A 72,089-nucleotide genomic window follows, 5' to 3' on the forward strand; every position below is an offset into this window, starting at 1 on the left:
ACCTGAGAGTCAAGGAAATACCGTGGTCTGGGTAGTCACGGACTTGTTCTCTAAACAGGTTCATTTTGTGCCTTGTTCCAAGATCCCTTCAGCTAAGTCCTTAGCTAAATTGTTTATTACACATATATACCGTTTGCATGGAGTGCCGGAGCGCATAATATCAGATAGAGGGGTACAGTTCACCTCCCTCTTCTGGAAGGGTTTTTTGAAGTTGATTGGCTCTGCCCAGGGGTTAAGCTCCGCCCACCATCCTCAGACTAATGGAGCTTGTGAAAGGACTAACTCTGTTTTGGAGCAATACCTCCGTGGGTTTATCAATTATCAGCAAGATAATTGGACTGAACTGTTACCACATGCTGAAGTAGCGTTCAACAACTCTGTGCACAGCAGCACCAGTTTCACCCCATTTAGACTTGTCTTTGGGCAGGACTTTGTGCCAATCCCAGAATTGCCCCGTGAAAAACCGCAAGTCTTGTCCCTCTCAGAGTGGAGTGACCAGCTCCAAAAGGTTTGGCCCATAGCTCGAAAGACTTTGGAGGCTGCTCATCGAGCAAACAAGAAACAGGCTGACAAAAAGAGGGTGAAAGAAAGGGAGTACAAGATTGGAGATCAAGTTTTTCTGTCTACCAAATTTCTCCAAACTACCCAAAAGTCGAAGAAATTAGGGCCTAAGTATGTTGGTCCGTTTCCTATTGTGAAGATCATTAATCCTGTTTCTGTATGGTTGGAATTGCCGAAGTATCTCAACCACATTTACCCCGTGTTTCATGTTAACCTTTTGAAACCAGTGCACACCTCCTCTTTTCGGGCACCCATACCACCGCCTCCTGCCCCTCTTCTCATTGAAGGAGAGCAACATTTTGAGATCAAAGAGATTTTGGATTCCAGGAGATGTAGAAATCAGGTTCAGTATCTGGTCTCCTGGAAACATTTTCCCCCATCCCAACCTGAATGGGTTGATCAGTCCCATGTTAGAGCTCCTAGATTTTTGTGGAAATTCTACTCTACCTATCCCGAAAAGCCCTGACTCATATTGCCATGCATATGTCTAATCTGTCTTGTTCCTGTTTTCTCTCTACGTTTTTTTCCAGGGGTGATGTCCTTTCCTGACGGAGGGCCGGATGTCAGCCTCTGCTTTGCTGCTTGCTTTCGGCTGCCATTGAAACGGGGAGGGGGGGAGATAATATGGTATTTGGGAGGGGAAGCTTAAGCACAGGAGTGAATGAAGAAGGGAGTGATTTTCTCACCATCTACTGCGCATGCTGCAGATAGTGGAATTGCCGCCAAGGCCAACCGTCCGGCATACCAACCTGATGATGGGTTTTGAAGCTGCAGCCCACATGACACCTGGGGTGTGCGGATTGGACTGGGGGTTGGGGTTACTAGGGGGAGGGAGTTGGGTCACATATCGATATCTATGATTACGCGCACTTTTGCCTCAGATCTTGCTTTGCTAGCTGCTTTCTACTCATAACCAGTAAAAGTACTCTTAATTCTGAAAAATTGAGTTGAGTGGTTTCTTTCTTGGTTACTGATGGAGGCTGCCCTGACAATTGCCTTTCGAGGTGTAGAGTGATCATAAAAACCTTGAAGCTTTAAAAAACCCCAGAAAACTCTCTCCCAAACAAATTTGTTGGGCCCAATACTTCAGGCATTTTAACTTCGAATGAAAATACATCGTGGGGGGGAACCTACTAGCCGATGCATTATCACAAAAACCGCAATTTGATAGTCGGAGGGAAGAAGTCATTTGCACCATCATCCCCCCTTGCAACAAATGGTGCAAGTCACCACTAGGGGCCAAGCCAGATGCCAGCCCGATCCCGTATGGGATGAACTGACAGCCGCATTAAAAGCAGCGCTCCCCGCCGACCAATGGCTCACAGATAACAAAGATATTTTGACCATGAGAGATGGAGTGGCTTGGAAAGGGCCATGACTCACAACTGGCGGGGCATTTTGGGTTCCTAAAAACACTGCACCTTGCCAGGAGACAGTTTTAGTGGCCAAAGATGAGAGCCGACATGGAAGACTATGTAAAAAGCTGTGCCACCTGCGCAACCATGAAAATGAGGCCAGGGTAACCCCCTGGACTCCTCCAACAAGTGGCTAGCCCCAGTCGACCCTGGGAGGAGATCGCAATGGACTTTATAGTTGAAGTTCCAGAAAGTGGAGGAAATACAGTGATTTGGACAGTGATCGACTTGTTTTCCAAGCACTGCCTGTTCGGGATTACCCTCAGCGAAGAAACTTGCAAAGTTTTTCATCAAGCATATTTACTGGCTGCATGGAATGTCCCACCAGGTAATCTCAGACAGAGGCGTCTAGTTCACCTCTAAATTTTGGAGGGAGTTCCTGAAGTCAGCTGGGTCCACACAAGGACTTAGCTCGGCTTTCCATCTGAGCACGAATGGAGCTGCGTAACGGACAAATGCAATGGTGGAACAATAGATATGTTGTTATGTGGTGTGACTGGGAGGCACCTCCAGTTGGGATGGTGCATTGATTGGACCATGCAATGGACATGTGGATGCAAGGGAAGGGTCTTGGACTTTCATTTAGGTGGGGAAAACCTGGAAGCTTTCAGATTTGGGTTTGTCTCCGAAGTGAGGCGTGGGAGGAGTCACATATGGGTATTAACACAGTCCTTTTGCCCTGGAGGCTGAGGTAAATCTTGAGGCCACACCTCCGTACCTCCTCTGACCTCCCAGATTAACCTCAGCCTTCGGCCCAGAAGGAGTGTTTTTTTCCTGACTCTCCCTCACTTCAAAGACTTAGGTTTTTTTCCACAGGATTTTTTTTTCTTTTTTTCCTTTTTTATTCCTTTTACCTTTGGATCGGCTCCTCTCTCCACCCGTGCTCAGCGCTGCTGGCAGGCAAGCCTCGCCGCATACCAGCGGGGCCCCCAAGTGGCCGGACGGCCACGTAAAGGGGGAAGTAGCCGCTGCGCCACGAGGTCCGCGGGGACGTCTGCAGGACCTCCAGGAGACCTCCGCAAGGGCGCCAGCGATCGAGGAACTGGCCAGGGCCTTCCTCCAACGTTCCCAAGCCTCGGAGGAGATCGGGCTGCAGATCGGCGGCCATTTTGGATTCCTCCGCCATCTTGTAGCACGTGGGAGAGCACGTGACCTCCTACGGAGGCTGAGAGTGCTCAAAAGCCACCGCTGTAGCCGGAAGAGGCTACAAGAGGAGGCCTAAACTCTGCCGGCAATCCGGGGAGGGCCCAGAATCAGCGGTGAGCCGGCAATCGAGGCAGGAAGCGTGTGTGGCTTTAAGGATCAAGTCACACAGAGAGAAGAGGCCGGCAGGGAGAGAGGAGGTGCTCCAGTAACCGTGAGTACTATGGCGGAGGCGGCGAGGAGCGGGGGTGCCAGGCCTAGATCCCCAGGGGATTCAGATCCAGGCGAGGGGACCTCCAGGCAGTTTCCCCCAGTCACCGGAGGGAGGTCCCCCGCCAAGAAAGGCAACCCCAGGCCCCATAGGAAGGAAACTTCTGGGAAGGAGGTTCGAATTACCAGGGCCTCTGCGAGAAGGTTCAGGGCCACCATCAGCCCTTCCCCTTCCAGATCTCGCTCCCCCCGCAGGCTTCCTGTCCTGGAAGAGAACAGGGGCACATCCCCGGGCTCCCCAAGGGGCTCAGGCAGAGGGCACAGCTCCCTGTCACCCCCCCCCTTTCGCCTGCCCACCCATCTGAGGCTAGGGGAGATCCCTTTGGGCGCAGGGCACCCAGCCCTGCCAGGCACCGACTGGCACCGCAATCCCCTGAACCCAGGGAAAATTTGCAACCCCCAGTACTGCTTCCCTCCCTCCCAGAGCTTCCTGGAGGTGTTAGCCAGGGCAATTGCCCAGGGGATTGCTTCTGGGATGAAGCACCAGTCACAGGGGGCCAGGAGTAGGTCTTCCCGGGGCCAGTCCAGGGGACATCAGGATCAACCCAGGATCACCTCCACAAGGGAGACCAGGTCACCCTCCCCATCCACTGCTAGTGAGGCCTCGGATTTGGAGGAAGGGGAGTTGAAGGAGGTGGGGTTCTCTGAGGATGAAGACACCCAGGCCCCTGATGCGCCCAAAATTACCGGGCTCTTTCCCCCCTCCCTTTTTAGCTCCTTACTTCGTAAGGCCAGGGCTACAGCGGATCTGGACCCCCCTCCAGAGTCCACTCCTACGACTGCCACCCCCAGCACCAGCGGGGGGAAAAGGAAGGGGCCCTTCCACAGGCCCCAGGTGGAAAAGGAGGAGATCCCCACTCCAGAGATGTTTCTAGAGGTGCTTAAATCCCAGTGGGTTAAACCAGGATCCTTTCCCAACCCGGGGGGGCAATGAGCGTAGATTCTATAATCTCAATTCTACCTTCGCCCAAGCTCTGCAGGTACCTTCGGTGGACACGCCAGTTGCCAGCCTGGCTTCTGCCTCTGCGGAGATGACTGGAGATATTGCCAACTGTCTCAAGGCAGAGGACAAAAAGGCGGAAATGATTTTGCGTAAGTCCTTCCAGGCAATAACCTGGGCTATTAGGGCGGCTGCATCCGCCTCCTTTTTTAATAGGTCAACAGTGCTGTGGCTGGAACAACTGAGAGACAGGACCTCGGCCACAGAGGTGCGTTTACTGCAAGACATCTCCAAGGTGCTGGCAGCCACTCAGTTCTCGGCGGACGCCACGCTGGATGCAGTTAAGTATGCCTCTCGAGCCTTGTCATCCTCTGTAGCTTCCAGGCACCTGTTGTGGCTACGCCACTGGCAGGCAGAGTCTCGAGCTAAATGGGACCTGACAGGAGCCGACTACACCGGGGACAAGCTGTTCGGTTCGTCACTGGATCCAATCCTGGTGGAGGACAAGAACAAGAGGAAGGTCTTCCCATCCACGACCAGGAGGTCAGAACACCGACTGGCCCCGTATCCCAGGAGAGCATCCTACCGCCCGCCTGACACGGACCCCCAGAATCAGAGGTACCCGGTTTCCAGGTTCCACAGGCAGGGGGACAGACAGTTCTCTAGGGACAGATTCAGAGGTCAGCAGCAGGGCAAGCGGCCCTTTCGAGGAGGGGGTGGCCATCCTTTCCACAGGTCCAAGTGATCCTTGCAGGGATCACCCCATTGGCGGTCGCCTCTCCTTATTTGCGGATGCCTGGGATCGCATCACCTCGGACGAGTGGGTCCTCCAGACGGTCAGGCTCGGGCTCCAACTGGAGTTCCACTCGCAACCCCCCAATAGATTCCGCATCTTCGCCTCCTCCAGAGATTCGGCCAAGCGGGCCCTGATGGCCAAGGCCATAAAGCACCTGTTAGACATCAGGGGTATAGAGAGAGTACCAGAGGGGTAGAAGGGCTCTGGATTCTATTCGAACCTGTTCTTGGTTCCCAAGAGCTCAGGCGGGTGCAGGGCCATCTTGGACCTTAAACTGCTCAACTCCAGAGTGGTCTACCGTAGGTTCAAGATGGCCTTGCTGAAGTCCATCCTAGAGGGCATCAGGCAGGGCGATTACCTGGCTTCCATCGACCTCACGGAGGCTTATTTACATATCAGAATCGCCCCTGAACATCGTAGATTCCTCAGATTCTCCCACGAGGGCAGCCACTTCCAGTATAGAGCCCTCCCCTTTGGGCTGGCCTCTGCCCCCAGGACCTTTACCAAGGTGCTGGCCGCGGCCGCGGGTCACCTTTGTTCCTTCCCAGTCCGTCTCCATTGTTACCTGGATGACATCCTAGTCCTAGCCAGGTCGCCAGCCGCGGCAAGGCAGGACCTGGGTCTCACCATCGACATGAAGAGTCACCTAGCCCCTACTACCAGACTCCAACACCTAGGGTCCATCATAGATTCAGTGTCTGGAGAGGTCTTCCTCTCCCGGGAGCGTAGGGACAGCATCGTCCAGCTGGTTCAGGAGATTCGCAAGTTACGCTCTGTCCCTGTAGTTCTTCTTTCCAGGCTCCTTGGGAAATTCATTTCTTGCATAGGGATCGTGCCTTGGGCTCGTTTCCACGCCAGGGAGCTCCAGTGGTTCCTGCTCCCACACCAGAGAGCCAGGACGAGCGATGCCAGCTTCAAGGTCCGGGTCTCAACCCAAGTTCTCCTATCGCTCCGTTGGTGGTTGACCCCAGCCCTAGACAAGGGGTCACTCTTCAGAGAACCAGCAAGGAAGGTACTCACGACGGACGCGAGTCTGTTCGGCTGGGGAGCTCACCTGGAGGCCCAGATAGCCCAGGGCCGCTGGACTCCAACCGACCTACGCAACAACATCAACTGGTTGGAGCTGAGGGCCATCCATCTGGCCCTACGCCACTTCAGGGCTACGGTGACCGACCAGTATGTCCTGGTCCTGACAGACAACGTGGCAGCCAAGGCCCACGTGAACAGACAGGGAGGCACCCACTCCAAGGCTCTACGCGATGAGGCCCTCCGATTGGGGAACTGGTCAGAGAGGAACCTCCGATCCATCAGAGCAGAACACATCTCGGGGACAGAGAATCAGCAGGCGGACTGGCTCAGCAGGGAGACAGTCGACAACAGAGAGTGGCAGCTCCACCCCGACACCTTCCTGCAGATCTGCGAGAGGTTCGGACGCCCGACGGTGGATCTCTTCGCAACTCCAGCGAATGCCCAGCTACTGACCTTCATGTCGAGGTTCCCGTCCAGAGGCGCCATGGACATGGATGCTCTTCGTTGCAGATGGCCGTCCGGCCTCCTCTACGCTTTCCCTCCCCTTCCCCTCATTCCCGGGGTCCTGAGGAAGTTAGTGACAGAGAGAGCAGAAATAGTTCTAGTGGCCCCCTTCTGGCCACGCCACCCCTGGCTAGCAGACCTGGTGGAGCTGTCTTCAGCCCCCCACTGGAGGCTCCCACTAGGGGAGGTGTCCCTTCACCAGGGGTCCCTGGAACATCCAGACCCGGAGTGGCTCCAGCTGACCGCCTGGCGATTGAGCGGGAACAACTGAGAGGGGCACACTTCTCCGCGGAGGTCATTTAGACCGTCGAGGCGTCCAGGAGGCAGTCCACCACTCGCATTTACAATGCCTCCTGGGCCGCCTTTGCGGACTGGTGCCAAGCAAGGGGTCTTGTCCTGACTTCGGCCTCTGTGCCCCAGGTGTTGGACTTCCTACAGGAAGGCCTAGAGAAAGGTCTGGCACCCAGCACCCTCAGGAGGCAGGTCTCTGCCCTCTCCACCGTCCTGGGGGGGGGGTGTGGACTCCCCGCCTTTGTCCCAACATCCGGTCCTTAGGCGTTTCCTTAAGGGAGCGGTGAATCTGAAGCCCCCCGTAGTCCATCGCTTCCCTACCTGGGACCTTCCCACGGTCCTCCAGGCCTTAACGGAGGCACCCTTCGAACCCTTGAGGGAGGTCTCTCTCCAATTCCTGACCCTTACGGTCGTCTTCCTGGTTGCCATCACCTCAGCCAGGAGAGTTTCTGAGCTCAACGCTCTAGCCAGCAGGGCGGACCTCTGTTCCTTCCTGGAGAACCGGGTCGTCCTCAGACTGGACCCCACGTTCATGCCCAAGATCAACTCCCCATTCCACAGAGGACTAGAGATAGTCCTGCCGGATTTCTGTCCTCAGCCGTCCAGGGATAGAGAAAGATCCTGGCACCGGCTGGATGTTAGACGAGCCCTGCGCATCTACCTGAAGCGCACGGCACCCTTCAGGCATTCAGAGGCCCTCTTCATCTCCTTTCAGCATTCCACCCGAGGAGCCAAGGTCTCTCCGGCCACCATTAGCAGGTGGATCAGAGCGGCCATTTCCAAAGCCTACGAGGCACAAGGTCTTCAGGTTCCAGGGGGCATCACCGCACACTCCACCAGGAGTGCGGCCACCTCAGCGGCCTGGGCCACTCAGGCTCCCCTCGAGGAGATCTGCAGGGCTGCCGCTTGGTCTTCCCCATCGCCTTTCATTAGGCATTACCGACTAGACGCGTACGCCTCTGCGGACGCGGCCTTTGGGAGAAGGGTTCTGCAGGGAGTCTTAGACTCTCATGGGGCTCAGGCCCAGTGATCCCTCCCAAGGACATCTAGCTTTGGTATGTCCCATATGTGACTCCTCCCACGCCTCACTTCAGAGACTGTCAGTTGGTCTTACCTGAACTGCATGTCTCGAAGGTGGCGTGGGAGCAGTCACTTCCCCCCCGTTAGGGCGCCCCGCGCCAAGGGCCTGAGTTAGCTCAGCGGTCAGTCAGGGACCAGGCAGGAAGGATGTGTTTGTGTTTTACCTGTCCCTTCCTCTTTCAGGTTCTTTGCTACGACCATCGGTTAATCTGGGAGGTCAGAGGAGGTACGGAGGTGTGGCCTCAAGATTTACCTCAGCCTCCAGGGCAAAAGGGCTGTGTTAATACCCATATGTGACTGCTCCCACGCCACCTTCGAGACATGCAGTTCAGGTAAGACCAACTGACATTCCAGATGTGCCAATATGACATCTCTAATAAAATGGACTTTTGAGGAACTTCTAGTGTTCTTTTGTTGGGGGTGTTACTTGGAACCCTGACACTGGCTTAACAACAAATGCAGGAGCTCGGGATCTCCATCAAAAGTAGCCTTCAAGGGAGGGGGTTCCAAGGGCAGTGCATAAGGCCAATAGCCCAATGGCCACCCCAGACCCTGCAGACTTTGGTCAGCCTGGCATTGGCCTGGGACCCCAGGTGCCGTCAACGGGGCCTGGCGACCTTGTGGTGGTCCTGGTAGTCTTGGAGGCCACCCCCCCTCAGGCTGTCTCTCTGGTCGACAACCCCTGCTAACCCCTCTGGATACCCCATGAGGAACTCCACTCTGGTCCCCTTGCTGTTGAGACTTCTCGCAGCCTGCATGGAGCAGTATCCAAATGAAGCTTCAGACTGGCCAATCAACAGCAGGTAGACGGTGCAGTGCTCAGCTGTGGCTCCTGCAGCCATGTCAGCCATGCAGCTGCCTCTACCCCCAGGTCCTATGGTTGCCAGGTAGGAACATCCCAGAAACTAGCCTCCCCAAACTGCTACCGCAGTATCTCCATATTTTGATTGCTGGCGGTGGTTGAGTAGCTGTACTCTTCCTCCTTGTCACTGTCCATCAGCCACCTTTCACGCCATAGAGGGGCATGGGCTCAGGAAAACCAGGGCAGTGATGGCTAACCATTTTTTTGTTGCGTGTTGAGAGCGTGTGTGTACACATGTAACAGCACACATGCGTGACCACACCCATAATGCAATGTGCATGTTCCCCCCCCGCACCCTATCCCGTGCATTTGTATGTGACCGCCCACCTTCCCCCCATGCTCCCCCTCCCCTGCACATGCGTGCATGACCCCCCTTCCCCCCGCACATGCACGTGTCTCCCGCATGCATCCCACTCATGCACGGCAGACACCCAAATATCAGCTGGCGTGGTGGAGCTGAGCTGGGGTGATGGCTCACATGTCGGCAGAGAAGGCTCTGCATGCCACCTGTGGCACGTGTGCCACAGGTTCGCCAACACAGAACTAGGAGTTGGTAGCTGGAGGCCAGTCCCAGCAGTCACAAATGAACTGTGCCACCACTCCCTGGGGCCCTGCTCCTGGGCTACATCTGTGGCTGGGTGTCCCTGCATGATCGGTTGCGCACTTCCTCGCCCCTCACACTCCTTTGGATGCACCTCTGGCAACACAGGCTTCCCACCTTGCTCCAGTGTGATTACCATCTCTGCGACCTGCGCCTCTGCCACTGCCACCTCCGCCGCTGGATCTGTCCCTTCAGCCATCCTCCCCACTGGTTCTCCTGCCTTCCAGCAAAAAGCAGAAGACAAATGGGAAAAGGGTAGAGCGCTGACTTCTTCTCAAGAGGTCCGAGATCTGGACCTAATCCAGCATTAACAACTCCACTCGTGTGGTTGATAACTGGGTTTATTAAGCTGGACTCTGGCACGCAAATTAGTTCCAAAAAGCAATAGGAAAGAAACAGTTGCAATCAGGAAGTAAAGTCAGTGCTGGGAGCATCTGCTTCCCAGCGCGTTTATGTAGGTGGGCCACGCTCTCCATTGGTGCAGACTTCATCCGGAAGGCAACTATGCTTCAGAACGGCTGTTTGGGGCCCCGCCCAGCTGCTCTGCGAGGCCTCACAGCTGATCATCGGGCTGAGGCCTTTGCCTCCTTGCCCAGCTGATCAACGGGCATATCAGTTGCCTCATGCTGTGCCGCCTCCCCGCTATGCAACAAATCCATGGATCCAACGGTGATTCTTCAGCACTCTGCTGCAGCTGCCAGCTTCACAACCCCCCCCCCCACCACCACCAACATCCAGAGCTTCTGCAAGGCCTCACAGCTGATCATCGGGCTGAGGCCTTTGCCTCCTTGCCCAGCTGATCAATGGGCATATCAGTTGCCTCATGCTGCGCCGCGTCCCCGCTATGCAACAAATCCACGGATCCAACGGTGGTTCTTTGGTATGCTGCTGCAGCCGCTGGCTTCACAAACCACCACCCCCAACACCCAGAGCAAACCCTGAGGGGAAAACCAGAGTTTGACATTGGTTGCATTTGAAAATGTCTGGGCCTGGAGGAGAAGGGCTGTCCAATTCTGGGAAGATGTCCCCTGCTTGGATAGAGTTGAGATCTTCCTCCTTGAACAGGTGTCCCAACCTACACTGTAGCTTTAGTGCCGGTCAAATGAGGTGCAAACTTGACCCTCTGAAGTCTGTAAGGTTTGATAAGTCACGATGAGCATAACAGCATGGATTTAGAGAGCCCCCTGCATCCAACTCTGTACATACAGGTAGTCCTTGACTTAACAAGCACAATTGACCACAATTTTTCTGTTGAGTGTGTTTTGCTGCCATTTTATGACTTTTCTTGCCACAGTGTCCCAGGGGTCCTTTCGGCGACCTTCTAACAAGCAAAGTCAATGGGAAAACCAGACTCACTTAACAACCATGTCCCTAACTTAACAACTGCAGTGATTCAGTTGTGTTAAGTGCAGAGGTGGGTTCCTACTGGTTCGGCCCGGTTCAGCTGAACCGGTAGTGGTATGCCGGCCTGGGTCGCTGGAACCGGCAGTGACCCAGGCTGGCCACTATCCCAAACTGGTTCCCTCAGTCGCCACTGCCATTGCCAGCATGTTTTTTGGCTTGAAAAGGGGGCAGAGAGAAACAGTCCTGTTGCCAAGGTACACAACCGGGGGGAAAAGAAATTCCAACTTCAGCCTCCTGGTGCGGCGCGAGGCTTTGGGTGAAGGCAGGAGAGGTTGAGCAGCAGGTTGAGGAGGGGAGGGTAACAACAGCGGTTGTTTCTCCCTGCTCCTCCTCAGCATGCATTCAAAGGCCTTTTCAAAGTGAAAAGGATGGCAGAAAAACAAAGTAGAGGGGAGGGGGAGGGGCACCCCATGCACGTGTGCCTCTCGGGCTTTGCCTGTATGCCTCTAAAGTTTAAAGAATGAGGCGAGGGGAGAAAAAAAGGCGATCTGTCAGGGCAAGCCAAGCAACGGCTGTTCTGGGAGCACGTGCGCCGTTTGGTCACTTTTGCTTCCCCTCTGTTTAAACCTGCGCTTTGGGAAGAGAAGAGGGGAATGTCTCGAGCCCTGCAGGCACCGCGAGGGGAATGGCAAGCTCATGGGGGAGGGGGAAAGAAGAAGAGAGCATGACTGCAACAAGAAAGGGGGGAGAAGAGGAAGGGGCAGTTGTGATGTTGGCTCTGTCCTCTTCATGTGAGACTCTTAAGAGCCCACATCTCCCACGTCTGTCCAGCTGGAGCACTTCCTGTCATCTCCCTACCTACCTGTACAACTTTGAATGGTCACTAAACAAGAGCTGAGGACTTCCCTGTATAGAAATTTAGAGAGGATGAGACTGGTTTGGCAAATTCCAGGCGCTTTAAAGATGAACTGGTGGCAGAAACTTTCACAGATGGATAGTTCGGCTCATCAGATGCATTATGTGTTGTCAGGCACACACCTGTGCATGTGTGAAGGAAAATATATATTAGCAGGGAATCAGTTCACGAAAGGTGAAACGTTGCTGTTGAAATGGAAAATGTATGCAAAATAAGCACGACAACTGTTCCAATCAGCAGGAAAGGCTAAAGCAGTTAATCACCATTGTAAATCAAAAGAAAAAATGCTCTTTATTCAAACACAGTTATACAGAATGAGATTTGGAAACAAATTCTTAACTTTGTTCTGGAAGTTTCTGTTAAAAGTGTTTAAGCCGTGCTCACTTTGTGGGGTTTTTTTTTTTAAGCCAACACAAAATCTCTCTGTGCAACAAATGAAAACCATCTCAGATTTTTTTTAATAGAATGAAAGTAATGTGGTAGTTTGGGGAAGATAGAATTGTGTACGGGTAGTCTTTGTTTAGCAGCTGCCTCGGTTAATGGCTGTTTGAAGTGCAAAAAAAAAAAAACCTTAACAACCAATCCTTTCATTTACAACTTTCATACTATCTCTCTGTTTTATTTTTACTTGTTGCTTTACCCAAGGCCAAGATGTCTTCAGAGAGACAGACAGAATTGTAGTTCGGCTGAAGGAAATATTAAGAATAGCAAAAAGCTGAACTAAGCACAGTTGCAATCCTGTGGTTTTCACTTAAATGGCCGCTTCACTTAATGATCAAGTTGCTGGTCCCAGTTGTGGTCACTAAATGAGGACTGCCTGTAATTTGATTTCCTCATAAAATCTTTGTGCTTGCTCTAGCAGATATATACATGGGGCTGATTTTATTACAGCAAAACCAGCTATGTAGAACTGAGTAATAGTCTACTTATTATATGAAAAGCTAACAGAATTTTATGGAATAAAGACATACTCATTGCTGACTTTCATTTGCATCCGGGCTGTGTATTTTTGTGCAATTTGGAAGTGATTGCAACACCACAACCTTTATGCTTTTGTTGGGCCATGAATGAGGAGGAGTCTCCATTGTTAGTGTTTAATGCAGAGGAACAAATGGTTGTGTTCCCCTTCCTAAATCACAGAGAGTTTTGATAGTCTGAGGGAGGGGGGGCAGGATGGGAATAACAGAGTTGAAAGGAACCTTGGAGGTGTTCTAGTCCAATCCCAGTGCTTCAGCAGGAGGCATTATACCATTTCAGACGAATGGTTGTCCAATCTCTTCTTAAAAGCCTTCACTGTTGGAGCACCTACAACTTCTGGAGGCAAGCCGTTCCACTGACTAATCTTTCTGTCAGGAAATTCCTCCTTAATTCCAGGTTGCTTCTCTCCTTGATTAGTTTCCATCTGTTGCTTCTCATCCTGCCTTCTGGTGCTTTGGAGAATAAATGGACCCCCCGCCCTCTTCTTTGTGGATACCCCTGAGATATTGGAAGACTCCAATCAGGTCCCCCCTAGTCCTTTTCTTCTTTAGGCTAAACATAGCTCAGGGGTGTCAAACTCAATTTCATTCAGGGCCGTATCAGGGTTGTGTTTGACCTTGGGGGCCAGGGTGGGCATGGCCAGTTTGATGTCACTCATGTCAGAGGCACCTGTGGTGGCCCAAGAGCTCTGCCAGCGAAAACGGGCTCCCGAGCTCCATTTTCGGCTGCCATGGGCTCCTGCAACCCTCTGCCAGCAAAACCGGAGCTCAGAAGCTCCATTTTTGCTGGCAGAGGCATTGCGGACTGGTCCTTTGCTGTTTCCAGGGTGGCCCCGCGGGCCAGATCTAAGCACCCTGCGGGCCAGATCCGGTCCCCGGGCCTTGGGTTTGACACCCTTGACATAGTTAGTTCCCTTAGCAGTAGTTTATGGTGCACACAACAACTTCCTTATATTGACAGTCACAGCACAGCCCTTGCATTTTAGGAGGTGTCCTATGGATATGAAAAAATACAATTTCTTCTAAGTGTAGATGAAGCTATAAAGTGGATTAAATAACCCTCTGTGACAGCCCTTCAAATATTGGAAGACTGCTATCATGTCAGCCTTAGTTTTTCTTTTCATTAAACTAGACATACCCAATTCCTGCTACCATTCTTTATATGTTTAGCCTCCAGTCCCCTAATCCACTTTGTTGCTCTTCTCTGCACTCTTTTAGAGTCTCAACATCTTTTTTACATCATGGTGACCAAAACTGGATGCAATATTACAAGTGTGGCCTTACCGTGGCGTTATAGAGTGGTATTAACACTTCATGTGTTCACGAGAGACCATAACTCCCAAAAGCACCTAATCCTCCTTGTATCCCCTTGCAAACAGGGCTGTATTTTCCAAAAGTAGAAACACCTATCGCAGCTGTGGCTTCCTCTCTCAGACAGAACAGGAATGCAAAAATCTTGAAATCATTTTGGGCTGGAGTTGAGCATTTGTGTATACGAATGTGTTTCCTTAAATGTTTTAGTCATCACTCTAAAAAAATTGTTAACAGATGCTCTCTTTTTGTATCTATGTGGGAGGGGCAAGGCAGGAGAGATGGGAAAAAAAGCAATATAAAACTTTTAGGAGCCATTATTAATTTTTAAAAAGTGATTATTAGCATGCTGGATGTCTGGTTCTTATCAGCATGATTGTTAGTGAAATACAGATTAAGCTGCCATGCCCACCACTTTGGTTATAATCTTCCTTCCTCCCTCTCTCCCTCCATCTCTCCCTCTATCCTTCTTTCCTGCCTGCCTCCCTCTTTATCCTTCCTTCCTTCCTTCCTCCCTCCCTCCCCCTCCCTCTCCTTCCTTCCTTCCTCTCTCTCTCTCCAGGTGTAGCAGGCTCTGCACCGTGAACACCTTCTCTAAAATTGTATTGAATAAAACAACCAAGCCATAATTTTTTTAAAAAATCAAATATATAGAAATCTGCAGCAACATAACAATACTAAGATTAAAGTTAATCAAAAACTTGATAGGTTTCTTGGGGGGAAACAGAAATGCAATAAAATGTGCAAGTTCAGTAAAATTGTTCCTCCTTTGCTGTGCACCCAATCTTGGTTTTTTAAGACCAGTTGGAAACTTGTATTGATGCCTTGCCTTGACTCTGATTCAAATGCTGGTGCCCGGCCTCCTTCGGCCTCCTGTTCATTTTGCCTGCTTTTAATTATGATTTATGATGGCTTAAAATTGTACAAAATGGATAGATTTATGGAGAGGATTATTGCAGAAATTTAAAAAGTTAGTGTTGTAGATGACCAAGTTCCTGACTTCATCTTTTTACTGTTGCTTTCTTTTTCTGGCCCTCTTTTCTTGTTTTTGTTTTAGGAAGTTTGCAGCTTCTAAATGCCCTTTTTGAGCTCCTAATATTTGTGTCCCAGCCAATGCCGAGGTCTCCCTCCTCCTCTTCCTCCTCCGAAACTTTGCTCTACCTCTCTTTAAAAGTACTTTTAAAAGGGAATTGGAGTTGATGCATCTCCCTCCTTCCTTCATCTGAAAAATTTAGACAACCGAATGTAGATCTTTTTTTTAAAAAAAAATGAAATTCGGGGTCGGTTTGCCAGATTGATCCCTTTGAAGTCTCTCTGGGTTGTAAAAACCCCATCATGAAGTTTACTTAAGTCGGTCGTCTTTTCTCAAGGACCATAGGTAAGTTCTTGTCCACTTCTTAGTACCTTTCTGGTCCTTCTGTATATATTTACTTTGCTGCTTCAAAGGTGCCTGATTTAAAGAGGAATCAAACTTGTCCAGTCTGTGTCTTTTCGTTCTGGAATGCGGTACTTGGAATGGGTTTTTCTAGAAAATCTGAGTCATGAGTCACTTTTCTCAGTGTCGTCGTAACTTCAAACGGCCACTAAACAAATGGCCATATGCTGAGGATTATCTGTATCTGTAATTGTCCACTTAACAACAGCTTCAGTGCTTCCTTCCCACATGCAAAGCACAATGATACAACCTGCAAATGCAAGTGTGATTTAGGGTCAGGCCGCCTGTAAGACTGTTTCGCCTTATACATTTTAATCCCATTTAGAGTTTTCTTCCCTGACCAGTCACTGCATCCACCCTTGTGCGAAACACAAAACACATTGTATCCAGTGGTGGGTTTCAAATTTTTTAACTGGTTCTCTGCCCTAATGACTGGCTGTGTGGGCATGGCTGTGTGGGCATGTGGCTGTGTGGGCATGGCCAACTCAACGTCGCTTCTTTGCCTAAGAGATAGCCTATCTCTTTTGCTCCCTCTGGACTAATGAGTTAAAGAGCTACCTCTAGACATGCATTTTAATAAGATTTTTAGAAACCTGCAGTTGAAAGTTCTTCATGTCTCCTTACCCTGAAGACCCAATTTCATTTGGAATTTAATCCCAAGCCAATTGCCCTTTTAGCATTTCTCTTGATACTTCTCCAAAATACATCGCTAAGAAGCCACATCTCTCTCCCTCCCTCCCTCCCTCCCTCCCTCCCTCCCTCCCTCCCTCCTTCCCTCCCTCCTTCCCTCCCTCCTTCCCTCCCTCTCTCTCTCTCTCTCTTTCTCTCTCTCTCTCACACACACTCAATTTAAGCAAATCCCCTTGTTTTGGAGACTTTAGAATCACCGGCTAGAAGGTACCTTGGAGGTCTTATACTCTTTGGCTGCAAGAACTGCAGGCAACCTTCCCCACCACACATTTCCTCCTCCCACCGTCGCAAGCGGGAGGCCCGAGACAAAGCACCTGCTCTGGGCACACAGCCCTCCATGACCGAACCCTTCCCAGGGAGCAAAGCAAGAACTTACTGATCTGTCCCGAGGGCGAGCTCCAGAGTGGTGGGGGCGGTGCTCCAGGTGGGCGGCCCTCGGGGGAGGAATTTTCTCTCAGGCCTCCCACCCGTCAAGATGTTGCTTGATCTCATGGCTGCTTCTTGCGGCCCTTGTTGGTGCTGGGCATGCCTTCGGCGCTCAGGGAGATGCTCCATGTGCTCTCCAGGTTGGCAGCTGTTTCTCTCTGCTGCTGCTCTTGCTGGGAGAGTGTCTTGAGCAGCACAGCAAAATTTAGCAGCCGTGAGCCACTACTTTCCTCTAAGTCCCATCCGGAAAGCGCTGCAGAAGAGAGAAGCAGCCAGGTTGAATGCTGTTTCTTTCTGCCTCAGGCCTGCAACGCTTTCAGGATGGGACTTACAAGACCCAAAGTGGTGGCTCATGGCTGCTAAATTTTGCTGTGCTGCACAAGACGCCTCCCAGCAACAGCAGCAGCAGAGAGAAACAGTTGCCAACCAGGAGAGTAAATGGAGTGTTTCCACGAGTGACCGAGGCTCGCCCAACACCAAGGGCTGGAAGAAGCAGCTACAATATCTGAGAGATGCCAGAGATTCAACCCGGCTGCTTCTCTCTGCTGCCTCACTTTCCGGAAGGGACTTCTTACAGGTAAGAACCTTACCCAAGCTGCTCAGCTGGGCCACGTGGCCGGCATGGTAGGCCACGGTGAAGGCAGGCAAGCAGGTGAGGCACGATATGTTGTAGCGTGTGGTCTGGGCAAGTGAGCAAGAAAGTAGCTGGGCACAGGTGTGATTCTAGCCACTGGCCAAGGCAGGTGAGGTGAGATAGTGTGGGGTGGGGCAGGGTGGGTGGGGGCAGCCAGTGGTGGGATTTGCTGGTTCGCTGAACTGCACAGAATTGTAACAACCAGTTTGCTCGAACCGGTCTGAACTGGCTGTTAGGGTTCTAAATACCATGCAGAAATAAATCATTGTCCAAGGCAAAACATCCTTTAAGGTGCAATTTATTCCGCAGGCATGTTAGGACGGCTATGAAAATTCCAACTCTAAATTACATCCTCTAAGTTCACCCAGTTGAAAGTTCATGATCTCTCCCCACACCCACAAATCCATCACATGTTCCAATCATATTCTTCCACGCTGGCATGTACACCCATCTTCTTCCGGCCAGGTGTCGAGATGCGAAGACAAAAGATGACCTTGGCTTCTACAAAAGAATGTCAACAATCCATTCTACAATCCTACTCCTTTCTATTCCCCCTCCCAACTACTACACTAATGAAACAGCATAGAGAATTATTAAAAAATGTGGCAGGCCAAAGATCCTAAAAAGAATATAATTACAGGCCTGACAGGCAGCCTCTCCTCAAAAGAAAAACGTTTCCTGCAAAGAGAATAACATAAAAGTTAACATAACAAAATTAACCACCTCTTCTCCACCCAGGGGAACCCCTTGACTTCTCGGGAAACTTCCCATTGAATTGCTTTACTAACTTCTCCACTTTTAGGTTCCCACTGTTTACCCAATTAACTTCAGACCAAGGGTAACCCTTCCAATGCACTAAGTACTGTAAGCAACCCCTATTCAGCCTGAAATCTACAATTTTTTCCACCTCAGATTGTGTTTCCCCTTCTATCACTATAGGAGGAGATTGAGCTTGGGTGGATGCTCTTCTGTTAGACCCAATTACTGGTTTCAACAAGCTACAATGAAATTCTGGGTCAATTTCCCCTAGACTTCTGGGTAGACTGAGTTGAACTGTAACTGAGTTAACTATCTTCACTATTGGAAATGGACCTAGAAATTTTGGACCCAATTCCTTGCTAAGCATTTCTAATCTTATGTATTTGGTAGATACAAAAACATTGTCCCCCACACGGTAGGGGTTTAGGAGTGAGCGACGTTGATCATCTTGCTTCTGGTAGGCTTCTGCCGCAACTGCTAGAGCCTTCTTCGTATTCTCCCATCCTTTCTTTAGCATGTCCATCCATTCACTCAAAGACATGAAAGAAGGAGGTTCTCTAGGCAACTCAGGCATGGCAACAACTTCCATGCCACTGGTAATCTGGAAACCCGCTAATCCTCTGCTGCTGTGGACCGCATCGTTGTACGCCACTTCGGCGAAGGGTAGCAAGTCCGACCAGTTGTCTCGCTGATAGTCCACAAAACACCGGATGTATTGTTCCACCACCGCATTGGCTCCCTCTGCTGCGCCGTTCATGCTGGGATGAACCTCTGAGCTCAACTCTTGTGTGGACCCAATGGATCTCAGGACCTCTCTCCAGAACTTGGTTGTGAACTGGACTCCGCGGTCTGAAATGATCCTCTTGGGTACTCCATGCAGGCGATAAATGTGTTTCACAAACATTTCCGCTAATTCGTTTGCGGATGGCAATCCTGAGCAAGCAATGAAGTGTGCCTGCTTAGAAAACAAATCAATAACAGTCCAAATTACTTTATGCCCACTGCTGTCTGGGAGTTCCACGATGAAGTCCATTGCGACCTCTTCCCATGGCCGTTTAGGGCTCTCTGCTGCAGGTGCTGTAGGTTCTGGGCTCTTGGATTCAATCATCCACGGCTGGCCTTGTTCCTCCTCCGAGGCCTCCCCCTTGGTAGGACTCTTCATCACCTGAAGTTGAGGGTCCTCTTCCAGAGGTCGGTTGGGCATTTCCCCCTCCGAGGCCTCCCCCTTAGTTGGACTCTTTGTCACCTTCAGTTGGGGATCCTCCTCCGGAGATTGTTTGCCCTTTTCCTCTTCCAAGGCCTCCCCCTTGGTAGGACACTTCATCACTTTAAGTTGGGGATCCTCTTCCAGAGGCTGTTGGCCCAGATGACTTTTCTGTGCGGGCATCTGGGGCCCTCTCTTAACCACCGTGGCAATTGGTACACACGTTTGTTCTTCGGCAATTCCCTCCTCCGAGGCCTCCCCCTTGGTAGGACTCTTTGTCACCATAAGTTGGGGATCCTCTTCCAGAGGTCGTTTAGGCTTTTCCCCCTCCGAGGCCTCCCCCTTAGTTGGACTCTTTGTCACCTTAAGTTGGGGATCCTCCTCCGGAGAATGTCTGCCCTTTTCCTCTTCCGAGGCCTCCCCCTTGGTAGGACACTTCCTCACCTTAAGTTGGGGATCCTCTTCCAGAGGTTGTTGGCCCAGATGACTCTTCTGTGGTGGCATCTGGGACCCTCTCTTTACCGCCGTGGTGGTTGGTGCGCACGTTTGTGGCATTGGGGCTGGAGCCAAGCACTCTGACGCTCTGTGGCCAAGTTGACACCAATGGTGGCATTTAATTGGGCCCCACGAGAAATGGAACCTAGTTACATCTCTAAACTCAGGAACCGTTTCATCACACTGCCTTGCTCTCCAACTTGCAGCTGCCCCCTTGGTAAACCCTTCTTCCATGGTGGAGATTGCTTCTCTGTAGGAAGGTGGAGTAAGAACCTTTTGGGGCATTGCAGATGCACCTTGTCCCGCTTCCCATCTTGCAGGCCTGGCTTTGGTAATCCCTTCTTCCATGTTGGTGATTGCTACTCTGTAGGAAGGTGGGGTAAGAACCACTTGGGGCCTTGCAGGCGCACATTTTCCCTCCATCCACAATGCAGGCCTCTGTTTGGTAATCCCTTCTTCCATGGAGAATTCTTCTCTGCAGGAAGGTCTGGTAAGAACCTTTTTGGGCCTTGCAGGGGAGACTGGAACCGGTGGGGAGGTCAATCCCTCGGTTGGCCACTGCCCAGCTTTCTGCCATGGTGCCATCGGCTGAGGGAGGGCAGGTGCCCACTGGCATCCCTCCCATCCATGACCTGGGGTTAAGACCCATCCCGGGGTTGCCTGCTTCACAGGTTGCCTCTCAACCAATGATGGCTGGCTAGGGGTTTTTACGTGCCAAGGACCCTCCTGCTGGCTTTGAGGAGTTATGGGCCAAGTAGGTGCCCTTTGCTGGCTTGGAGCATTTCCCCATGCTGATGGCAAAGGAGTTGATAAGTAGCATCTCTTCCATCCAAGTCCTGGGAGGAAAGCCCAATTTACTGCCCAATTTGCTTCATTTACTGGTTGCAGCCCCATTTGTGGTGGCTTGCAAGTGACAGATGCTGGAAAAATCCCTTCTTCCTGCCTCCTTTGAGATTCCCGTTTTGAAAGGGAATCTTTCTCCCAGCTAGTTGCATGGTGATAAGTCATTTTATTTATTGCCGTCTGGAAGGAGCCCAAACCTCTGTTCTAGGGTTTTTTTTTTTCCAAGCCTTGTTTCCAAGCTGGGGGGAAGGAGGGGGAGCATGCACTCACAATTTTCCTGAAGAGGTCCGTCTGCAACCTTCCTTCGTCTTGTCGTGTCTCCTCCTGCATTCCTCCTGATGCAATTAAACTGGAAGCAGCATTCCATTGCCTTTGAAGTTCCGCACTCAGCTTCTTATCACCAAAAGCTTCTCATTCATTCTTCGCTGATATTTACGCTGTCCCGGTCAGCATTGGGAATGCCGAGACCCCATCACCAGATCTTCCATCACCAGCCCTTCCCCCTTGATAGGGGGAGGGAGCTAGTGAAATATTTTTAAAGTAGAGAGTTGGAATAATGTTAGGGTTCTAAATACCATGCAGAAATAAATCATTGTCCAAGGCAAAACATCCTTTAAGGTGCAATTTATTCTGCAGGCATGTTAGGACGGCTATGAAAATTCCAACTCTAAATTACATCCTCTAAGTTCAACCAGTTGAAAGTTCATGATCTCTCCCCACACCCACAAATCCATCACATGTTCCAATCATATTCTTCCACGCTGGCATGTACACCCATCTTCTTCCGGCCAGGTGTCGAGATGCGGAGACAAAAGATGACCTTGGCTTCTACAAAAGAATGTCAACAATCCATTCTACAATCCTACTCCTTTCTATTCCCCCCTCCCAACTACTACACTAATGAAACAGCATAGAGAATTATTAAAAAGTGTGGCAGGCCAAAGATCCTAAAAAGAATATAATTACAGGCCTGACACTGGCAGCAGCCCAACTCTGGTTCTATCTCCATTGGCTGTCAGATTTCCTAAAAATGCCCTAATTGATTCATAAGTAACGAGTCAAGTTTTCAATACAAAACCAGTCATTTATTAGTAGCACCATTAGGCAAGATGTTCGTAGTCAAGCCTATGCTTTGTTTGATTTATCTTTGAACTTTACCCCTGTTCCTTCCCTCCCCTCAGTCTGTATCATAAATCACATTACCCTATAAGATGCACCCCTCCCAATCCGGCTGCAGCAATCTGAGATTCGACTCCAGACGACAGTATGCGTGGAATGCACTCCCCCTCATTCTGTCCCCATGACAACACTGAGAGTTGACATTGGCACTCACAATCTCTGACACTTCCTGGTGAGAAGGCTGGATGAACTAACTCCCTTCTGGAGCCTAATCCATTGGACGAGATTATTCCTTTCTTCCCGATGCTATTATTTAAAAAAAAGGTTTATAACAGAACTGTGATGCCATCTCTCTTTTACTGTGAGTTGCCCCGATACGACAATACCTTGGGATTCATAGTTGAAGAACCTCTTTGACAAAAAAGACAATTTGACAAGAGGATGTGAGGAGAGTATGAATAAAATGCAGAGCATAGATGAAAAGGTGGAAATTATAACACAAAAGATGAAGAGAAACCAGGATGCTCAGTAAGAGGAGGAGTCAACTGAAAGAGCAGTTGGAAAAACAAAACAGACAAAACAAGCAAGAAGACAAGACAAAAAGGAGATAAAAATAAAAATAAGAATGATTGATGAAATAAACCAAGGGGAGAGTATTTTAAGGGAAGTTAAACAGAAACTGGAAATACAAAAGAATTGTTTGGGAGAGAAACAGGGGTAAGAGTAGAGAATTTGAAACTTAGACAATGGAATAGGGTAGAGAAGGGAGAAATATTTAAGAGGATTGACCAAGCAGTGCAAGCAGATAGAGAAGATCCAAGAGAGGAATATGGGAGACACGCTAAGGAACGGAAAATTAAAGTTTTAAAGCATGTGAGAGATGATGGATAAAACAAGGGGAATATTTCTTAAAAGTAACAGTGAGATAAGTTAAATTAGGCCTGGAAGTTAGCAAAAGGAGGATTAATGTAATATATATTTTTCAGGCGAATTAATAATAAGAAGGGAATCTAGGCTTTTAATGATGAAAATTTTGAATATGTCTGAATAAAAGGGTGATGGCTATAAAAATATCATAGAAATATTGAATAAGAAAAAGGTTGAAGATTATAACAATATAAATAAGTGTATCATTAGTATAACTATATAAATTTGTTAAAATGTAACAAATATGATTATCAACATTTTATGTGTAGTAAAAGGAATGATAGGTAGAATTTGTTTGGCATGAAAACAACATATTGAACTATTGAACAAGATAATGAAAGATCATAATTCAACAAAACATGAGTATTATTATTAGAATTATGTAACTTGTCAAATATAACTAAATGTCAGGGTTCCAAATAACATCGAAAATTAAATCAGAGTCCAAGGCAAAGTATTCCTCAAAGTTACAATTTATTAAGAGAGTCATGTTGGCACATCTGGGAAAACCCGAATCTGAGCTTCCTGGGTTTTCCCCACCCAGTTGAGAGTTCATGATCTTGCCCCCACACCCACAAGTCCATCACATGGTCCAATCTTCCACTGCCACGCTGACAGTTCCACCCATCCAGTTCAGGTCAGGTGCAGAGGTGTAGAGACAAAGGATGACCTTGGCTTTCTAGAAAGGAATTTTATTTTGGCTACATAGCATTTAACTCTGTATCATCCCCCCTCCCATTTTCCCACAATAGAAACGGCATAGTAGAATAATAGAAAGTGTGGCAGGCCAAAGATCCAAAAGGAATATGGCTGCAGGCCTGACAGGCGGCCTCTCCTCAAAAGAAAAGTTTTTTCCTGAAAAGAGAATAATGTAGGGTTAACATGAGCAGAACTAACCACCTCTTCCCCCCCCCCCAGGGGGGCACTTTGGCTTATTCCAATTTATTAAGAGAGTCATGTTGGCACATCTGAGAAAACCCTAATCTGAGCTTCCTGGGTTTTCCCCACCCAGTTGAGAGTTCATGATCTTGCCCCCACACCCACAAGTCCATCACATAGTCCAATCTTCCACTGCCATGCTGGCAGTTCCACCCATCCAGTTCCGGCCAGGTGCAGAGGTGTAGAGACAAAGGATGACCTTGGATTCTAGAAAGGAATTTTATTTTGACAACATCACATTCTACTCCTTACTATTCCCCCTCCCAATTCCCCACTAATGAAACAGCATAGTAGAATAGGATATTAGTGTGGCAGGCCAAAGATCCCAAAAGGACCTGGCTGCAGGCCTGACACTAAGATGAACATTGTTTTATTTGTTTTAAAATGTGATTAGAAGGGGGGTATTTTTAAAAATAACAGTGGCATAACTAAAAATTAGAAAGGGGAAAAATGGAAGATTATAATTCAATATAAATCTGTGTATTACTATTAGAATTATATACGTCTGTTAAACATAACAAATATGATTATTGGTATTCTATCTGTAGTAAAAGGAGTGATATCAAGAATATGAAGATTGGCATAAAAATAATATACTGAAACATGGAATAATTAAGGAAAGATTATAATTCAACAAAATATGTGTATTACTAAAAGTCTATAAGATTGTTAATTGTATTAAATATGAAGAGTATTGTTTTATTTGTACTAAAATGTAACTCTGGTTCCACACTGTTCACACAATGATATGTTTGTAGAAAAATAAAAAAATAAACACAGGATTAAGCATCACCAAGCACAGAATTAAATCTTGGTTCCTTGTCATTAAAAGCTTCTTTCTGGCAGCTCTGCTTCGTTATTCAATTATTTCTTCAAAAAAAGGTTTTTAAAAAACCTTTCTTTGCAGCTTTTCTTCTGGAGGTGGAAAGAAACCAGATACCACCTCCACATTGAGTCACATTTCCCCTTTATAATTCCCAGGATGCTCTTCTTAAAAAAAAGTTTTTTGAAACTTAAAAGTCCTTTAGTAATAGTATCTCACCCAGATCAATCACACCTTTCATCTTCTTACTCTTCCGGTGACTGCCCTAGCTTCATAGCAGCTTGCACTGGCCACCTTCCCAGCTGTCAGTTTAGGAAACTATCTTTGGATCAAACAGGGAGTTGTGGGCTCCCTGGGACCAGCAGAGTGTGCTACCCTTGTTTAACACCCCTTCGAGGCAATTTCAGGACCACCTGGCAGCTGGGATTTTAATGAGCTTTTGTGAGATACATCATAACGTTGTGAAGTCAGCCCCGCCCTCTCTATTTTTGGGAGATACTTATTAATATGATTAAGACAATATATTATAATCAAACTGCTAAGGTGATGGTAAATGGAGATATGACTGAAATGGTTAACATTATGAAAGGCACAAGGCAGGGATGTCCTCTGTCTCCATTATTATTTATATTGATGTTGGAAGTATTAAATGGAAATATTATACTAGACAAGGAGATAAAGGGCATGGAAATAAAAAAGAAAGAATATAAATTACAGGCATTTGCAGATGATTTGGTTTTTATTTTAGAAGATCCGCAAGAAACAGGGCCAAAGTTGTTTTTTAAAAATAGAAAAGTATGGTGAAGTGACAAGATTGAAAATAAATAAGGAAAAAACTAAGATCTTAGTGAAACATATTACAGAGAAGCAGAAAAGAGAGTTAATGAAGAGACTAGATATTCAGATAGCAAAGAAAGTAAAGTACTTAGGGATCCAATTGACAGCAAGATGTGTGACCATTAAGGAGGATAATTACTATAAGCTAATACAAAAAATTAAGACTGATTTGGAAAAATGGAAAAACTTGCAACTATTCTTAATAGGAAGAATAGCTACAATTAAGATGAACACATTACTGAGGTTACTGTATTTGTTCCAAACAATTCAAATAAAATTGGAGAAAACATATTTTGAAGACCTTAATAAAATAATAGTGAAATCCTGTATTTTTCAGAGTATAAGACACACCTTTTTCCCTCAAAAAAGAGGCTGAAAATCTGGGTGCGTCTTATACACTGAATACAGCATTTTTTGCCTCCTGAAACCGTGCCCCCTTCACCAAAATGGCCATGCATAGCCTTTAGGAGGCTTTCAGAGTAGACCATTTTTTTGCTCATTTCTGCCCTCCCCAGCCCCCAGGAGCACTCTACAAGTCTCCTAAAGGCTATGCATGCCCTTTTTTGACAAAAATGGGCCCATTTTCATGAAAAATGGACTGTTTTTTGCTCATTTTGGGGGCTCCCCACCCCCCCAGGAGCACTCTGCAAGCCTCCTAAAGGCTATTCATGCCCTTTTTTGGGGAAAAAAAATGGGCCATTTTTGGGAAGTCTGCAGAGTGCAAAAACTTTTTTTGCCTCTTCAAAATCTTGGTGCATCTTATACTCCGGTGCATCTTATACTACGAAAAATACGGTACGTTTGGTGACTTCCGGAGGTGACGTCTGGTGGAGCAGTGCAAAAGAACGGCGGCACTGTTCCTATTGCCTAAAATTTTCTGCTAGAGACCCTAAAAGGGCAACGTTAATCCTGGAGGGATCGATAAGAGAGAGGGGAAACTCTGAGGACATCAAGGAGAAAGGTGATCTCCCGAACGGACGCGAGGAGCTTCTTGAAACTGACAGAAAAGAAACCAAACATTTTGGCTGATTCAGAACTGTGACAGCCACAGATTAGGAAGAGAATATAGGAATGCAAAATGACGACATCGGTGAAAGAAGGTACATCTAAAAAGTGGTAAAATATTTACTTTTTAAAATTGTTAGCTGTGAAATTGAGACTCCAAAGAGTTGGGCAAGATTTCCATCCAAAGACAGTGGCAATTAAGAGATAGGAGCATTCAACAATATCCCCTAACCACTGACAGTTTGAGAGGAGAAGACAGAAGAGAAAGGAAAGAACTCCAAATTTATATTTTAATTTAAAAGGATATTAAAGGCTAAATATTACTTACATTCGTAACAGAGCGGGATCATGATTACATTGCATTGGGGATTTTTTAAAAAACTCTGTAATCTATATAACGTAATGAACTTTATAAACCTCAAAAAAAAAACCTTTTGAAACTTCAAGCCTTAAAGAGAACAAGAGCGCCATCTAGATATTTGAGGAAATAAAAACTGAGTAAAGTGACTGCATAAGGTGACTGATGCAATATCCTTAATAATTACAATCTACAAGGAAAAACCTTAGGAGATTTGGTGGTCTGAAACAAGAAAGAGAAAAAAGAAGAAAACTTATTTGAACATATTTGGAAAAGTATAAAAATTTAAAGGTATAGAAGACAACAACTGCTAGACATTTAATGAATTTTCATAGTTGACTTGTTTGTCAAATTAAAAAAGGGACATTGAACACCGAAGACTGAATGCAGAAATAAATATATAAATATGTTAAACTGAATTGCTGATATAAACATTGTAAGATTATACTTTATTGATTATAGGGAACTGTGGAAAACCGGGGCTCAATCTTCCCGGTTTGGCCAGAGGCCTTCTCCGGGGGCCGATTTCATGAGATGGAGAGTGAAGGCACCACACAGGATTCCTCGGGATGAAGCCGCGCCCAGAGTTGCCTCTGGGGACCTCTTTTATTGGTAAACAAGGAAGGGTGGAGTAAAGGGTACATACATAGGTTTAACACTACCATATTTGGTCACACTTCCTGTAATAGGTTTAACACTACCATATTTGGTCATACTTCCTGTAATAGGTTTAACACTACCATATTTGGTCACACTTCCTGTAATAGGTTTAACACTACCATATTTGGTCATGCTTCCTGTACTAGGTTTACTACTACCATATTTGGTCATGCTTCCTGTACAAGCATTCTATTGGTTCCTGGTGTCATGTTTACATTGGCTGCTCATCCTGGCATTGTGGTGATGAGATCCTTTTTGTCTCCTTTGTTTTATCTCCTAACGTGGTTCAGCCTCCTTCCAGAGGCCTACACGTAGTGGAAAATTTCCAGAGATAGTTCTTTGAGCACATGTTTTTTGTTTAGCCCTTAATGGTGGATCAGATACTACTGCAACATCTCCTCTGTTTTTTGTTTTAAAAGGCAGAATATTTAGACTTGTTGCTAAAAAATGGGAGATGTTGAAATGGTCTCCTCATCACTACTGAAGGTGATGGGAGGTTTTTTATCATAGTTAATGGTGATGATATCATTGTCTATTTCTTCCTCGCTGGCTTTAAAGGCATCCGGGAGCTCGCTTTGGATAGATTCATCTTGAGGTATCAAGGAATATCCCTTGTTGTGCCATAATGCATTCACCTGAGTGACAGCACGCTTTTCAGCAATCAGTGATACACTATTGGAAATAGTTTTTACAAAAATTGGTAAGACACAAGGCAATACAATACATCCTAAAGCAATCATACCAATGAGCGTAACAATGGCCTGAAGGCCAGGCAATTTGGGGAACCATGAACCAAACATATCTCTGAAATCTAACCCAGACCATGTCTGGATGGGAACATGGGCAATTTTTACCATATCCGATGTTATTTGTTCAATTACTTTTCCACTGTTGTCTATCTGGATACAACAATTGGATAGATTAAACTTTCCACATACTCCCCCTTCTTTGGCTAATAAATAGTCTAAGGCAAGACGATTTTGCATAATGTATGTGCAGGAAAGAGCACTTTCTTTGGCGAGTTGTTTTAAGGCAAGAGCTGTTTTGTTGGTAATGATTTCTACCACTGCTTGGAGTCTTATGATGCGATTAAGCATATAAATGGGTGTGCGATAGCCCCAAGTGCCATCTTGGGCCCATGTAGCAGGGTCATAATAATTGATAATGCGCTCGGGGGGCCAATCATTAACTTTCCAGTGACATCAATACCAAGACCAAATCCATAATAATGGGTTGAAGGGGAGTGCGTGGTAGGGGCTGATAAACAAACAGTGTTACAATGGTCGGTGGAACATGTGGTGGCAGCCGGGCCTAAGGTAAAGTTAAAACCCTCAGGGCCAGATTGGATGGTTCCAATCGGGCCTGTGTACCAATAGTTATAAGCCTCTTGAAAACTAACGTGCCCAGTGGATTGCACCTTGTGAAGAGTAAAAAGATATTTTTGTACAGTTAAGTATGATTGCTCCCATGAAAAGGAGCCACAGGTGACCCCCATAGCCCCATCACCCTGCCCCTTAGTTATGGCTGTGCAAGCGTCAAAACAAACAGAAACTGAGCCCTTTTGGTTATTTGAGGGGCGATTCCGGGAGGTATTGTGAGCAACATACCCTGATCGTAGTTGGGCAAGCGAAAAGAGAGTTGAGGGTATTTGAAATTTTGCATTCGGATGCCAACTGCCCCCTTTATACCCGTATATGTGAACAGAAGCATAGACAGGGCCCAGGGCGTGTGGGTGATAACACTGAGTTCCTGATGAAGTGGTGCAGCGGGCATACACAGTGTTGTTTCGGGTGCAAGAGTCTAGGTCTTTCGTACAGTCTGGCTTCAGTGTGTGGTTGATTAATGTCTGACGAGTGCGAGTGCCTGATTTTGTGGTCTGGATGCATTCCGCACAATCCTGAGAAAGGGTGGTTGCTCGCTTTCGTCTTGGCAGGTAAGAAACTTAGCGTCAAGTGAAGAAATGACTTGGCGAGTGGGAAGGCAGGTACGAAGGAGCTGGCACCGATAAACACCAGAGTCTGAGAGTTGGGCGTGATGAAAGGTCAGCGTAGATGATGTAGGGTTGACACGAGAGGTAATTGTGATGGTAGAAGAGTTGAACAGCTGATGTTCCTCCTCGCCTTTCCGGGCCCACGTTAAAATCATTGGTCCAGGGCCACTCATGGTAAGGATGCAGGTGAAAGATGTGGTCCCATTGACTGGAGCGGTGGCAATCCGCGGCATCAACATCAGTGGAGGTGGTGGCTGGTCGATTGCAGCGGCTGTCACATGTTGATTGTGTTTTGCAGTCCAGATTGCCATCAGGGCGAGGATCATAAGCAATTAATCCCCAATAAAAGATAGTCTTATAGTTCGAACCAATGAAGTGTTGAATTACTGCAGGAAAGATTCAAACAGGATCCAAACATGTAGAAAGTAAATGTTCCATGTACAGTTCAGATAAGTGTGTGTAATGTTAGCTGCACCCATAGATTTTTACTTCAGTCACTATTCAAATGAGTTTTTGGGTGAGATGACAGAACAAGTAAACATAAACAAATGATGACTAGGGAATTGGCAAAAATGGCAGCGCATAAGTTCTTGTGTTGTTGTTTCAGCACTGCTTTGGTGGTTTTTGGTTTTTCACATCACTGGACAGCTGTTTTGGCAAGATCGTATTGGCCACTGTGCTGTCTGTAAAGTCATCTTGGTCATCTCTGGAACTGGATTTGGGAACTGGTACGACAATATTTTTGGCTGGACAAGCATCACATGCTAGAATCCACAAAGATCTGTAGAAGCAAGCACAGCATGTCCTTGTCCCCCTTGCGGGGGAGGCAAACAAACTTTTTAAATCTATTATGTTACCTATGTCAAATTAGCCAAATTGGGGTACACCAAATTGTTAGGTACCCAAAATCCCTCCTGTTTTATTTGTTTGAGTGAACAGTCCTTAAAGGACCAATTAACACGTTCCACAATGGCTTAACCTGTGGAATTGTAAGGAAAAAAACCCCAAAAATTAAAACAATGTGCCAATTAGTACAAGATTACAAAAAGGCCAATGAAAAATAGGCCAGGCCATTATCAGTCTTTAAAAAGAAAAGTTTGCCCAAGGCAGTAAAGGCTGAAAAAAGGTGAGAAAAAAACATGATTAGCTGTTTCTTCTCATTAAAATGTGGCCAAAAAAAATATAGATAAATGAATTTACTTCTAAGGAGCCAAAAAAAAAAACCATAGGTGACATCCATTTGCCATAGTGATTAGAGGCCAAATCATGGGGATTAACTTCCGTGTCCCCAAAGGGGGATGCCCCAGAACACTGGGGGCAAGATGAAACAATTTGCTTGACCTGATTGAGTGGCATATGGCAAAATTGTGCCAGTCCCTAGGCATTTTGATGAAAAAATTATCAAAAAAAAAATAAATCTGAAGAAAAAACGTAGTTAAAAAAATACCTAGAAAATTAAAAATAAGTTGACACACATAATGAAAGTCAGAAATGTAGTTAAAAAGTTTGTTAAAAAAGATGTGAAAAGTTGAAGTAGCAACAGACAATTTTTAGTGTTGCAAGAACAACAGTATTGCAAGGTAGGAAAAGAAAAGTCATTAAACTTGCAAGCCAAAGATCTTTAAGCAAATGATATGAAATACAGACCACATAGTCAGTTAAAGCACACTGAAGAAAGAAGTTATTCTGAAAATAAAATTAAAAATCAGATTTTGGAATAGGAAAAATAATATTAATTAAATCAGTCCAATTTCTACAACAAACCCAAGGTTATTAATTCAACAACTGCCTAAAAAAAATAATGGCAAGACATTTTAAAACGGAGTCTTTTTATCTTAAAAAAAACATCAAAAGAATTAGCTGACAAGTTACGCAAACCACAAATGGAATGCTCAAAATCTCATTAATCTTTTCAACTGTGGCAAGGGCACGAAAAAGAAAAAAAAATAAATCAAATAAAAACTTTAAGTAGCGGCAGACACAGACGGACGAATCCAAACAAAGGTTCCCCAATAGCTGCCATAAATTAATTAGCAAAATAACTCCATGTTCATTTAAACAAAGAAATATTGGGGCAAAAAAGATTGTAACATTTCATGCAGTTATGCTTTTTTTCTGGAACAATCTGCAATACAATTCAATACAATACAATAGTAGAGTTGGAAGGGACCCTGGAGGTCCTCTAGTCCAACCCCCCTGCCTAGGCAGGAAACCCTATACCGTTTCAGACAAATAACCATTTAACATCCTCTCAAAGACCTCCAGTGTTGGGGCATTCACAACCCATGGAGGCAAGCCGTTCCATTGACCAACTGCTCTTAACTGCCAGGAAATCTCTTCCCAGCTCCAAGCCGTTTCTCTCCTTAATCAGCCTCCACCCATCACCTCTTGTTCCACCCTCAGGTGCCTTGGAGAACAGCCTGATTCCCTCTTCTCCGTGGCAATCCCTGAGACATTGGAACAATGCTATCATGTCTCCCCTAATCCTTCTCCCTCTCAAGCTAAACATACCCAGTTCCTGCAACCGTTCCTCACATGCTCTAGTCTCCAGCAATCACCTTCGTTACCCTTCTCTGCACTCTTTCCAGTAAAAAATCATGTTTTATGTTTGAAAGTCAATTAGGTTATATCTTGGGGCTCCAATCAAAATATCATCTATATGATGATTTACCAAAGCCAATGAATAGCACTTATACAAAGAATTCAATTCTGCAACATAAATCTAAATCAAAAAAGGAACTAAGTAAATGTATAATCATATCTACCATATCAAGATCATTTTCCTTTTGCTAATTTCACCAACAATTCCATTTGAGCCTCAAAATTATCTCTCTGTTGTTTTTCTAAAACATCCTACAATCTGTTAAACCGACACAGGCTCTTCCAAAAAGGGGAGGAGGTGGGGGAAGGGAACATAAGCCAACACAAACTCTTTCAAAAGAAAAAGAAGTGTGTGTGTGTGGGGGGGGGCAACAGACATCCTGGAGAGGGGGAGGTGGGGGAAGAGATAAGACGCAGACACACGGAAAATGGACTTTTCTTGCAAAGCAGGGTAAGGAAGGATAGAAAAAAAGCAATCCTTTAAGCTAATTACTTCATGATCTTGTGGAATCAATTTAGGTGGAGAGACAGAAAACATATGTTTATTCCCCTCCTCTTTTGCTAATTGTTCCTCTAACCGTGGAGGAGAAGAAAAATTAACCTCTCCATGAGACCAATTGAAGATAATTTTGGAGAAAGAATTTTTAATTCCTTCTTTTTTAATCGGGGAAGGGTTTTACACCCTTGAGAAGCTATTTTTATAGAAGATTCGGTTAATTCCCTCAGCTCTTCCAAATGTTCAACTTGCTGCTGAGAGAATTTTCTATCCATACTCACGGAGTAACCACGTCGTGTTTCAGACAGGTCGAATGCGCAGGCCTCTTCCAGGCGGGTAAGCGTGGGCAGTCCGAGACGTATTCCGTGGAATCACGTCGGGGTCACCAGTTGTGGAAAACCGGGGCTCAATCTTCCCGGTTGGGCCAGAGGCCTTCTCCGGGGGCCGATTTCATGAGATGGAGAGTGAAGACACCATGCAGGGTTCCTCGGGATGAAGCCGCGCCCAGAGTTGCCTCTGGGGACCTCTTTTATTGGTAAACAAGGAAGGGTGGAGTAAAGGGTACATACATAGGTTTAACACTACCATATTTGGTCACACTTCCTGTAATAGGTTTAACACTACCATATTTGGTCATACTTCCTGTAATAGGTTTACTACCATATTTGGTCATGCTTCCTGTAATAGGTTTACTACCATATTTGGTCATGCTTCCTGTAATAGGTTTACTACCATATTTGGTCATGCTTCCTGTACTAGGTTTAACACTACCATATTTGGTCATGCTTCCTGTACTAGGTTTACTACTACCATATTTGGTCATGCTTCCTGTACAAGCATTCTATTGGTTCCTGGTGTCATGTTTACATTGGCTGCTCATCCTGGCATTGTGGTGATGAGATCCTTTTTGTCTCCTTTGTTTTTCCTCCTAACGTGGTTCAGCCTCCTTCCAGAGGCCTACACGTAGTGGAAAATTACCAGAGATAGTTCTTCTGAGCACATGTTTTTTGTTTAGCCCTTAATGGTGGATCAGATACTACTGCAACAGGGAACAGAAATAATTGAAAATAACTATTTAACGTATAGGTGATTAAGCTATTTAATTAATTTACATATCTATCTGTATCTATCTCCTAATTTGTATATTTATCTATATAACTCATATATATTTGCATATTTATATATAAATTGCTAATAAACTATAAAGTTTACAACTATATTAATTTAATTAATTTACTATAACTTAATTAACTTAATTTACTATATTAATTTACATAGTTATTTAAGGTATTATTATTATCATAGTGAATAACTGATAAGCAACTATAAATATAACCTGAACTTGAAAGTGGGAGAAATATAAAAGAAGTGGGAGGGGGAGACCTAAAGGTAAAATCTTAAACACCTGAATTATTATATAATATTTTGGAAAAACATTTTTTGTGCAGTGAAGATGACGAGTACCATAACCATTACCAAAATAAGTAAGAAAGCATAATCAAATCCTGCATCTGCAACATCATCACCCTTACATCAACGCTCAATAGAGAACATGCTCGGTACAGAGAAAACAAACTCAACATTACATTTACAGAATATGCAAGCGACACTACTCATGATACAAGAAACAATGATAAAGACCCAGGAGTCAATAGCAAAAAACCATGAAGAGATAAAAAGAAACCATGAAGAGATTAAAAATGAGATGGGAGAAATGAAAGGCGATATTAGAAGAATGGAGGGTAAAATAGGAAATATTCAGAAATAAATTATCTAGAACGAACAGAATATACAAATGGTAGAAACAAAAGTGGAACAAACAGAAAAGAAAATGGAAACAATGGAACAGAAATTGACTCTGGCCAATAGAGACTTATTTATTATTATTTATTATTTATTACTTGAACTTATTAGTCGCCCCCTCTCCCCACAGGGACTCGGGGCGATGTACAAAAGTATTATATAGCGTACAGAGGAGGTAAAAATAAATAAATAAGTTACAATACCTAAAAAAGTTAAAACCCCAGTGAAATTAACCCTTAAAACTAAAATTACCAATTAAAAATGCCCTGGGATGGAGAGGTTGTAGTATTATGCCAGGTCAGCTAGTCGAAACAGGTAGGTTTTCAGCTTCATACGGAAGGAGCGAAGGTCGGTTGTTGTCCTGATGTCTGGGGGGAGGTCATTCCAAAGGGTGGGGCCCACTACAGAGAAGGCCCTACTCCTGGGCGCCGCCCTCTGGCACTCTCTGGAGGACGGCACCCGGAGTAGTCCCTCTCTGTGTGAGCGGACGGGTCGCAGGGATGTATGGGGCAGGACGCGATCCCGCAGGTAACTAGGCCCTGTGCCATGGAGCGCTTTGAAGGTGGTAACCAGCACCTTGAAGCGCACCCGGTAGGCCACAGGAAGCCAGTGCAGCTCGCGCAGGATGGGTGTTATATGGGAGAACCTCGATCTCCCCATAATTACCCGCGCGGCTGCATTCTGGACCAACTGCAGTCTCCGGGTGCACCTCAAGGGGAGCCCCATGTAGAGAGCATTACAGTAGTCCAGGCGAGAGGTCACCAGCGCGTGAGTGACTGTGCGCAAGGCCTCCCGGTCCAAAAGGGGCCGCAAATGGCGCACCAGGCGAACCTGGTGGAATGCCCCCCTTGCCACGGCTGCCACGTGATCTTCCATAGACAGCCGGGCATCAAGGAGGACGCCCAAATTGCGCGCCCCTTCCACCGGGGCTAATTGATCGTCCCCGATGGCCAGCGATGGCATATGCTGGTTGAACCGGGAAGCCGGAAGCCACAGCCACTCTGTCTTGGAGGGGTTGAGCCTGAGCCTGTTGTCATCCATCCAGACCCGTACGGCTTCCAGACACCGGGACATCACTTCAACAGCCTCGTTGGGGTGGTTTGGGGTAGAAATGTACAGCTGAGTGTCATCAGCGTACAGATGGTATCCCACCCCAAAACCACGGATGATCTCGCCCAGCGGCTGCATATATATGTTGAACAGGAGAGGCGAGAGGATCGACCCCTGTGGGACCCCACAGATAAGGGGCCTCGCGGTCGACCTCTCCTCTCCTGCCAACACACATTGCGTCCGGCCAGAGAGGTAGGAGCGGAACCATCGTAATACGGTGCCCCCGACCCCCAACCCCTCCAGACGGCGCAATAGGATACCATGGTCGATGGTATCGAAGGCCGCCGAGAGGTCTAATAGGACAAGGATGGAGGAACAACCCCCATCCTTTGCCCTCCAGAGATCATCCACCAACGCGACCAAGGCTGTCTCTGTGCTGTGACCGGGTCGGAAGCCGGACTGGCGCGGGTCTAGATAATCAGCTTCCTCCAGGTGGCGCGGAAACTGCTGAGCCACCACACTCTCAACAACCTTCGCTAAGAAAGGAAGGTTGGAGACAGGACGGTAATTTGCTAGCTCCGTTGGGTCCAGAGAAGGCTTCTTGAGCAGGGGCCTCACCACCGCCTCTTTCAAGGCGGTTGGTAAAAGGCCCTCACCCAGCGAAGCGTTCACCAGCCCCAGTAGCCAGCCTCGTGAGCCCTCCCAGGAGGCCAGTACCAACCAGGAGGGACTTAGAGGAAATGATTGCCTTTCTAGAGATGGAAAAAGCAGCATTTTTCTTAAGGTTCCAAAATAAAGTGGAGGATAAGGAGGAAGAACTAAGAGAGATTATGGAAGAAATACTAGCAGGCACATAACAGAAAAACAAAAAGGACATACAGAAAGACATTGGTGAAGTGTATAGAATACACACAAACTACGCAAGGAGACACAGACTACCAAAAGAAGTACATGTGAGGTTTAAAAAGGAATCAATAAGAAATGAAGTGTATAAAAATGCAAGGGAGGAACCCATGATATATAAAGGAAGAGAAATACAAACCTTAAGACAAATACCTAGGAGAGTGAGAGGCCAGAGAAGACACTACCAATTCCTAACCACACATCTAATAAGGTACAATGTGATGTTTAGATGGCTTATCCCGGAGGGAATTATGATCACCTGGCAGAGAAGAAATTTAAAATTGATACGCTTGACAAAGCACATGAGTTCTTTGAACATCACTTTACAACCGAGGAAGAACAAGAGATTAGGGAGAAGGTAGAAAGTAGGAGCCAAGAGGAACAACAATTAGAAGACAAGGAGGTGGAACAAGAAGAAAGAATGAAGCGGGAAAGAGAATGAACAGAATGAGAGGGTACAAGAACAAAAATACAGAGAAAGACAAGGACTATGAGAAAACTGAGAACTGTATATAAATAATGAAATGGAGGAGGAAATTAAGGAGGAAATGCCTAAAGCGTTTCCATGACTACTATCAACTTGAGGAGGGGGAGAATATGCCATGCATACTTTTGGCCAGAGTAAAAGTCTCATATTTCTTTTTCTTTTTTTAAATTGTTTTAATTAAACAGAAAACACACACAAAAACACTCTTCATTACATCTTCCAGAAAGCATGTCGATTGGTTACAATTAAATTTCGTGCGTTACTACAATCATTCTTTATATTTCATTCAAATTGAATTGTACATTTTAAATCAAAAATCTTTATACCATCAATATACCAACATTCTCATTTAACTATATTTGTTTGAAAGTACTTTTGTCTAGTCAAATGTCAAATGTCATGATGAGTTATCTGTTAATGAATAAACATTTTAAAACCGAAAACATTCTATAAGCAGCTACAACGTTCTACTTATTTATCACCTAGAATTAACTAATTTTTTATTTTTATTTTTCTTATTTTTTTCCCCCATTCGATTATGTTTTATTTGGGTTTCACCATTCTTAACTTTCTTATTTTACCCATAACTATTATTTTTAAATTTTGTTACATTCCTTCATTGATTCTTATTTCTTTCCTCCATCCACCTATACCATTTATTTCTTTCCTCCATCCACCTATACCATTTATCCCATATCTGGTAGAATTCTGATTCTTCTTTTCCCTGAATTTCTTTAGTTAGTTTGTCCATTTCAGCACAGTCCATAACCTTTCTTATTATTTCATCTTCACTTGGAGTTAGTTTGTTTTTCCATTTCTGGGCATAGGCAATCCTTGCCACCGTTATTATATGTAGTATTAAATACTGGATTTCTTTTTTGTATTTTGCAGACATTATTCCTAATAAGTAGATTTCCGGTTTCCATTCTATTTTAACTCCCGTTATTGTCTCCAGCCAATTTTTGATCTTTTTCCAAAACTTTTTAGCCTCCTCACAGGTCCACCATAAATGGTAATACGTTCCGTGTATTGATTCGCATTTCCAACATTTTGGGGAAGTATTTGATGATATTTTAGCTAACCTTTTTGGTGCCAGGTGCCATCTATAAAACATTTTATACTGGTTTTCCTTGTATGCAACTGAGAGTGTCATTTTGAACTTTGTCTCGGGGCTCGTAAATTAATTAGGCCAACTCTTGGAAACTTCACAGATACCCTAAACTGACTTTTAAAAAAATCTGGGTTTCCTGAAGCCCAGGCTCTCCAAGCACTCCCCTAATGTTTGGGCTACTTGGAGGGAAAATCAGGCAACAAGAGATTAGTTGCAGCTGGAAGTATGCGGCAATGCCAAGCAGCGGTGCCTTTCTCAGAAGCAGAAGCAAGAGAAGATAAGTACTGGTGGAAATTCCCTTGCCCTAGTCCCCAGATACAGGAAAGGGTCTCAAGCAAGCTGACAAGGGTGGACTGGAGGTGGGACTGGAAACAAGTCAGGCTCCCAAAGCCCCAGAAGGAATCCCAAGGGAGTGCAAAATTCAAAATACAAAATGCATCCCAATTCAGGGGAAAGTTTGACGGAGACTCAGACCAGCTAGCCCTATTCCTTGATTCAGCTGATATCCACCTAAAATGCTATGGGCACCTCTACCCATCCCCAAGAGCCATGGTGAATGCCATCGCAGAGGGTCTAGAGGGAGAAGCAAGGGAATGGCTAGCAGCCCTCCACAAGAGGAGAGCCCCCCAACTGCAAGACATAGATGACTTCCTGCAACTGCTAGAAACCAGATTTGAGGAGGTGGAGGAGGAGGACCCATATGCAGAAGAGGAAATCAGCAACCTAAAGCAGAGGGGCCGCCCCATCAAAGAGCACATCCATGAATTTAGGAGGGTTATAAGAAGGCTAACCCCCTTTACCAGAGCAGCTGCTGGTGCAGCTTTTCAGAACAAGCCTGGACAAGCAAATTGCCCAAGTAACTGCATACTGCGACATCCCAAATCAACTCTCTGAGTGGTTCCGAGTAGCAACAAAAATCGACAGCGGGCTGTGCACCAATGACATGACAAAGCAACTGGACACACAAGAGAGAGGTCAACCCAACCTGAAACCACCCAGCCAGCAGGGAACCACAGCACCACAACAGGCTCTGAGACCAGCCCTACTTCGAAGTCTGCTGAAATGCTACAGATGTGGGGGGATGGACCACATGGCAGCTGCATGTCCAACCCTAGCCCCAAAACCAAGGCCAGACCCACCGCCCAGGGCACGACCAGAACGAGGGTCCAAACGGACCACCAACACGTCCGGGAAAGCCCTCCAGGCTGCAAAGGCCCCTTTCCCCTCAGGCGAAAGTGATGGAACCCCAGGCAGCGACAACCAGTCGCCCGAATCATATGACAGCGAGGACAAGGGAGAAAATGACCCAATGGTGAGTGAATCAATTCACCCTTTCCTTTTTCCAATACGCCTCACAGCCCCAAAAACAGGAAATCTGGGGGATTTTCAAACCCCATTAGACTCAGGCTGCACAAGGTGCTTGATCAACCTAACCACAGTCCTGAAACTGGGGATCAGAGCAAAAAGACTGGCCCACCCATTTCGGTTCGAGCAGGTCGATGGGTCCCTAATGGGAGGAGCCTATGCCACCCACCTAACTGAAGCAGTGAGGGTAGAACTAGCGGATCACTGGGAAGTAATTCGATTCATAATAGCCCCCAAAATGACAGTCGCAGTCATACTGGGACTTTCCTGGCTAGACAAGTGGGGACCAACTATCTGGTGGCAAGGAGGTACCCGCAGACGTAGGATATCAAGGGGCCACCAACCCCTCCCACACCAGCAAGCAGAAGCACCACCCATGCTGGAAACCCCCCAGGACCTTGCAGAAGTATTCAGCGAGGCCAAGTGCGATGTTCTGCCTCCCCACCGGGAGACAGACTGTGCCATTGAAATCATCCCCGGGGCAAAACTACCCAAGCCCAAACTGTATGCCATGACGCCCCGGGAAATGCAAGAGATGCGCAAATACATAGACAAAAACCTAGCAAGGGGGTTCATTGAGCCAGCCAAGCACCAGTCCTCTTTAAAGAAAAAAAAGATGGAACCATGAGATTGTGTGTGGACTTTCGAGGGATAAATGGGGTGTGCATACATAACCTATACCCCCTCCGCCTCATGAAAGACATGCTGTCTCATCTGGCCAAGGGAAAAGTCTTCACAAAACTAGACCTCAGAGAAGCATACCGAGTACGTATCAGACAGGGAGATGAGTGGAAAACAGCATTCAACTGCCCCCTAGGGAGCTTTCAATTCAAAGTGATGCCTTTCGGGCTACAAGGGGGCCCCAGCGGTATTCATGCAGTTAATAAACGAGGTGCTGCACGAGCACCTCTACAATGGGGTCCTCGTCTACCTAGATGAAATCCTTATCTACACGGAGACCATGGACGACCACGTAGCCCTGGTCCGCCAAGTACTGGAGAAACTTCTGGAAGCCAACCTGTACGTCAAGGTATCAAAATGCGAATTCCACCGTGCATGGTTAGACTACCTGGGTTACCGAGTGTCAAATGAGGGAATAGAGATGGACCCAGTGAAAATGCAAGCCATCCTAAGCTGGCATCCCCCTCACACCCGCAGACAGCTACAAAGTTTCCTAGGGTTCACGAACCTCTACAGGCAATTCATCCCTTCCTTTGCAAAGATTGCCAAACCCCTGACAGACCTCCTGAAGACAGGGAGCCCAGGAATGAAACCTCATCTGGGACAACCCCTACCATGGGACCTAACCTGCCAAGAGGTGTTCGAGACACTAAAAGAAATGTTTGCAAAGGAGCCAGTGCTGAAGCATCCTGACCTCGAGCAACCTTTCGTGATCCAGGCAGATGCCAGCGACATGGCAGTGGGAGCGGTGCTACTCCAAAGAAACAACCAAGGAAACTTACAACCCTGCGCCTACACCTCCCGCAAGCTCACAGACACAGAGATGATGGGCCGCGTGGGAAAAGGAGGCTTTCACAGTGAGATCGGCACTGCTAACCTGGAGACACCTGTTGGAAGGGGGCCAGAAACCGTTCGAAGTCTGGACCGACCACAAAAATCTAGAGGCGCTTAGGACCCCACGGAAGCTATCACCCAAACAAGTCCGATGGGATCAATACTTCAACCATTTTGATTTTGCTTTAAAGCACATTCCAGGGCGGAGGAACTTTCTAGCTTACGCCCACTCCCGCATGCCTCAGTACAAATGCGAACGGAAGCACATAGTGACTGGCAAGACCAACTTGTAAGCGACCAATCCATGAGGCTCAATACTGAACTGCTAGCAGACCCCTGGTTCCAAACCAACCAACACATCTGTGAAGTTTCCAAGAGTTGCCCTAATTAATTTACGAGCCCAAAGACTGTCACTGCGTTAATTTGTTTGTCAACTTGAGCTTATATTCTGAGTTATACAGCAGACTGAACAGTTTCTTATCTGACAATGATTTACTGCGCATGACATAATATGTCACACATTCTTTTACTTCCCTTCTGATCTTCTGTTCGCCTGCCGAAGGAGGTGGGCAATATAGCTCTTGCCAAAATGTAAGATTTAGATAGTAAGATTTGTATTATTTTATTTTATATTAAAAGTTGTTTATTGAATATGTTCTCGGATTTTATTTTCTGCTTATCTGGAAATATGCTGCTTGGAAAGCCGACGATTCACACCTCATTAATTAGGGGGGGGGGGACTTCCTCCTTCACAAAGACAAGGTTCAAAAAAACCCCCCATTCATTTATTAGGACTAACATCTTGTCACGGACTTCTGTGTAACTGAAACTAAATCCCATTTAATGGCATCTGAACTTTACCCCTGTCTCCCCTCCCCTCTGGCTGAGGTCATCAATCACATTCTCCAACAGGACGTTATGGCAGTGTTCGGGACACACGCATTCACATCCCAGTACAGAAATATGAGACGTTTACTCTGGCCAAAAGTATGCATGGCATTCCCCCCCCCCCTTCTCAAGTTGATAGTAGTCATGGAAACGCTTTAGGTGTTGACATCTGGCTGCCCTCACTTCCTGAAAGTGACCAGGCTAAAACAAAGCAATTTGAGTACAGGTGTATAACTAAGGGATGTGTCCCTCCCCCAGGCTTCCTTGGATTTTCTGCATGGAATTTTGCTATAAGGCGATCAGCCTGGATATTTCTACTTTTCACCCAAGATGCCTCCGATAATGGGTAGCCCTTCCACTTGATTAAGTATTGGAGTTGTCTCCTGTGCCACCTTGAATCAAGGATTCCTTGAACTTCATAATGGGTTTGGCCCCCTATGACCATAGGGCCCGGGGGCTCCCAGGGTAATGGTCTCAGAGTGGATCCGATCACAGGTTTTAAGAGGCTACTATGAAACGCTGGGTGTATCTTCCCCAACAATCGAGGTAGTTTCAATTGCAATGTAACTGGGTTGATGATCTTTACTATGGGGAATGGTCCCATAAACCTTGGCCCCAGTTTCTTGCTAGGCAGTTTTAATCTCAAATAATTTGTGGAGAGGTGAACCTTCTCTCCTACCCGGAATGGCCGTTGCAGAGCCCGGTGTTTATCTGCCTGTTTCTTATAGGTTTGTGCCACTTTAGCCAGTGCCTTTTTGACATTTTCCCAGGTCGCTTTCAGCATCGACATCCAGTCAGCCAAGCTGACTGAGGAGGGGGGATCCCTTGGATACTCAGGCATTGGGACGAAGTCCATACCGCTCACTATTTTGAACGGCGTGAGTCCTGTGCTACGGTGAACAGCATTATTACACGCGATCTCAGCAAAAGATAAAAGGTCTGCCCAATTGGACTGCTGATAGTTCATGTAACACCTCAGGTACTGCTTCAGGAAACCCGGAAAAAAAAATATTTTAAAAGTCAGTTTCAGCTATCTGTGAAGTTTCCAAGAGTTGCCCTAATTAATTTACGAGCCCAAATACAAGGTTAAAAAAAAACCCCATTCATTTATTAGGACTAACATCTTGCACGGACTTCTGTGTAGCTGAAACTAAATTCCACTTAATGGTGTCTGAACTTTACCCCTGTCTCCCCGCCCCTCTGGCTGAGGTCATCAATCACATTCTCAAACAGGACGTTATGGCAGGGTTCTGGACATGCGCATTCACATCCCAGTACTGAAATATGAGACTTTTACTCTGGCCAAAAGTATGCATGGCATTCCCCCCCACCTTCTCAAGTTGATAGTAGTCATGGAAACGCTTTAGGCGTTGACATCATCTTGACAAAGAGTGATGACCTTGCATGGAAGGGGACAAAACTGTACTTCCCAGAATCCCTACATACCCTAGTTCTCCAGAGGAGCCATGATGCCAAACCAGCAGGCCACTTTGGGTTCCTAAAGACTTTACACTTAGCCCGGAGGCAATTCTGGTGGTCTGGCATGAAGAAATATGTAGATTGTTACGTGAAAAGTTGCACCATTTGCGCCACAATGAAGAGATGACCAGGAAAACCCCCCTGGGTTTTTTTTTTCAAAGCACAGAGGACGGATGTTGCTCTGGGAGTATGCTCTATAGTTGTGGGCTGCAGATCGTACAACCATAGAGCGTACTCCCAGAGCGACTTCCGTCCTCCGTGCTTTGAAAAAGAAACCCAGGCGGCGGGTGGCGCCAGCAGCGGAGGTGCCCTTTGTGCAAGCAGGGAGCGGAAAAGCTGCTGCACAACCCCCCTCTCCAGCCATGCAGAGACCCATTCACTCACCTAGGGGCATTCCAAAGGCACCGAGCCGCAGGAGGCGGAGGGCAGTGAACAGGTGCTCGCGTTGCTTGGTGCCTTCCGGGTACTGCTAGGTCAGTCAGCAGCGCTGTACCCGGCTGGAAAGGGGGGTTGCCGGGCAGCTGCTCGCGAGCTTGGTCACCTTATGGCTGCTGTGTTGCTGCTATGACAGCGCAACACAGCCATTCGACCCTGTGGCTGTGCCTGGCTCTTCAGGAGCCTGTGTCAGGCCTGTAGTTATGTTCTTTTTAGGATCTTTGGCCTGCCACACTTTCTTATAATTTTCTATGCTGTTTCAATAGTGTAGCAGTTGGGAGGGGGGAATAGAAAGGAGTAGGATTGTAGAATGGATTGTTGACATTCTTTTGTAGAAGCCAAGGTCATCTTTTGTCTCCGCATCTCGACACCTGGCCGGAAGAAGATGGGTGTACATGCCAGCGTGGAAGATGATGATTGGAACATGTGATGGATTTGTGGGTGTGGGGAGAGATCATGAACTTTCAACTGGGTGAATTTACAGGATGTAATTGAGAGTTGGAATTTTCCATAGCCGTGCTAACATGCCTGCAGAATAAATTGCACCTTTAAGGATGTTTTGCCTTGGACAATGATTTATTTCTGCATGGTATTTAGAACCCTAACATCCCTGTGGAATGACCTCCCCCCTGATATCAGGACCACCTCTGACCTCCGCTCCTTCCGCGTAAAGCTCAAGACCCACCTCTTCCAAGTAGCTGGCCTGGCTCAACCATAGTTTTATCATATCGCTCCTGACGGGTTTTTTAATTGTGTATTTTGTACTGTAATTGAGGGATTTTAAATTGGAATTTTAATGCTATTTTATTCGTTTGTTTACCTCCTCCATGCACATGCATATGTATATGTTTATGTATTTTTATATTTGTATATTTTTATGTGTTTTAATTGTACGCCGCCCCGAGTCCTTCTGGAGAGGGTGCGGCTAATCAAATAAAATTTGATTTGATTTGATTATTCCAACTCTCTACTTCAAAATAATTCACTAGCACCCTCCCCCTCTCAAGGGGGAAGGGCTGGTGATGGAAGATCTGGTGATGGGGTCTCGGCATTCCCAATGCTGACCAGGACAGCATAAATATCAGTGAAGAATAAATGAGAAGCTTTTGGTGATAAGAAGCTGAGTGCGGAACTTCAAAGGCAATGGAATGCTGCTTCCAGTTTAATTGCATCAGGAGGAATGCAGGAGGAGACACGACAAGACGAAGGAAGGTCGCAGAGGTACTTCTTCAGGAAAATTGTGAGTGCATGCTCCCCCTCCTTCCCCCCAGCTTGGAAACAAGGCTTGGAAAAAAAAAACCCTAGAACAGAGGTTTGGGCTCCTTCCAGACGGCAATAAATGAAATGGCTTATCACCCTGCAACTAGCTGGGAGAAAGATTCCCTTTCAAAATGGGAATTTCAAAGGAGGCAGGAAGAAGGAATTTTTCCAGCATCTGTCACTTGCAAGCCACCACAAATGGGGCTGCAACCAGTAAATGAAGCAAATTGGGCAGTAAATTGGGCTTTCCTCCCAGGACTTGGATGGAAGAGATGCTACTTACCAACTCCTTTGCCATCAGCATGGGGAAATGCTCCAAGACAGCAGAGGGCACCTACTTGGCCCATAACTCATCCAAGCCAGCAAAGGGCACCTACTTGGCCCATAACTCCTCAAAGCCAGCAGGAGGGTCCTTGGCACGTAAAACCCCCTAGCCAGCCATCATTGGTTGAGCTGCAACCTGTGAAGCAGGCAACCCCGGGATGGGTCTTAACCCCAGGTCATGGATGGGAGGGATGCCAGTGGGCACCTGCCCTCCCTCAGCAGATGGCACCATGGCAGAAAGCTGGGCAGTGGCCAACCGAGGGATTGACCTCCCCACCGGTTCCAGTCTCCCCTGCAAGGCCCAAAAAGGTTCTTACCAGACCTTCCTACAGAGAAGAAATCTCCATGGAAGAAGGGATTACCAAACAGAGGCCTGCATTGTGGATGGCGGGAAAATGTGCACCTGCAAGGCCCCAAGTGGTTCTTACCCCACCTTCCTACAGAGTATCAATCACCAACATGGAAGAAGGGATTACCAAAGCCAGGCCTGCAAGATGGGAAGCGGGACAAGGTGCATCTGCAATGCCCCAAAAGGTTCTTACTCCTCCTTCCCACAGAGAAGCAATCTCCACCATGGAAGAAGGGTTTACCAAGGGGGCAGCTGCAAGTTGGAGAGCAAGGCAGTGTGATGAAACGGTTCCTGAGTTTAGAGATGTAACTAGGTTCCATTCCTCGTGGGGCCCAATTAAATGCCACCATTGTTGTCAACTTGGCCACAGAGCGTCAGAGTGCTTGGCTCCAGCCCCAATGCCACAAACGTGAGCACCAACCACCACGGCGGTAAAGAGAGGGTCCCAGATGCCACCACAGAAGAGTCATCTGGGCCAACAACCTCTGGAAGAGGATCCCCAACTTAAGGTGAGGAAGTGTCCTACCAAGGGGGAGGCCTCGGAAGAGGAAAAGGGCAGACATTCTCCGGAGGAGGATCCCCAACTTAAGGTGACAAAGAGTCCAACTAAGGGGGAGGCCTCGGAGGGGGAAAAGCCTAAACGACCTCTGGAAGAGGATCCCCAACTTATGGTGACGAAGAGTCCTACCAAGGGGGAGGCCTCGGAGGAGGGAATTGCCGAAGAACAAATGTGTGTACCAGTCGCCATGGTGGTAAAGAGAGGGCCCCAGATGCCAGCACAGAAAAGTCATCTGGGCCAACAGCCTCTGGAAGAGGATCTCCAACTTAAAGTGACAAAGTGTCCTACCAAGGGGGAGGCCTCGGAAGAGGAAAAGGGCAAACAATCTCCAGAGGAGGATCCCCAACTGAAGGTGACAAAGAGTCCAACTAAGGGGGAGGCCTCGGAGGGGGAAATGCCCAACCGACCTCTGGAAGAGGACCCCCAACTTCAGGTGACGAAGAGTCCTACCAAGGGGGAGGCCTCGGAGGAGGAACAAGGCCAGCCGTGGATGATTGGATCCAAGAGCCCAGAACCTACAGCACCTGCAGCAGAGAGCCCGAAACGGCCATGGGAAGAGGTCGCAATGGACTTCATCATGGAACTCCCAGACAGCAGTGGGCATAAAGTAATTTGGACTGTTATTGATTTGTTTTCTAAGCAGGCACACTTCATTGCTTGCTCAGGATTGCCATCCGCAAACGAATTAGTGAAAATGTTTGTGAAACACATTTATCGCCTGCATGGAGTACCCAAGAGGATCATTTCAGACCGCGGAGTCCAGTTCACAGCCAAGTTCTGGAGAGAGGTCCTGAGATCTATTGGGTCCACACAAGAACTGAGCTCAGAGGTTCATCCCAGCATGAACGACGCAGCAGAGGGAGCCAATGCGGTGGTGGAACAATACATCAGGTGTTTTGTGGACTATCAGCACGACAACTGGTCGGACTTGCTACCCTTCGCCAAAGTGGCGTACAACGATGCGGTCCACAGCAGCAGAGGATTAGCGGGTTTCCAGATTACCAGTGGCATGGAAGTTGTTGCCATGCCTGAGTTGCCTAGAGAACCTCCTTCTTTCATGTCTTTGAGTGAATGGATGGACATGCTAAAGAAAGGATGGGAGAATACGAAGAAGGCTCTAGCAGTTGCGGCAGAAGCCTACCAGAAGCAAGATGATCAACATCGCTCGCTCCAAAACCCCTACCGTGTGGGGGACAATGTTTTTTTATCTACCAAATACATAAGATTAGAAATGCTTAGCAAGGAATTGGGTCCAAAATTTCTAGGTCCATTCCCAATAGTGAAGATAGTTAACCCAGTTACAGTTCAACTCAGTCTACCCAGAAGTCTAGGGGAAATTGACCCAGAATTTCATTGTAGCTTGTTGAAACCAGTAATTGGGTCTAACAGAAGAGCATCCACCCAAGCTCAATCTCCTCCTGTAGTGATAGAAGGGGAAACACAATCTGAGGTGGAAAAAATTGTAGATTTCAGGCTGAATAGGGGTTGCTTACAGTACTTAGTGCATTGGAAGGGTTACCCTTGGTCTGAAGCTAATTGGGTGAACAGTGGGAACCTAAAAGTGGAGAAGTTAGTAAAGAAATTCAATGGGAAGTTTCCCGAGAAGTCAAGGGGTTCCCCTGGGTGGAGAAGAGGTGGTTAATTTTGTTAAATTAACTTTTATGTTATTCTCTTTGCAGGAAACGTTTTTCTTTTGAGGAGAGGCCGCCTGTCAGGCCTGTAGTTATGTTCTTTTTAGGATCTTTGGCCTGCCACACTTTCTTATAATTTTCTATGCTGTTTCAATAGTGTAGTAGTTGGGAGGGGGGAATAGAAAGGAGTAGGATTGTAGAATGGATTGTTGACATTCTTTTGTAGAAGCCAAGGTCATCTTTTGTCTCCGCATCTCGACACCTGGCCGGAAGAAGATGGGTGTACATGCCAGTGTGGAAGATGATGATTGGAACATGTGATGGATTTGTGGGTGTGGGGAGAGATCATGAACTTTCAACTGGGTGAATTTACAGGATGTAATTCAGAGTTGGAATTTTCCATAGCCGTGCTAACATGCCTGCGGAATAAATTGCACCTTTAAGGATGTTTTGCCTTGGACAATGATTTATTTCTGCATGGTATTTAGAACCCTAACAGCCTGCTCGCAAGAGAGCAGCTGCCCAGAAACCCCCCCCCCTCTTCAGCTGCGCACAGCGCTGCTGACCGACCTAGCGGTACCCCAAAAGCACCAAGCAACGCGAGTGCCTTTGCCCCCACCTCGTTCCCGCGGCTTGGTGCCTTCGGGATACCGCTAGGTCGGCGAGTGGTGCTCTGCCTGGCCAGAGGGGGGGATTGTCCAGGGGGCTTATTTTCAGGGGTGGGCTTATATTTTTGCCCACGCGAAAAATGTGGCAAGGCTTTAGTTTCAGGACAGGTTGTATTTTCGGGGAAATACAGTACTAGTATACTAATTTATATACATTTTTATTGCTCTACATCTTACATTTTGTATCATGTATATTTATACAGCTTTGTAAATATTTTCTAACTCCTTAATCTTTCTTCCCTTGATGCTACCCTAATCTTTACATCTATCCTCTAACCATTTGTACCATATATTCCATACCAAAAAATATTCAGATACTCCTTTATCTTTTATTTCTTTTCTAAGTCTATTCATCTCGGGGCACTCTAACACTTTTCTTATCATACTTTCCTCTGATGGTATATTTCTATTTTTCCAATTTTGTGCATAAATAATTCTAGCTGCAGTTATGACATGTAATATTAGATATTGTATTTTTTTCTCATAATTTCCTATAAGTATCTCTAATAAAAATAATTCTGGTTTTAATTCTATTGGTTGTTTGATTATCTCATCACGTCATTTTTTAATTCTTATTCAATATTTTATTGCTACTGTGCACGTCCACCACATATAATAGTATGTTCTTTGGGCCTCACTGCATTTCCAGCAGTCCGGTGATCTGTTTGAAAATCTGTTCACTAATCTTGCTGGTGGTAAATGCCATTTATAAAACATTTTATATAAGTTTTCTTTATAGGCTGTCAACATTGTCAATTTGTAATTTTCCCCCGAGAGCTTTTCCCACTTCTCTAGTTCTATGTTGTAGCCAATTTTTTTTGCCCAAGTTATCATGGTTTCCTTCACTATTTCTTCTTCCATTTTAAATCACAGTAAATAATTGTACATTTTTCTAATCAGTTTTTCCTCTGTCTCTTATAAAATCTTATCTAATTCTTTTTTTGTAAACAAAATATTTTTTAAACAGCCATAGACAAACAAGACATAAAACATAAAACCATCTTTCATTATATACAGTGTGTCGATTGGTTACAAGGTTTTTGTGCATCCTTTCCATAGTCATCACTTGCAATTTATATAAAGTCACATGTTATCAAATCCAAAATGTTTATATACAATATTATAATTGTATGTTATTTATTTGACTATCAGTATTTATTCCTTAATTTTCAATGAACTATACTTAATATTGGGATCATTTATATTATAACAATTCATTACATCATCATCAATCTATCCAATAATAATATACCTTTATATTATATTCAATGTCATTCTATTATTCTTGTATTGATAACATTCTCTAGTATCTTTCATTTCCATGTTGGAAAATGAAATCAAAAACTCAACTTGACTCTGGTTTAATTTTGCTGCTTAACCTCTTCAGTCTCCAATTTTAATTTCAGTCTTTTAGGGTGTTCTCTCAAATAATAGTGAATAAAAGTCCTCTCACCAAAACAACACATTTTCTCCTGTTCTCTCTTCCGTATTGGAGCTGTCCGCGACTTCAGCAGCTTTAATGGCTGCCTCGCTGTCAAGGAATATAATTTAAACCTTTGTAATTAATGATGATGGATCGTGGCTTTTTCTGGCAGTATACTTCTGAATAAGCAAAAATAAACCCGAAGCATGTTCTAATAAAAAACATTTTTAATATAAAAGAAAGTAAAAATACAAACTTGGTAACTGAATTAATTATATCTTGGCAGAGCTATGTGCCTGCCTCCTGGCAGGCGAACAGAAGATCAGAAGAGAAAATTAAGAAGGAATGTGAAAGTGCATGCGCAGTAAATCATTGTCAGATAAGAACTGTGACCTGCGCAGTAAATCTTCAGCACAGCTAGCAAACCAAAATAAACGCAGTGACACTTGCAACCGCCGGAAAGAAAGGCTTTTCCTAGATCAACCAAGGACTTTGCAGTGTCCCTGGGATCGGTAGGATGTACCCTTCACTATCACAGTCTCTACAGGATGGTTTAGGTCCAGATGGACCGTCCAGCAGGAGAGATATCGCCAGCGATCTTGGAGCTGCACGTTTGCACGTTGTATCGCCGCAGCGTCAGCCCCGCCCTCCCCTCCAATTCTTTTGTTTCTTTATAGAATACATATAGTTCTAAGTCCTTCTTGCATCTGGTCCGGATCTGTATATATGGCCACCAATCAATGTCTATTACCTGGTTTTTTAGTTCTTGTTTCGTTTTTAGTTTCTCCTGGTGAAAGTTGCAGCTTTTTCCACTTTTCCAGATCTTTTTTTATTTGCATAGTCTTCTGATAGTTATCTTCTTTGATCGATGAACATTTTCCTATTAACCAAATTCCCAAATATTTCATCTTCTTTGTCATCTGCATACCCATTTTCCCTCCAATTCTTTCTCCTGTTTTTTAGTAAGATTTTTTGTTATTATCTTTGTTTCGCTCTGTTGCAAGAAATGTCCTTCTGGGTTCAGTTCCAAGAGGGGGAAAAAGACACTGGAAACATGGAGACTGCTTTGAAAGATGGTTTAATGGTGAACAGGATCACATGGCTTGAGCCCCTGAACAGAAAAGGGAAATCACATGCTTCAAGATGTTGGGTGAAGAAGAAAAGAGAGGCAGAGATGATGAAAGTCCCTCGTTTTATGCCCTCTCTGGGCTCTGACCCTGAGCTTGTATTCTGATTGGTTGTCAGACTCCCACGGGGCCATGCAGGGGCAATTCTGTAAGCTGTGTTTTGAGTCCACGTTTGGTTGAGCATTGCTTCCTCCCAGGTGCCCTGTGGTGAGATAGGTAAAGAGCTAATACTATCATGCCTTAATCCCATCACCCTGGAGCTGAAGGGGGGAGATCTTTGTTATATAGAATAGACTGGCTCCGCCCTTTTAATGGCCCATTGACAAAGGTGGGGGCTGTTAAGAGTGAGTCTGTTTCCTGCCTAAAAACATGTTTCTCCATTTCTTATCCAGGGAAATATAATATTCTGTCTTTTCAATATTTCCCAGGATATTTCATTTTTCTAGGAGAGGGGTGGGTTTTAACTTCCTACAGCTCTTATTGATTTTGAGACCTGCTACCTTACCAAATTCTTCTATTTTTTGTATTAGTTTAGGCAGTGTTTCTAATGGATAAATGCCAAATCATCTGCAAATGCTTGGACTTTGTATTTTTTTTTTTTTTGTTAACCTTTTATTTCTTGTCCCTGTCTAATTTTTAATAGTAGTACCTCTAAAGTTAAAATGAATAATAGGGGTGATGGGGGCATCCTTGTCTTACATCCTTGGAGATATTAAATTCTTCTGTGGTGTCTCCATTTATTATTACTTTTGCTGTTTGAATCGAGCATATTGTTTCCACCATCTTCACAAATTTATCTCCAAAATTCATGTTTTTTAGTTATGTAATGATAAACTGTCAATTCAGGTTGTCACAAGCCTTTTGGAAAGATCAATGCGCCTTGTTTTCCGGGGTGTATTTTGTAATATTCTAGTGTATTTATGATTATTCTCATGTTATTTTTCAACTGTCTTTTTGGTAGAAATCCATTTTGGTCTGGATTAATAAACTCATTTAGCACTTTTTTTAGTCCTTCCGAAATTATGGATGTAAATATTTTATAGTCTACATTTAATAATGAAATAAGTCTGTAATTTTTTATCTGTTGGTGATCTGTATCTTCTTTTCATATAAGTGGCTCCAAATATGTGAGAAATTCTAATTTGTTTGCATCTGGCAATTGGCTACCTGTTTTTAGATGGTCGCAATCTATCAGCCTTTCCTTCAAATTGGTGATGATGCTTGCCAAAAGATTTTCACGAGGAAGGGCAACAAATCATTGATTTGGAATTAATGTTATGTTTCTGAAGGCTTCTGAAGCTAGCATTCTGTCAACCTTTTTTTCATATGGGCCCTTTCCCCGCCTAAGCATTTCAAATGCTTTAATTGATAGTAATACCAATTTTTCGGCCTTGATGATATCTGTGTTTCTCCCCTGCAGGGCATTTCACAGAAGAGAAATCTCATTTAGAATATCAATCATGAGGGCCAAATCATTCAAAAAAATTAAATTTTCAAAATGGGCAGCCATACCTGGGAATCTTTCATTGCTCAGAAAAAACTGATGTAACGCCACACAGCTATAGTTGACCTTAAACTACAGGCAGCCCATCTTTGTCCCAAAACTCTGCGAATCTTTACAATTTCAATGCCCAGTTGTTCAGAGATTTGGAAAAGTTCATTCTGGCTCTTGCAGGATTTCTGGAAAGTGGTGTGTATCTTGTCAAGGAATATCTTGAAGTGGTTCACTTGTTTTATTTCTTTTATCGCATCATCCAGCACAAGTTGGAGGCGGTGGTTCAAGCAGTGCCAGATTCCAATGTTTGGGAAGTCTTGAGCTATTCTGGTGCTGACTCCAGATTTTCTACCAAGCATAACACTGGCACCATTGGAGCAGAATGCTATTAAATTCTTCTGCAGATATTCGATGGTAAACCCAACTTTACGTAAGCTTCCCATCGCTGCAGAACATATGGTCTCCACATCTTGTTTCTCCAATTCCAACAGCTCAACAAAAATGATTGCTGGGCATTCTGAATCCTCAACTTTAACAAAAACTATCACAACTGTTTCATTAATAGTGTTGAGGCTTCATTGATTATTAACCACACCTTTAGATACTTTGCAATAATGCTGGCAAACACAGTGGTTTTAATTTCATTTGCAATGAATTCAACTATTTTCACTGCGGATCTCCGTGAATGCAAGCCTACTCCCACATCTACTCCAATCGTAGTTAGCAAATCTACCTGCCCTTCGATGTCTGAGAATGATTTGCATCTTTGTGCCAGATTGTAAAGAGTAAAAAATATTTTGCAAGTACTGGAAAATGTTTGTCAGTTGACTTATCTATGGATTTGGTTAAAGCCTCCTGCTCCCGTTGTTTACTGTTCTCTACAAATAAGGTGTGCTTTGATTGAAAATGTTCCTTCAATTTTTTTCTGAGAGATGATTGCTGATTCTCCTTAGTTTTCCCTGCTGCCACAACCTGGAAATTTTTCCACTCTCTAGAAACATGAATACCTTTCTCTAATGAGAACATGGGTTTCGCACAGTACTCACAACCTAACTTTTTGTCGGATACTGTCAGTCCATCATACTTCTCCTTGAAGTTTCTGTATTGCTGCAAACTCCAGCAGTCAGGAAGTTTTGAAACTTCAGTGGAGGAGATGGACTTGCTGCTTTCTCCAACTTCAAGTGGTGCTGGTGCTGGTGCTGGTGATGTTGGTGATGTTGGTGCTGGTGCTGATGGTGCTGGTGGTGTTGGTACTGGTGACTGTTGTGGCTCAACTGATTGCTCCTCTCTTGGTTTTTTGGAGAAGAAAGAGGTCATACTCTGTTGCCTCTTCATCCTGTTAAATAATACTAACTGCAAAAAAAATAAAAAAAATATTGGACTCGATTGTGGTTGTAAGGTGAGGACTACAGGTAACAGAAGGGACCTCTGTTTTCACCCAACAATGTACAGTCTTTTCAGGAAGGAAGGAAGGATGACCCCAACAAACAGGAAAGATATAGTTTTTCATCTAAGAAGTTAAATCAAGAAGAATGAATGTCATAGGTAGATTCACAGACCAATACAGATTATTTTTCTGAAATTTATTCCTCAGTTCAAAAAACAGGAATATATAAATTAGGTTTAGTACTTAGGTCAGTCCAAGTAGCTATTCAAGAGTTAGTGGTGTCATGGTTAGAAGCAATGGTAAAGCAAGATATGGATTTAAAACCAGAAATATTTTGTTGGGCATTTCAAAGAGAATACAATACATATTTAATTTTACACATGTTAAGAGCTTCTGGAATTGTGTTTGCACAACAGTGGAAAAACAAAGATGAAAATGAATAAAACCCTAAGGACAGGAAAGACAAAGCCACTGGAATAAAAACCATCAAGGCATTGTGGGAAGTTATAAAGGACAGTGCCAGAAAGCTCACAGAACCAGAAACCACAGAAAACAGTGCTTTCCCCCTTTAAGAAAACACCAGACAAAAACACCATCTGAAAGGTAAATTTTAAGTATACCCATTTAGACAAAGCCTAAAAATAGCTCACCTGGAACTCCCCTTTTCCTGTTTCCTGGCAGAACTAACCCCCAGGATAGGAAAGACAAAAGACCTGGGACCAAGATTAACAGGAAAACAGGAAAACAAAAGTAAGGCAATCAGAAACCATCAAAACCCATCAAGCTGCAGGAGCTCACAAAGCAGCACACAACTCAACATATAAAAACAGCTAGGGAGTCACATAAAAGGTTATTGCTGCAAGAAGCAACCACCCCACAATTACTTCAAAAACCAGGTATCACACAGAAACACACAAAATCTCGCGAAGCTCGCATAAATTTTATGTGCCTCAAAGTGGCTGGTTTTATATGGGCAGATATATACAAGAACAAGAAATGTTATTGCTTTTTGGAAATGTTTTATTTGTGATGCAATATGTTGCTATTAAGTGTGCAGGTTGGTGCAAGGCAGCTTTGCGAGATTTTGTGTTTATTTTTGTAGTGAATTCACTACAGAAACACATGAAATCTCACAAAACATGCAGGCAACCAGGCAGCAGGTAGGCTGGACTGGAGGGATACAGGGACAACACAGTCAGCTAGGCCCGCCTGGCATGGAGCTGAGGCGGCTTATCCAGCCAGGCGAGGCTGGGGACTGCGTGGAGGGGGCAGCAAGAAAGGCCTCAGCCAAGCACCACACAGTCCTGCAGTCTAGGCAAGCCCAGGGATCGGCTGTGGCCTTTGTTGCAGGCCGCAGCCAATCCCCAGGCTTACCTAGACCGCAGGGCAGTGCAGCTAGCTTCCTGCAACCCCCAGCCCCCCTCCCCATGCAAAGTTGCTGGCTGAACACCAAGCAGTCCTGCGCTCCAGGCAAGGCTGCTGGTAGGCAGGCAGGGCAAGCATGGTGCAGATGGGTGGGGCGAGCGAGTGAGTGGCGACCAGGAGGGGGGCAAGTGGGGGGGGTCAGGCCAGGGGAGGGGCCGTTCTGGTACGGGGCCTCCGGAAGCCCCGGTATGCGAAGGCATGGTAAATTTTACGACCCAGAACGCATGTACTGGTGTGTACCTGCTGAAACCCACCTCTGTAGAGGAGGTTTTGGATTACCTAATTGGGAACTGTATTATCAGGCAGCAGTGTTAACATGGATGAAAAAAGGGATTGTACTTAGAAATACAAGGCTATTGACATTGGAGGGACATGACTTGCAATTGGGCTGGCATGCCTTCTTGTAGTATGGGAAAAACAAGATACTTGGTTACTTTCAAAGACACTATATAAGAAATGCTTTATTGTTAACATGGAAGAAAACTAGAGAACAACATTACTTGAAGATACTGGTTTGGCTTTCAATGATGGAAGCACTTATACATCAAAATATTATTAATATGGGAAATATTGTTAGATATAAAGATATTTTGATGGGAAAAGGGAGAGCTCAAAACTAAACAAGAATTGAAAAAACAAGGGCTTGACATCGTTTGTTACACACAACTGCAAATACAATCTAGATATGAAAAAGATGCAAAATTATACGGTTTTTATATGGAATTGACAGAATTGGATAAGATATTAACAGGAACAGATGAGAGGGTGATAAAAAAATTATAGTTATTTACTGCGTATTAACTTAGAAGAAGAACGAATGAAGGAAACAATGATAGCATGGGCAAAAAAATTTGGTTATACGATAGAATTAGAAAAATGGCAGCAATTATGGGATAGAAACTATAAGTTAAAAATGTTGACTGCATATAAAGAGAATTTGTACAAGATGTTTTACAGATGGCATTTTCCACCAGCAAGGTTGGCAAAGTTGTTTAAAGATAAATCAGCGAAATGTTGGAAATGCTACCAGACACCGGGGTCGTACTATCATATGTGGTATGTGAACCATAAACACAAAGCTTTTGCTGTGACCCAGCAAAACAGATATAGTGCCCTTGCTGACCTTAATGGGGACACTAAATAGATAGGTCAAGGCAGTTGTGATAATGATGACTCAAATAAGCAGGGGATCGTGGTCCAAAACGAAGAACTTTCTTCGGAAAGGCGAAAAGGGGAACCAGGTATCACACATCAGTCGCAGAAGAAGATCAAGGTATGTAAAAAGAGAAGTCACCTTCTGGTTGGTGATTCAATTGTAAGAGATGTTAATTTAGGAGAGGATCTGGAGGTTTTAAAAGAGGTCAGGTGTCTGCCAGGTGCTACTGCCAGCAGAGACAAGAGGCGTATTCTTAAGATAGTCAAGAATGCAAGTAAGGACTGTGACGTTGATGCTATTATACATCTTGGCACTAATGATCTATCCCAGAAAGATGTACTTTCTGTGCAGAATGATTTCCAGAACTTGGGGTATGAACTTAATAATATAGGTTGTAGGCTTATCTTTTCAGAGGTTTTACCTGTATATAAGGATCAAAAAGGGAAGGGCCAGCGTGTAGCAGAGTTTAATGTTTGGCTAAAGGAGTGGTGTAAAAGGGAAGGCTTTGGTTTTATTAGTCATGATGCCTGTAGCTGGTCCAATGAAAAACTGTACAAAAGAGATGGTTTGCACCCATCCAAGAAAGGGACTGAGTTACTTGGCATTAAATTCACAGATTTTCTTGATAAACATTTAAACTGAAGAGCGGGGACAGAGAATTAATAGATACAGAACATCTCTGTCCCCAGCAAACTAAAATTCATAGGCTTATAAGTGCATGTAACATAGATGTGTGTGTGGGTAAGATTATCACTCCTGCTGTCAAGCAAAACCAAGCATTTAATAGTGATTGCCATACCATGTGCATGAATCACACAAGTGGCAAGAAAATAGGGGCAGTCAGGCATAACACAGGTTATGTAGACAGTAAACACAAGGTCAATCAAAATGGACTCAAATGTCTATACACCAATGCACAGAGTATGAGGAATAAACAGGACGAATTAGAAATTCAAGTAAAAGAGGGCAGATACGATATTATTGCCATGACAGAAACTTGGTGGGATGAAACCGACAAATGGAACATACAGCTAGAAGGATTTAAATTATTTAAAAGAAATAGACCAAATAAAAGAGGAGGTGGAGTTGCACTATATATAAGAAATAACTACGTCTCTACAGAAATAGAACACAACAATGATGAGAACTATCTTGAATGCATTTGGGTCAACATTAAAGGTTGTGGGGGAAATGACATTGCCATAGGTCTATACTACAGGCCACCCAACAGCTAACTAAGGTATGTAGGAAGCACACCACAATAGTAATGGGAGATTTTAACTACCCTGACATCAACTGGGAAACAAACTCTGCACCAAGTGGAAGATCCAACAGGTTCCTAACAAACCTAGCAGACAACTTTGTTTTCCAAAAAGTAGAGAAGGGAACAAGGGGATCAGCCATATTGGACTTAATTCTCACTAACAGAGAGGAAATGATAGAAGGTGTTGAAGCCATAGGAACCCTGGGGGCAAGTGACCATGCAATATTGGAATTCAACATTATGCAAACACAAGTAGTAGAACAAAGTCAAACTAGAGTCTTGGACTTTAAGAAAGCTAATTTCAATAAACTTAGAGAGAGCTTGGGAAAAATTCCATGGATGAGAATCCTCAAGGGGAAAACAACTCAAGAAGCTTGGGAAATTTTGAAAAATGAGATTACAAACGCCCAGTCTAGCACAATACCAATGAAGAAGAAAAATAACAGCTGTCAGGCCTGCAGAGGTTCCTTTAAGAATCTTTGGCCTGCCACACTTTCTTATAATTTCCTATGTGTTTCAATAGTGTAGTAGTTGGGAGGGGGGAATAGAAAGGAGTAGGATTGTGGAATGTATGTTGTCATTCTTTTATAGAAGCCAAGGTCATCTTTTGTCTCTGTACCTCGACACCTGACCGGAAACAGAGGGGTGTACATGCCAGCGTGGAAGATGATGATTGGAACATGTGATGAATTATGGGGTGTGGGGAAAGATATGAACTTTCAACTGGGTGAACCCACAGGATGTAAAATAGAGTTGAAATTTATAGCATAATGCCAACATGTCTGTCTTATTAAATTGGAGCTTTGAGGATAACTTTGCCTTGGAAAATGATTTAATTCTGCATGATATTTGGAACGCTGACAACAGCTCCCAAAAGAAACCAGCATGGCTGCATAAAGAACTATCTGACAAACTGAAAGACAAAAAAGGTAAGTATAAAAAGTGGAAGGAGGGGGACATAACTAAGGCAGAATATCAGCAAATAGCCGGAGCCTGTAAAGATGAAGTGAGGAAAGCTAAGGCTCACAATGAAGAAAGGCTTGCCACAAAAGTAAAAATTAACAAAAAAAGCTTCTTCCAACATGTTAAAAACAAGAAAAAAGTTAAGGAAACAATTGGTCCATTGCTAGGAGAAAGTGGCAAGAAAGTGACAAGCAACAGGGAGAAAGCAGAACTATTTAACTCATGTTTTGCATCTGTCTTTACACAAAGGGATAAAACAGTCCAACCTACCAAAAACAGCACCACAAAAATCAGATTAGGAACACAAATTGAAATAGGGAAGAAAATGGTAAGTGAGCACCTGTCTACCCTAGATGAGTTCAAATCACCAGGACCGGATGGATTACACCCCTTGGTTCTGAAGGAACTAGCAGACGAGATCTCAGAACCACTGAATTATATCTTTCAGAGATCCTGGAACACCGGGGAACTACCAGAGGACTGGAAAAGAGCTGATGTGGTTCCCATCTTCAAAAAAGGGAAAAAATTAGATCCAGGAAACTACAGACCTATCAGCCTGACCTCAATACCAGGAAAGATTCTGGAAAAAATAATCAAGCAACGAATTTGCGAACACCTAGAAGCAAACAAAGTAATAGCCAAAAGCCAACATGGATTTGTCAAAAACAGATCATGCCAGACTAATCTTATTGCATTCTTTGATAATGTGACAAAATTAGTGGACCAGAGGAATGCCGTCGATATAGTTTACTTGGACTTCAGTAAGGCTTTTGATAAGGTAGACCATAACCTACTACTAGATAAAGTAGAAGAATGTGGGTTAGACAGCATCACCACCCGATAAATTGGTAACTGGCTGACCAACCGCACTCAACGTGTAGTTCTCAATGGAACTGCATCTACATGGAGGGAAGTATGCAGTGGAGTACCCCAAGGCTCTGTTTTAGGCCCAGTACTCTTCAACATCTTCATCAATGATTTGGATGAGGGAATAAAAGGGGAACTCATCAAATTTGCAGATGACACCAAGCTGGCAGGAATAGCCAACACTCCAGAAGATAGGCTTAAGATACAGAAGGATCTTGACAAACTTGAACATTGGGCACTATCCAATAAAATGAAATTCAATGGTGAAAAGAGTAAGGTTCTACATTTAGGCAACAAAAATGGAATGCACAGGTACAATATAGGTGATACCTTGCTCAGTAGTAGTAACTGTGAAAGGGATCTTGGAGTCCTAGTGGACAACCATCTAAATATGAGCCAGCAGTGTGCAGCAGCTGCCAAAAAAGCCAACACAGTCCTAGGCTGCATCAACAGAGGGATAGAATCAAGATCACGTGAAGTGTTAATACCACTTTATAATGCCTTGGTGAGGCCACACTTGGAATACTGCATCCAGTTTTGGTCACCACGATGTAAAAAAGATGTTGAGACTCTAGAAAGAGTGCAGAGAAGAGCAACAAAGGTGATTAGGGGATTGGAGACTAAAACATATGAAGAACGGTTGCAGGAACTGGGTATGTTCAGCTTAAGAGAAAGAAGGACTAGGGGAGAGATGATAGCAGTGTTCCAATATCTCAGGGGTTGCCACAAAGAAGAGGGAGTCAAACTATTCTCCAAGGCACCTGAGGGTAGAACAAGAAGCAATGGGTGGAAACTAATCAAGGAGAGAAGCAACTTAGAACTGAGGAGAAATTTCCTGACAGTTAGAACAATTAACCAGTGGAACAGCTTGCCTCCAGGAGTTGTGAATGCCCCAACACTGGAAGTCTTTAAGAAGATGTTGGATAGCTATTTGTCTGAAACGGTATAGGGTTTCCTGCCTAGGCAGGGGGTTGGACTAGAAGACCTCCAAGGTCCCTTCCAACTCTACTATTGTATTGTATTGTATTGTATTGTACATTGGCTGGTTGGAATTAAATCATCATTAAATTTTTAGAACCTCTTCTGTAGGTGTGGCCTGTTTTGTGGGTGTGGCTTGGCAGTAATGTGACTGGGTAGGAGTGGCTTGGCGATCATGTGACTGGGTGGGAGTGGCTTGGTGGTCATGTGACTGGGTGGGAGTGGCTTGGTGGTCATGTGACCAGGTGGGCATGGCCAACTTGAAAAATGTGGTGAAACTCACTTAACGATGCTCTTGCTTAGCAACCAAAATTTTGGGCTCAATTGTGGTCATAAGTTCTCTTTATTTTTCTTTCTTTATTTTTCTTTCTTTTTTCTTTCTTTCTTTCTTTCTTTCTTTCTTTCTTTCTTTCTTTCTTTCTCTTTCTCTCTCTTTTTCTTTCTGTCACTCTCTGTGTCTGTCTGTCTGTCTGTCTCTGTCTGTCTCTCTCTCTCTCTCTCTTTGTGGCTCTTTGTCTCTCTCTCCCTCGCTCCCCCTCTGTCTCTCTCTGTCATTCTCTCTGTGTGTCTGTCTATCTGTCTCTCTCTCTGTGTGTATCTCTGTCTCTCTCTCCTCCCCCATCTCTTTCACTCTGTGTGTGTGTGTCTCTCTCTCTGTCTCTCTCCCCACTTCCTCTCTCTCTGTCACTCTGTGTGTGTCTGTGTCTGTGTGTGTCTGTGTCTGTGTGTCTGTCTCTCACTCATTCACTTAATCACTCACTCTGTGTGTGTCTCTCGCTATGTGTCTCTCTCTGTCTGTCTCTCTTTGTCTCTCTCTCTCTCTCTCTCTTTGTGGCTCTTTGTCTCTCTCTCCCTCGCTCCCCCTCTGTCTCTCTCTGTCATTCTCTCTGTGTGTCTGTCTCTCTGTCTCTCTCTGTGTGTATCTCTGTCTCTCTCTCCTCCCCCATCTCTGTCACTCTGTGTGTGTGTCTGTCTGTCTGTCTGTCTCTCACTCTGTGTGTGTGTGTGTCTCTCTCTCTGTCTCTCTCCCCCCTTCCTCTCTCTCTGTCACTCTGTGTGTGTATGTGTCTGTGTGTGTGTGTCTGTCTGTCTCTCACTCATTCACTTAATCACTCACTCTGTGTGTGTCTCTCGCTATGTGTCTCTGTCTGTGTGTCTCTGTCTGTCTCTGTCTCTCTGTCTCTCTATCTCTATCTCTCTCTGTGCCTCTGTCTGTCTATCTGTCTGTCTGTCTTACTCACACACACACATACAGACAGACACACACATACTGTGGTCACCTTGTTGAGTGTTCCAATCACATTTGAAACATTCAACAACTGGCCTGCATTTATGGTTTTTTGAAGCATTCTGCAGGCATAGGACCAAAATATATGGTTAAAATTACCTGGCAGCGGCGTTTTTCCCTGGGAGGCTGCTCAGAACATCCCAAAATTTTGGAGGGAAGCTTACAGCCCAGAGCAGGACCAAAGCCTCTCTCCCAACTGGCCTTTCCTCCCTTGGAGGGCTTTGGAGGGAAGCTTCTGCAGAAGCCTGGGCAAGTAAGAACAAGTTCCCGCCGTTACGAACTCTCCGAGGCTGTAATTTTATGAGCTGTGCGCGTGCGCCTATGTTTTCCATTGCGTGGAGCAGCGGCGAGGCTCTGTGTGGCGGGCGATGACTCCAGAAACCATCCGGGAAGACGAGAAATGCGAGGGGGACCCTGCCCCCTGTAGATGGCCTCTGGAGTCATCGCCAGCCATGCAGAGCCTCGCCGCTATTCCACGCAATGGAAAACATAGGCGCGCACGCACAGCTCCTAAAAGTACAGCCTCGGAGAGTTCGTTACGGCGGGAACTTGTTCTTACTTAATAATAATAATAATAATAAATATTTATTTCTTAGCCGCACCCTCTCCCGAAGGACTTGCCCGGGCTTCTGCAGAAGCTTCCCTCTGAAGGCTTCCAAGGGAGGAAGGGCCAGTTGGGAGAGGCTTTGGTCCTGCTCTGGGCTGTAATTGCATGGGGTGTGCGCGCACCTATGTTTTCCACGGAGTGGGGCTGCGGCCGGAAGAAAAGGAACGTGAAGTGGCGCAGCGATGGAGGCAGCGTCAGGGGGAGTCGGGGCGCTGCCCGCTGAGTAGCGCAACCCACAGCTAGCCGAGGAGCAGTAGCCACCGCCGCCAGCTACCCCGGGCCGCCATCGCTCGCTACCACTAAGGCCGGAGCCCGAGTGGGCATGCAGAGGGGGCATGAAGCAAGCAACAGCAGCCAAGCAGGGGAACGCTTTGGTGGGCGCTGAGGGAAGGAAGGAATGAAGGAGGCTGAAGGCTCATTTGCCCTCGGCTACTCTATCTCCTTTTGTTCTCTGCTGCCTGAACAAACTACCGCCCGTTGCCCCATGCTCAGCAAAGCAAGTCGGGGGAAGTCCTTTGCTGCTGGCCAGGTTCTAGGATGCCTGGCCGTCAGCAAAAGACCTCCCTGGATTTGCTTTGCTGAGCACAGGGCAACAGGCGGTAGTTTGTTCAGGCAGCAGAGAACAAAAGGACATAGTGTAGCCGGTGCCTAGGAGGTCCTAGGAGACCAGCCGCGCCACGTAATGTCCCACTGCCGTCCCCACCCCCGTGCCCATGCTTGCTGGCGGCCAGGCATCTTAGGCAGGTCCGGGGACCTTGCAAAGGCCTTACAAGGTCCCTGAACTTGCCAAAGATGCCAGCCGAGCTGCGTAAGCTCCCGCCGCCACCCCCACCCCCATGCAGCCCTGCGCTATAAGTGAACCCGGTATCCTTGCAAGGCTGCAAAAGGTCACCAGACTCGCTTATACTGCAGGGCCATGGCAGGCCGCTCCAGGTGGCCTGCCACCCCCCCCCTCCCCCGCGCTTAGTTGCAGCTTACTTACCTCCTCGGCAAGCAGCAATAGAGAGCCAAGCAGGAAAAAAGGTTTAGATAGGGCTCTTAGAGGTGGGTGGGGTGATTGGTGAGGCAGCCAATCAGTGAGCGATGGGCGGGGCAAGTGTGGTGCAGATGGGTGGGGGTAGGGAGCTGGAACCGGTTCTAAATGGCTGGATTGGCTTCTCCATCCTGGTTGAGGGGCCATCTGTGCCCCAGGGAGGAGGGGCACTGCCTTGCTCCAGCGGCAACCTGTTGGGCTGACACACTTGTCGCTGTATGGAAGGAGCATAAATCCCCCCTCCAGTGCGTTGTGGAATCTCTACCCAGGAAGGCAAATGTGGGCTTGATTCTACTCACGTTCACTGGTCTGAATTGGTCTGGGAGGCCAGTCAGATACTGACTGCGTGAGGGTGGCTGGGATCCCCAATCATCAGAGCGGCTGGTTGGCGTTTGCTTTGGTCCCCTCCAGTCGTGGGTCAAGGCTGCCCTCACACCCCCTGTGGCTCCAACAGCAAATCCTTCCGGGCGGTAAATCCTGAGGCTTCATCTTGCAGAGCTAGGTCCGATTGCGAGGGAGGCCTAGGGCAGGCTCTTTGCACCTGGCTCCCAGCTGGCGTTCCCTCTCCGTGGCCTCTGCGGCTTCCACCACTGCTTTGGAAGGCACATAGATGGTCTCGGCATAGATAGGTGATCCGTCATCTGCTGCTTTCCCCGTGGCTTTTTTCTCCTCCTCCATCTTCCGTGAGTCCTTGCACTGCCCAGGTTCGGGTTGATGCTGGGGCTCAGGACCCCGGACAGCACCCCAAATTTCGGGGTAGCTGGTGAAGTATTTTAAGGGAGATTCGGGTTAATGTCAGGGTTCCAAATAGCATCCAAAATTAAATCAGAGTCCAAGGTATTGCTCAAAGTTCCAATTTATTAAGAGAGCCATGTTGGCACATCTGGGAAAACCCAAATCTGAAAGCTTCCCAGTTTTCCCCACCCAGTTGAAAGTTCAAGATCTTGCCCCCACACCCACAAGTCCATCACATGGCCCAATCTTCCACTGCCATGCTGGAAGTTCCACCCATCCAGTTCCAGTCAGGTGCAGAGGTGCAGAGGTACAGAGACAAAGGATGACCTTGGCTTTCTAGAAAGGAATTTTAGTTTGGCTACATAGCATTTAACTCCATACCATCCCCCTCCCATTTGCCCACAATAGAAATGGCATAGTAGAATAATAGAAAGTGTGGCAGGCCAAAGATCCAAAAGGAATATGGCTGCAGGCCTGACATCAATGTTAAATGCAACAGAGACAATCCAAACCTTTCTCCCTCAGTTCACAGCAGGGCTGCTGCAGCCTGTCCTTTTAAGTTAGGCCCAGGGAGGGAGGGGTCAGGGTGGTGCATAAAGGGAGCAGCAGCACTGCTGTGAACGAAGGGAAAAACGTTTGGATTGTCTCTGCTGTATTTAACGTTGAATTCTGTGGCAGAGACAATCCAAATGTTTCTTCCTCCTTTCACTGCAGATGTGCTGCAGCCTGTCCCTTTAAGATAGACCCAGGGAGGGAGGGGGCTGGGGGGGACCATAAAGGGAGAAGCAACTCTGCTGTGAACTGAGGGTAAAATGTTCGGATTGTCTCTGCCACAGAATTCAACATTAAATGCAGCAGAGACAATCTAAACGTTTCTCCCTCCATTCACAACAGAGCTTCTGCTCCTTTTATGGTCCCCCTCAACCCCCTCCCTCATTGGGGGGACCATAAAAGGAGCAGCAGCTGCACTCTTAATGGACTCATACACACAATTTTTCCTACCGGGTTCTGTGGGCGTGGCTTGGTGGTGGTGGTGGTGGCATGTGACTGAGTGGGCATGGTCATGAGTGACATCAAGTTGGTCATGCCCACTCAGTCACAGGACCCCACCACCAAGCCACGCCCACAGAACCGGCAGTAAAAAATTTTGAATTTCACCACTGGGTGGAAACTAATCAAGGAGAGAGGCAACTTAGAACTAAGAAGAAATTTCGTGACAGTTAGAACAATTAATCAATGGAACAACTTGCCTCCAGAAGTTGTGAATACTCCAACACTGGACATTTTAAAGAAAATGTTGGATATCCATTTGTCTGAAGTGGTGTAGTATTTCCTGCCTAAGCAGGGGTTTGGACTAGAAGACCTTCAAGGTCCCTTCCAACTCTGTTATTCTAAAAGTTGCACCCTGGATATGCTGCGAGAGTGGTTCCGGGAGGCCAGTTTCCAGGAAGCTCCCTCCTGGCAGCCATGGAAGATGGGAGCAGAGTCAGCGACAACATGGAAGCCATGGAGATCGGGACCCCAGCCAGGTCCACCTCCGCAGGCCCAGTTCCATCTGGCAAGCCAAAAGTTATGCCTGGACCAGGCATCCAGCCACTCCCATAATGCTTTGCAGGTGGGGCCATGGGAGCAGAGTTCCTCACTGGCCAATTTGGTAGGATGCCCAGAACGGGCCACAGAAGGGTCAACCATAGTGGCAGACAGTGGTGCCCAGGGCCAGAGGTGGAGTCCGGGATCCCAACAGCTGGGCCAACGTGCACCATTTCCTGCAGTCCCAGACCCACACCAGATATTGGCCCCAGCAGGTGGCATGGGGTCCTCTGCCTTTATAGGCCTCATTCGACAGGAACCCCAACCATGTGGCTTTGTTTCTGAGCCAAGCCATTAGCCATTTGGACCATTACACCCGGTTCTACCCCTTGCAGTAGGCAATGGTCATGGCAGTGATGGTGGTGTTGGAAGGTGAGGCTGCTGAGTGGGTAGCAGACTTGCACAGTGAGCATGCCTGGGAGTTGGCAAATGTAGGTCTTTCCTTGGAGGCACTGAGACTCCAGTTTGAGGATGAGTACCATGCACAACGGGAGAAAGGAGAGCTCCTATTGCTGAAGCTGAGGGGCCAGTCAGCAGTGGAATATGTTCAGGAGTTCCACCAGGTCAATGGTAAGCTGAAGGCCTCACTGGAGAGGTTTCTGGTCCATCAGTTCAGGGTGGGTTTGGACTGCGATCTACACCAGGCCTGTGTTTACTGGTGTATCCTGCATTGGATTCAAGATTGGTTCCAGGAGGTCATTGACTTAGATGCTGCATTATGGGAGTTCTGTCCCAAGGGGGATGTGTCCCATTGGCCCAGGAAGGCCATGGAAAGACTGACTGGTGGAGCTCGGCTTGTCCCTAGCACCCTGGGTCCCACAGAGAGGCCTGTTTGACTGCTACTATGCTGTTCCTATTGTAACCAACCAGGACACCGTGCAGCTGAGTGCACAGCGCCTGTATCACAGTTACTGAAGACACAGGCCAGCAGCTCTGGTAATACCGCAAGAGCTCCCCAACAGACCCATGAATGGTCCAGGGGAGCACACCAGGCAGAGTCTTTGGTGATGTCCTCAGAGGAGGGAGAGCAACGACAGTAGGGAACTTCCAGCTAGTGCCCTATGACAGCAAGGATGACAGCCCGGAGGACCCAATGGTAAGTGACCCTATCCATCCATTCATAATTCCCATCACCATAGTGAGCCCCCAATCAGCACAGCATGGGAGGCATGGTGCTCTGATAGACTCGGGGTATACCCGGTGTCTTGTCAGCCAAGCTGTGGTTACCGCGTTAGGAATTCGGGTGAGGGACATGGCCAAGCCCGAGCAGGTTGATGACTTGTTGCTTGGGGGGGGGGGGGGGGGGCTCTGATTACCCACATCATGGAGCCAGTATGGTTAGAGATGGGAAAGCATTGGGAGGTAATTGGGTTCATTGTGGTGGCAACTATTAACCGAGTCCATTACCCTGGGATTGCTGTGGCTGGATAACTGGGGCTTGTCAGGTACTGAGGATTTAATGCTGTAGCTGCCGGCTGATGTAAGGTTGTAAGCTGTAAACTGTAAGCTGATGCAATGAGGTTGATTCAGCAATACAGGTATAGCCAGTTTAAGACTCTGGTGGGGTCCACACAAGTCATTTACCATTTTAAGAGTTTGAGTTTGAGTTTATTAAATTTATATACCGCCCTCTCTCCCAGCAGGGACTCGGGGCGGTGTACAAACAGTACATATATAAAAACAACAAGGCAGAGCATGAAAACACTAGACAAACAATGTAAACATACAGTCTGTATAGTACCCAAACTAATTTATAGTTAAAAACAATCTAAAACCAAATTAAAACCCCAAAATTTACAATTTAAAACCCCAAAATTTACAATTTAAAAGCCATCCAGGAAGGTCAGTAATAGGTTGTACTTGTGATTACAATTGGGCCAGGCCGGCTAGTCGGAACAGGTGGGTCTTGAGTTTCTTACGGAAGGAGCGGAGATCGACAGTAGTTCTAATATCAGGGGGGAGTTCATTCCAGAGGGTTGGGCCCATCACAGAGAAGGCCCTACTCCTGGGCACCGCCCGCCCGCATTGCCTAGCGGAAGGTACCCGGAGGAGTCCCTCCCTGTGTGAGCGGATTGGTCGTAGGGATGTATGGGGTAGAATGCGATCCCGCAGATAACTAGGTCCCGAGCCATGAAGCGCTTTAAAGATGACAATCAACACCTTGAAACGCACTCGAAAAGCCACAGGCAGCCAGTGCAGCTCACGCAGAAGTGGTGTTACATGGGAGTACCTAGTACTCCCCATAATTGTCCGCGCGGCTGCATTCTGAACCAACTGGAGCCTTCGGGTGCATCTCAAGGGGAGCCCCATGTAGAGATGTATATATGTACAGTAGGTGGCCATTAGAGGGCGTTTCTCTCTCTCGTTGTACCTCATTTCTCTCCTTGTGTTTGTAGCTGAGTGGTAAGGGATTTACCTACCATGTGTATGTCTGTATATATGTATATATAAACCACTATTAATTGTCTAAAGACTCTGTGTGCTGCGTTTTGCTCCTGGGTTTATCTCATAATACTACTCACACTGCCACACTGGTTATGGGCCCAGTCCAGAGAGAGGGTCAGAGTGACTAGAGAGCTTAGAGAGAGGAGTAACCCAGTGTGAGCTTGCACCAGAGTAAGTGGTTTACATTGTGTTTAGCAGGCAGCATGGCCTCCGTCGGTGTAATGGGAGGTTTCCTGGTGTCTCAGTAGAATGAGACAAATTACTTCTCTGGAATGTGAAGATGGAGATGTATCTGCGAAGGGAGGAGTTGTAGACTATTGTTACTAATCCACCAGCAGTCCTGGATGATGATGACCAGAGAAGAAACAAAAAAGCATTAGCCAGCATAATTCTTGCTTTAGAAGACAGTCAGCTGCTACACGTTAAAGGTCTCCAGTCTGCGAAACAGTGCTGGGAGGCATTGTGCAGTGTGCATGTGAGAGAGACTGCAGGCAGTAAAGTGTTGCTGACAAGGAAACTGTATAAGGCACAGCTGAAACCGGGAGAGTGTATGTCCACACATTTGCAGAATATGAGAAGGACATTCCTTGAGTTGGAAGAACGGGGAATGAATTTTACTGAAGCACACAAGGTGTATGTGGTGCTTAGTTCCTTGGACAGTTCATGGGACATTCTTGTAACCAGTCTAGAGTCCATGCAAGAACAGGATTTAACCATGGCATATTTAACTGGTCGGTTGTTGGAGGAGGAGCAGAAACGGCTGGAGAGGAGACCAGGAAAGGGAGGAGAGAGCATTCAGCACAGACCAGCATCTGCAACATGTCCAGGATGCTGGCAGAGCATTCAGCACAGACCAGCATCTGCAACATGTCCAGGATGCTGGCAGAGCACCTGAAAAAGTTAATTTTGCAAAGAGATGCTACATGTGTGGTTCTACTGAGCATCTCCAGAGACGCTGTCCTGAGAGGAGGAACAAAGGAGCAGCGAGACAAGGGCGTGAATCTAAGCATCAAATGTGGAGCGGTTCTCCAGCGTCCTTTTCCCTGGCAGCATCAACAAATGAACACACCAGGAATACATGGTTGTTGGACAGCGGAGCAAGCCAGCATATTGTTAATGATCCACATGTGTTTTCTGGTTTGAAACCAGCAAGGCAAATGTGGGTTAGTCTGGCTGATGGACAGAGAGCTGTTGTAAAAGGGGAAGGTAATGTGTATGTACCAGAAATAGATGCTACATTGTGCAATGTGCTATATGTACCTGCTTTAGAGAACAATTTGTTGAGTATATCCATGTTAGACAGGCAGGGTTATGAAATAGTATTTGCTGGGGGACTATATACCATTAAGAAACATGGACAGGTATGTGCACAAGGGGTTTAAAAGGATGGTCTGTATGTTCTGGGAATGCAAGAACATAATTGTGCACGTGTACTTAAGAATACTCCTACATATGACAATTGTATACACCTGTTACATAGAAGATTGAGGCATGCAAGTTTTAACGTATTGAAAAAGTTGCCAGACATAGCTGAGGAACTGAAGTTAAAGAAATGTAATGTATATTTGGATTGTACTGTGTGTAAGGAATCAAAAGTCAAAATGTATCCTGTAAGTAAGAAAAGTGCAAGAACTACAAACAGGGTATTACAATTCATTCATGCTGATTTGGTTGGTCCTATGACACCCTCTTTAGGAAGAGCAAGATATGCCTTAGTCATAGTAGATGATTACAGTAGATATGGATATTGTTATTTACTGAAAAATAAGACTGAAGTATTGCAACAAATCAGGAAATGGGTAACACTCGTAGAACGACAGCATGGATGTAAGGTATGCCAGCTGCAAACAGACAGGGGAACAGAGTTTATGTCTGAGAGGTTTCAAAGGTGGTTAAGCAGTCTAGGTATACAGCATAGAAAAACAAATCCATATTCACCTTCTGAAAACTGTGTGTCTGAGAAAAGAAATGGTGTGCTACAGACAATCAAAGATGCATTGCTTGCTGATGCAGGCATGAGTAAAGCATACTGGGGAGAATCCATAAAGACAGCAAATTATATCGTTAACAGGTTATGGAGTGAGGCAATACAGGAAATGTCATATTTCCTGATGCATAAAAAGAAACCTTCTTTAACATTTAAGAACACTTGGTAGTTATGCCTGGGTGCATAATCTGAACGCTACTAGGATAAAAGGTGAGACAAAGGCCAGAAAGCTTTGGTTTGTTGGGTATGAGCCAGGAACGAAGGGGTACAGGTTTACAGATGGTACTAAGTGAGTAGTGATATCAAGATCTGCTAGTTTTGCAGAACAGAACAACTGCAACAAGATACATGCTAATCATGAGGTGTTCATGCCAATACAGAGTTCTAATCTGTCAGAAGAGGAGGCTGAGTCAGATAGAGATGTAGAAGAGGATAGAACTATGATAAAACGTGAAAGCGCAGATGACAATGCTGCATGTATAACAATGGCGACAGGAGAGCACGTAGGAAATAGAAGTAAACATGTAGACATTAAATACTGTAACGTAAGAGAAGCTGTAAAGGAGAAACTGATCAGATTACAGCATTGTTCTAGTTATTGTAATATAGCTGATATGTTAACAAAACCTGTATCTGTAGAAAACTATAAAGACTATGTCAAAGCATTTGGATTATCAGCTGTAGAGCTTTAAATGGGAGGAGTGTCAGGTACTGCGGATTTAATAGCTGCCAGCTGATGTAAGGTTGTAAACTGTAAACTGTAAGCTGATGCAATGAAGATGATTCAGCAATACAGGTATAGCCAGTTTAAGACTCTGCTGGGGTTCACACTAGTCATTTACAATTTTAAGAGGTGTCTATAGATAGGTGGCCATTAGAGGGTGTTTCTCTCTCTCTCTCATTGTGCATCTCATTTCTCTCCTTGTGTCCATAGCAGAGTGGTAAGGAATTTTTCTCTACCATGTGCATGTCTGTATATATGTATATATTAACTACTATTAATTGTCTAAAGGCTCTGTGTGCTGTGTGCTGTCTGCTGTGTTTTGCTCCTGGGTTTATCTCATAATACTAGTCACGCTGCAAAACTCTGACAGGGCCCCTATGATATGGTGGGAATGTGGGTATAGGAAGTTAAGGATAGAAGTTGGACCCAGACCTCCCCTGCACGAGCAGGCTGAGAGGGGCAGAGAGTGGGCTGGAGGGAAGACCTGGGGAGGCCCCGGCAGAGGCACATTCCCCCTTCCCACAGGTCTATGTAGACCTGGCAGAGGTTTTCAGTGAGAAGGAGTGTGAGACACTACCCCCAGACCACCCTGCTGATTGTGCAATCAAACTGATACCCAGAGCCAAACTGCACAAGCCAAAGATGTATTCTATGACGCCAAAGGAGATGGGGGAGCTGCAACGGTACATCGACAAGAACTTAGCTAGGGGGTTCATCCAACTGGCCCATTTGCGAGTTGAGGCTCCGGTGCTTTTCAGAGAGAAGAAAGACGGGACCTTGCACTTATGCATTGATTTCCACGGAATTAACAGGGTTTGTGTGGAAAATCCCCTTTTGCCACCTGGCAAAGGGGTGTTTCTTTACCAAGTTAGATCTCCGGGAGGCTTTGCCAATTTTTATCAGCAATTCATCCCGTTGTTTGCCAGGGTGGCATTGCTGTTGATGGACTTACTTCAAATGAAGCAAACTTTAATGAGACCCTGACCCAGACAATCACAAGACAAAATTGCACATGCACCGAACTGGCAGTAATGCTGGCAGCAACCCACCCCTGGTGTGGACCGCTGTAAAGATGGCACTGAAGAAAGCGGCCAAGACCCATAAGGCTCAGGCTGACAAAAACGGGCTTCCCACAAACCTTTTCGGGTGGAAGACCAGGTGTACCTCTCAACTAAATATTTCAACTTGAAAGTGCCTTGCAAGAAATGGGGCCCGAAATACCTGGGCCATTTCCCAATTGTTCGGGTGATCAATCCCATGACCGTGGAACTGAAACTTCCACCCTTGCTGGGGAGAGTGCACCCCATGTTCCACAGCAGCCTACTGAAACTTGTGGAAGACTCCAATATCCAGCCCTTTCCCCAGCCACCGGGTCCTGTAGTGGGGGACTAGTACAAAATAGACCGGGTGTTAGACTATGAACTTCATAGAGGCAAACTACAATACCTGGTACGTTGGAAAGGATACCCTTCCACCGACGCCAGAAT

The sequence above is a fragment of the Natrix helvetica genome, assembly GCF_964273705.1.
Source record: "Natrix helvetica genome assembly, chromosome: W".
NCBI classification, from domain to species: Eukaryota; Metazoa; Chordata; class Lepidosauria; order Squamata; family Natricidae; genus Natrix; species Natrix helvetica.